This window comes from Hordeum vulgare, chromosome 2H (genome assembly GCF_904849725.1).
Source record: "Hordeum vulgare subsp. vulgare chromosome 2H, MorexV3_pseudomolecules_assembly, whole genome shotgun sequence".
Lineage (NCBI taxonomy): Eukaryota > Viridiplantae > Streptophyta > Magnoliopsida > Poales > Poaceae > Hordeum > Hordeum vulgare.
This window is the reverse complement of record NC_058519.1, coordinates 449,392,902-449,464,990: the sequence shown is the minus strand read 5'-3', so window position 1 is coordinate 449,464,990 and position 72,089 is coordinate 449,392,902.

Below are 72,089 nucleotides of genomic sequence, written 5' to 3'. Positions count from 1 at the left end.
GTAATCAACACTACTAGTAACCCACCCGTACCAATCTCAGGTTTTGAGACAAAGATTGAATACAAGAGATGAACTATGGTTGTAGATGAGATGGTTCTCGTGGAGATGTTGATGAAGATTGATCCTCCCGCGAAAGAGGAAGTGTTGGTGATGACGATGGCATCGATTTCCCCCTACTGGAGGGAAGTTTCCCTCGCAAAATCCCTTTGTCGGAGAGAAAAAGGGCCTTTGCCAAGGTTTTTGCCTTGCGAAAGTAGCAATTAGTTCTGAAAGTTCCCTTATGATTTTTCTAGGGTAAAACACACCATATAGGGGAAGAGGGGGTCGGGAGACCTACTGGGGCCCCACAAGGCAACAGGGCGCGCCCAAGGGGGGTGGGCTGGACCTGTTCTCTTGTGGTCAGCAGGTGGCCCCCGTCTAGTAAATTTTTGCCCAATAATTCTTATACATTCCATAAAAATTCTACCTGGAGTTTAAGGTCATTTGGATTCTAGTGATTTTTCAGCCTTTTCTTGGTTTTTAGGTCTAGAATTCCGGTTTTAGTAATTTCCCTCTTTGTGATGTACCTTGCATATTCAAACATAAAGGGCATAATAATTGTATCGTAATGAGGAATAATGGACAAGAATAACATAAATATCAATAATAATTCATGACGCAAAATGACATATCAACTCCCCAAGCTTAGACCTTGCTTGTCCTCAAGCGAAATCTGAACTCGACAATAATGAGCACATAATTTGAGATAGAGGTGTCGATAAAAATAGAATATGAACATGAGCGCGTCATAAATATTAACATAGCAACAAGTTTTTCATTATATAGATTCCCATAAACAAGTAGGAATCTATCCACAATGTTGAAGTATAAGGCGTAAACTTTAATAACAAACAACAAACTATGTTCTTGATGACCAAGAACATAGTTTCATCATATTTCAGAGGAGAGTCAATGTAAGAGCTTTCATATTAGCAAGTTGTCATACCCAACTATCATTTAGTCTTCTATGATTACTGTCACACATTGCATATTTTTGGAGCTAATATTTTCATCGAACACATAGGAATATAGGGGCTTTATAGTTTTGACACACGACTTATTTACCTCAAGGATAATGTCAACAATAATGTTTCATGATCTCCTACATTCAACTGGATATATATATATATATATATATATATATATATATATATATATACATATATATATATATAGATCCATCCCCAATACATGATGCTTGCCAACTAAAGAATCAATAAGTTAGAATAAGGATAAACTTCATTGACTCTTTCACAAAAATAATTCACGATGATAAAATATAAGCCCTTCACTCGGGGAAGAAGATGTTGTCATGCACATTTAAGTTGGATGAGCAAAACTCTTAATGCAAAGGAAAGTCACTTAATATTACACCTTATGATAGCAAACTTTATTATGAAACTTTCACTTTTATTTATTTGCTATCACAAGATCATACAAAGCTTATTTTCCCGATGAAAACTTTATTATAAAATATCATACTTGTTTAGGAGATATTTTTATTGCTTGTTGCACCGATGAAACTTACTTGAAGGATCGTACTCAATCCATAGGTAGGTATGGTGGACTCGCATGGCAAGAAACTAGGTTTAAGGGTTATGGATGCACAAGTAGTATCTCTACTTAGTGCAAAAAAAATTCTTGCGTAAGATCTATAGCAAGCACCCCATGTTATAGTTTCCATGACAAAATAACTTCTATGTGAATGTAAACTATCATGATCATTATGTTGTCTTGCATGTCCAAACTCAACACTTGCTCATTATATAATATTTGGTGGGGGCTCACAATCATACAAGATGTCCAAGATAGTGTATTTATATGTGAATCTCCTCCCATCTATCATAGTCTTGCCTAGATTGTATCAATAACTTTTATCACTTATAACATTTGGTGGGGCTTCACAATCAACACTTGCTCTATGTTTATTTATTCCCAACAACTTTTATCACTTATACTCTTTCTATGTAAACTCATTACTCCTCATGGGATTAGAATATGATCATTTTATTCCTCTTATTTCAATGCTAGGATGATAGATGCATGAGAGTAAAGTACACAAACTCAACTAATATTTATTATATAACTCTCACAGTTGGTTACAAAGATAGATATGACTCAAAGCAAAAATTCCAAGCAAAGCAAATCTGAAATTTTATTTCTCTAAATCACGACATAACTAAGGATCAAACTAAGATAGATAGTAATGATAAAAGTGATGGTGATACGATACCAGGGCATCTCCCCCAAGCTTGGAACAAGCTAAGGGTGGTTCCCATACCCATGTACTTAGGCCTCCTTCCTTGGTGATGGTGGTGTTGAGGTAGTGGGGTTGTTCTCCGTCTTAAATGGCATAGGTTCCCCGTTAAAGAAGGAAGAGCTCGTCTCTGGAATACTAAAATTTGCAGCCATACTCATCCTCTTGAAACGAGATTCATACTCACATGTTTGGTTTTGCAGATCATAAATTTGAGCTTGATGATCTTGGAGCCGGTCATGGAGCTTGAAGATCATGTCCAAAATTTCATCATTTTCGTTCTTATTCTTATGGATGAATCTGTAACCATCGAGTGATTGTTGTTGAGCCCACGCTCTACTATCCCTTTGCACTTGAAGATCTCCTACTCCACTGCTACGAGCCTGGCCTTCTCACTTCCCTCCTTCTCTGGCCTTTGTATGTCATGGATTTCAAGCACCCCCTAATCATATCAATGGTCTGAGGGTGTTTCATCACCTTCGGGAGGTAAGGGTTGATGACATTCTCGAAGAACTTGTCTGTGGAGGAGCTTGGTGTAGTCATGGCGATCTAGATTTGTCAGAAAAATAGCTCGAAAGAAGAACAAAGGAGAAACTTGTAATGAAATGGAAAAAATAGACAGGAGTATATATAATGAATTTTTCTAGGTTATAATACGAGTCCAGGAAGAAAACAGAGTCCGAGAGGCACACGATGGTCCCACAAGCTATCACGGCGCCCCGCGAGTGGGGCACCCTGTTAGCTTGTGCGACCCTCGTGGGTCCCCGTGACTCTTTTTATTTTTGGAATTTTTGGAGTCGGTTTACTTACTATATCACATACCTGCCGTTTTCTGCTTTTCAGACTATTCCAGAAGGTCTCTTTTATGTGTTCTTACGAAGTCATTACTTGAATAATATTAGTTTCAACATTGATGGGCGTACGTGAGATATAGTGTTTAATTATTTGCCCATTTACCACTCTCGTATTTTTGCCTTCGAAGTTGTTAATGTTTATAGCACCCGAGTGATAGACCTCCTCGATGACAAAAGGACCTTCCCATTTGGAGAGAAGCTTACATGCAAAAAATCTGAAACGAGAATTGTACAAAAGGACGAGGTGTCCTACATTGAATTGTTGTTTTTGGATTCTTTTATCATGCCATCTTTAATTTTTTCCTTAAACAACTTAGCATTTTCATAAGCTTGTGTCCTCCATTAATCTAATGAACTAATATCAAATAGCCTCTTTAATCGACAAGTTTAAAGTCATAGTTAAGTTAGTTAATTGCCCAATAAGCTTTATGTTCTAACTCAAGATGTAAATGACATGGTTTCCCATAAAACTTTTTATAAACCATCAAGTTTATTAGACCAATTATTTCTAAACATATTAACCCTCTTTTCCAAAACTAATTTTATTTCTCCATCGATCAACTCAACTTGACCACTAGACTGAGTATGATAAAGTGATGCAATTGTATGGTTAACATGATATTTAGCTAAAATATCATGTTCATGCTCTATAAGATCTGTCCATGTTCATGCTCAGGTACACAACGTCTAATAATACCATCTACTCCTTATTTACAAACATGTGGGTCATCCCGAAAGTAATGTCTTAAATAATAGAAAAACTTTTTCTTCTGTTGTATGTGAAACTAGGTGGTACATATTTAGCAAAACTTTAATTAGCATAGTTTGCATACCAAGGTGCACTGTGTGAAGCATTTATAACAACAAGTTGTTCATGAGGAAAATTATCATCAATAGGCAGTGGGTCATCAAGAACATTTTCCATCCTAGACAAGTTAACCGCTATAAGGTTTTCAGGTCCCTTCCTATCTATGATATGCAAGTAAAATTCTTGATGTAAAAGCACCCACCTAATAAGCTAGGCTTAGTATCCTTAATTTCCATAAGATATTTAACAGCACCATGATTAGTGTGAATAGTAACTTTGGAATCAAGAATGTAAGGTCTAAACTTATCACATGCAAACACAATTGTTAGAAATTCCTTTTCAGTAGTGGCATAATTCTTCGAGCGTTGTCTAGGGTTTTAGTAGAATCATGAATGACATTCAATTTCTTGTCTAATCTTTTCCCTAGAACATCACTGATAGCATAATCCCTAGCCTCACACCTAATCTCAAATGGTAAATTCTTGTCAGGTGGTTGTATAATAGGTGCAGAAATCAAGGCGTTCTTAAGTATTTTAAAGGCTTCTACACAATCATCATCAAAAACAAAAGGAATATCTTTTTGAAGAAGATTAGTAATGGCCTAGAAATCTTTAATGTCGCGCCTATGAAAACCAGCATGGCCTAGAAAACTTCTTATACCTTTGATATATTTAGCACATGGCATTTTATCTATTGCATAAACTTTAGCTTTTTCTACCTCAATGCCTCGTTCGGAGATTTTATGCCCAAGTATTATACCTTCATTCACCATAAAGTGTCACTTCTCCCAATTCAAGGCAAGGTTAGTTTCCTCCCACCTCTCTAAAAATCGATCAAGGTTGCTGAAAGCAATCATCAAAAGAAGTCACATACACGGAAAAATTATCCATGAAAACCTCAACAATCTTTTCATAAAAGTCACAGAATATAGCAGTCACGCATATTTCAAAGGTAGCACGTGTGTTACATAAGTCAAAAAGGCATACGTCTATAGGCATAAGTTCCAAAAGGGCATGTGAAAGTAGTTTTCTCTTGATCCTCTTTTGAGACACGTATTTGATAGAATCCAGAATATCCATCAAGAAAACAAAACTGTGTATGCTTAGATAAACTTTCTAACATTTGATCAATATAAGCCAAGGGGTGATGATCTTTTCTAGTAGCTTTGTTTAGTTTCCTAAAATCCATTACCATCCTATAACCAGTTACAATTCTTTGTGGAATAAGTTCATTTTTATCATTAGGAGCAATAGTTATACCTCCTTTCTTTGGGACACAATGAACATGACTTACCCATGTACTATTAGTAATAGGATAAATTATACCTGCCTCGAGAAGCTTTAGTACTTTTGCTCTTGCCACTTCCTTTAACTTAGGATTTAAGCAGCGTCGATGATCAACGACAGGTTTAGCATCTGGTTCCATATTAATCTTGTGCTGACATAGAGTGGGGCCTATGCCCTTAAGATCATGAAGATTATATCCAATAGCCGCCCTATGCTTCTTTCGAGTTTTAAGTAATCTATTTTCTGCATGCTCTCAAAGTTTAGCACTGATAATAACATGATATATCTAATTTTCATGAAATAAGCATATTTCAAACTATGAGGTAATTACTTTAGATCAAACACGGGATCTCCCTTGGGTATAGGAGGATCCATAAGATATCAATTGGTAAGTTGTGTTTAAGAATATTTGTTCGTGTAAGAAATATATCATCTATCACATTTTTCTCATTCATATGCATATCATTTTGATGGTCTAGCAAATATTGTTGTAATTGATCAGTAGGAGGCACGACAATAGAAGTAAGACCAATAATTTCTTCCTTACTAGGTAATTATTTCTCATGTGGTTGTCTACCAAACTTAGTGAAATTAAATTCATGAGACACATCGCCAAATTTTACTGTAACCCTTTTAGTAGCACAATTAATTTCAGTGTTAATGGTATTGCAGAAAGGTAACCAAGTACTAAGAAATCAGTAGGGTACTTAATTTTTCCACACAAGATTTCAACATCTCTAACAATCCCAAGTGGTGAAATAGCATCTCTGTTTGCTAGTTTAATGGTGACATATATATCTTCGATCTGAGAGGGTGCTTCGCATTCATAATTTCTTGAGATAGATTAAAAGGTATAGCACTAACACTAGCACCCATGTCACACACGCCATGATAACAATGCCATCCAATTTAATAGAAACAAGAGGCATGCCAACAACATGTTTATTTTTGTCTAACTTATGTTGAGGGTTTCTAACCTGTTTTGCAATTCTAGCAGCTTCATCATAGAAATAAATAGCTTGTCCATCAATGTTATCAACTAGGAGATCTTTAACCATAGCATTATTAGGCTCAACATTTATTTGTTTATAAGGTTTAGGTGTTCTAGAGTAACTTTTATTAACCACAATTGTAGCCTCAACATGTTCTTTAATTCTAACAGGAAAAGGTGGTTTCTCAATGTAAGCCGTAGGAAAAACTGTATCAACATGGTTAATAATTATTTCTTCCTTATTATCTTTAACAAGTTCCTCCAATGGTTTCTCAATGGGTGAATGATATTTAAACCACTTCTCCTTAGGGAAATCAACATGAGTAGCAAATGGTTCACAAAAAGAAGCTACTATCTCAGATTCAAGACCATATTTGTTACTAAACTTATGGAAAGTATTAGTTTCCATCACAGATTTAACACAACCAATCTTAAGCTTTATACCTAACTCTTTACCTTTGTCGAATTCCCAATCTTGAGTGATGTGTTTAATTCCTTTTAGGAGATCCCATTTTAATTAAATAGTTCTCTTCATGTAGGAACCGGTAGAAGGAAACCGAGCATAAAATTTTTGTATTATCATTTCTCTTGAGAGCTGATGGTTGGCACAAGTCTGCATCATATATTTAAGCCTCCCCAAGCTTGAGGGATACTTTCTCCTTCATAAGGCCAGAAACTATAAATAAAGTTCTGATCACGATGAACTAGATGCATAGGATAAAACTTCTGATGAAATTCCAGCTTATAATAATTCCAGACTCGTCATCCAATATCATCCAATAACCCATACCACATCAATTATTTTCCCTATAAATATAAAGGGAAAACCTTCTTCTTAACTTTGTCTCCATATAAACCTCCAAGGTTAAAAAAATCACAAATCTCATCAACATCTATCAAGTGGTAATCATGATGAGTTGTACCATCATAGGGATTAGTTAGCAGTTTCTCTAACATACCCAAAGGAATATCATAATAAATATTTGTAGTAGGTTCGGGATTTTCAGATACAACCATTTCCACTTCCGTTCGAGGCGAAGAAGCCCGAAATAGCCACTCAAAGGGTGACCATCCATAGTAACAAGCAACAACAAATTTCGGCATCTACCAAAGATGTTTTGTTAGCAAAGGTGCTTCACTCCTCGACAATGGCGCCGGAAAAGTCTTGATGAACCACAAGTATAGGGGATCAATCGTAGTCGATAAGTAGGAGTGCCGAACCCAACAAGGAGCACACGGGAATGATAAGCAGTTTCAGCAAGGTATTCTCTGCATGTGCTATGAGTAAAGGTGATGAGTAGTTTTGCAGCAAGATAGTTCATCACAAGTGAAAGGTAGCAATAGTAGCAAGTATGCAGCAAGATAGCCCAATCCTTTCATAGCAAGGACAGGCCTGAAAGTACTCTTATATGAGGCACGCGCTCCCGGGGACACATGGGAATTTCTGTCTAGTCATGTTCATCATGTTGAGTTTATTCACATTTGTTACTTTGATAGTTTGATATGTGGGTGGAACGGTGCTAAGGTATTGTTCTTACTTGAAAAATAAACCCACTTATGATGACACCTAAACTAGGCCCTCATGAAACATGTGGATCCAAATAAGGCCATCATGAAGCAACACATAAGCTGGGGTTTAAGCTTCTATTAATTTCGCAACCCATCGTCTACATGTTACTCCACAATGCCTTCCCTTAGGCCCATAACATCATGAAGTGTCATGTAGTCGACGTTTGATAACCCACAAGTGTAGGGGATCACAACAGTCTTCGCGGGTAAGATAACCCAATTTATTGATTCAACACAAGGGGAGCCAAAGAATATTTATAAGATTTAACAGTTGAGTTTTCAATTCAACCACACCTGAAAGATACTTGCTTGGCAACGAAATATTAGTAGCAACGATGATGTGGAAGTGATGGTGGAAACGGAAATAATGGTGGCAAAGCAATGAAAGTAAAACAGCAAAAGCAAACCAACTTGTAACCACCAGGATTAAAACACTGTAGGCTAGGGAGATGCATGGCTGGGCGCTGCATGGATGAGAGTTATCATGTATTTAACTTGGGGCAAGGCACATAGAAAAGTAATGATCATCTAGGCAAATATCAAACATTAGGCATGTATCCCAAGGTAGTCGTGTGTGCTTGCAATAAGAACTTGCACAACATCTTTTGTCCTACCATCCCGCTACCAACGGGGCCAAAATGAACTTATGGAGATTAAGGTGCTCCTGTCAAAGAGCACCGGAATAAAGCATTAACAATCAATGGATACATGGAATCCTCAAATTATAGTCCATCCCCTTTGGTGTTCCAAGCTGTCACCATTGGGATCGCCGGTTCCGGACTATAATAGGTGCATACAACTCATAGATAGGATCAAGAACACAAATGTATTCATGAAAACATGTCGGGACCCCGATCCTAAGCCATAGGAATCGAGCCTGTAACACATCGCATCTCTTTGCGGTCTCACGCACGGTTATCCCCACGGCTGCAGCCTTACCTTAGCCGGGACTGTTTGCGCCTTTTGACTCGCGTATGCAACTGTGTCGCTAGCAATCCAATGTCAAAGAACCCGGATCGACATGTCCAGTCATAAGCTAAAGCGGCAGTTCCGTACAGGGACAGGCATACTTGACCCAGCAAAGCAGGTGTCGGTCATCAATGAATGTAGATGAGTCGTAGTAAGCTACAAGGACTCCATTACATACATGTGACATTTCCCAAAGGGACAGACACATCAGCTAAGAAGGACACATGGCGGTCAACCAATGTGTACGGAGCAGTAGTGAACTACCATGGCTCGATGGAATCACAAAGGGGCATTTCCCCGTAAGGAGTGCTACTAAGGCGTACGACTAGGTATTCGAACCCCATACATATCAAGTACAACACACGTACACATGGCATACCGATATGTATAGATACATCGATGGCATCACAACATAACCATAAACATACAAACTTTATTTAGAAGGCTCGGAAGAGCCTCACACATAATATTACATAGATAGGGGCCTCACGACCCATCATCATAATTCATACACACAAGTCTTACAAGCCAGCAGAAGATTTAAACTGTCTAAGTACAGACAGATGGAAAGACAAAGGCACATGGCCTGACTATCTACAGACCCAACCTAGGGCCAGATCGTAGCTGGGATACCAGCTACTCGTCATCGTCGATGTCTAGGTGGAACCCTCCATTAGGGTCATTAACAACCTCTACAACAATTTATTAAGCAAACATGAGTACAAAAGTACTCAGCAAGACTTTAGGAAATCTATCTACTCATGCAATGTATCAACAAGAAGTTTTGGGGTTTCATGCAGAAAGCCAGCATTTGACTCGTGGCTAGATGATACGTCTCCAATGTATCTACTTTTCCAAACTCTTTTGCCCTTGTTTTGGACTATAATTTGCATGATTTGAATGGAACTAACCTGGACTCGCGCTGTTTTCAGCTGAATTGCCTTGGTGTTATTTTTGTGCAGAAATCAAAGTTGTCCAAACGTCCTAAAAATTTACGGGGAGCAGTTTTGGAAAATATCAAAAATATCTGTGCCAAGTTCCACCTCAGGGGGTGGGCCGGTGGTCCACAAGCCCATGCTCCTCCACCACCCCTGGTGGCGGTGGACGGGTTTGTGGGGCCCACAGGCACCTGCCGCCCCCAACTCCAGCTCTATTAGTTGCCTTTCATCCCAGAAAATATAAAAAGAGAAGTTTTCGTCGCGTTTTCGATACGGAGGCGCCGCCCCCTCCTGTTCTCCATCTGGAGGGCAGATCTGGAGTCCGTCTTGGGCTCCGGAGAGGGGAAATCGTCGCCATCGTCATCGTCAACCTTCTTCCCTCTCCAATTCCATGAAGCTCTTCGTCGTTCGTGACTAATCTATTCGTAGGCTCGAGTAGGATGAGATCTATCATGTAATCGAGTTAGTTTTGATGGGATTGATCTCTAGTATCCACTATGTTCTGAGATTTGATGTTGCTACTACTTTGCCATGCTTAATGCTTGTAACTAGGCCCCGAGTTTCATGATTTCAGAAATTATTATGTTGCCACCAATATATGTGTGTTTTAGATCCGATCTTGCAAGTTGTAGTTACCTACTATGTGTTATGATCCGGCAACCCCGGAGTGACAATAACCGGAACCACTCCCGGTGATGATCATAGTTTCAGGAGTTCATGTGTTGACCAAGTGCTAATGCGTTGGTCCGGTTCTTTATTGAAAGGAGAACCTTAATATCCCGTAGTTTCCTTTTGGACCCCGCTAACACGGGAGGGATGGACAATAGATGTCATGCAAGTTCTTTTCCCTAAGCACGTATGACGACACACGGAATGCATGCCTACATCACATTGACGAACGGGAGCTAGCCACTTATCTCTCCGTGTTATAGTTGTTGCATGATGAATATCATCCAAACAAATCATGACCCATTGCCTACGTGTTTGTCCTACTGTTGCTACTGCTATTACTTGTCTTGCTCTGCTGCTGCTACAACTGTTGCTACTGTTGTTATTTGTTTTGCTTTGCTGCTATTGTTGCTACTACTGTCGCTTGCTACTGTTGCTACTTGCTACTGCTGTCACTACTGTTGTTCCTTGCCACTGCTATTGCTCGTTACACTGCTACTACCTGCTACACTTTTGGTTCGCCAGACCATTGACGAGAACTGACAACTTCCATCGACGCGGCAACGGGAGCGCCATTGATACAATTGTTAGGAATAGTCTGTCGTCAACAGATTGTTTCTGACACCGTTGTTATCATATTACTTTGTTGTTACTACTGTACTTGAAGATACTAATCTTTCGGGTGTGGTTGAATCCGACAAATTCAGCTGCTAATACTTGAGAGTATACTCTCACCTCCTGACTGGCTTACCTACAAATTTGGGTCGAATACTCTACCCTCGAAAACTGCTGCGAACCCACGTGTTGGTGGGCGATCAACAACATTCTTCTAGTCTCATTACTGGGGAGTGCTTTCAGCATTCTTCTGATGCTGTTGCAGGGGAAGGTTTCTGTAAGTATTCGTCTAGCTAACGCCAGAGATTGCAGTATCAGCCCTTTTCTGGAGCCATTGACAGGGAAGCACAGCTGACGTCAGCATTTTTCTGGTGTCTTTGCCAGGGAGGTATTGCTATATTCTCTGAGTCACTTGGGATTTATATCTGCTGATCACTATGAAGAATCTAAAGGATCCGAAGACCAAAGTCTTGCCCTCAACTACGAGGGGAGGTAAGGAATTGGAATCTTGATGTGTCGCCTGTGCTTGATGATGCTTGTGATACTATGCGTAATGATGCTATGCTTGATACTACTGCTAGAGATGCTATGCTTGATACTGCTTTGCCTGATGATGCTAGAGAGGCTATTTTTCCTGATGATGATATGCTTCATACTGCTAGAGATGCTCCTTTGCCTGATGTTCCACTAGGAGTGTTCCTTGATGCTCATATTTCTAGAGTTACTGCCAATGCTTGTGAAATTGCCGATGCTATTGAGATAGAACCTGCTTTTGCTCTTGTTAGATCTAGCTCTCCTATATATGAATTGCCTGATATACCTGAGGGTTACGTTATGGAGGGAGAGATAGCTGAGGATTTTCTTGCATGTAAGGATGCCTATGACGCTGAGAAATTAATTCTCAAGTGGAAGGAAAAATCTTGGGAAGTTAGGATGAAAAATGATCCGAAGTTTGCCACTTCGCCTATCTTTGTAACCGATAAGGATTATGAATTCTCTGTCGACCCTGAGATAATCTCTCTAGTCGAATCTGATCCTTTTCATGGTTATGAGTCTGAGACGGCCATAGCCCATCTTGCCAAACTATCCGAAATAGCCAACCTTTTCATTAATGAGGAGAAGATCCGCCACTACTATATCCTTAAGCTGTTTCCTTTCTCTCTAAAGCATGAAGCTAAAGTCTGGTTCACCTCTCTTGCTCCTGGATGTGTTCGTAGTCCCCAGGAGATGGTCTATTACTTCTATGAGAAATATTTCCCTGCCCATAAGAAGCAAGCTGCCTTGCAGGAAATATACAATTTTTCTCAACTCCAAGAAGAGAGTCTTCCACAAGCTTGGGGAGGCTCGTCCAGCTACAGAATGCTTTGCCTGATCACCCTCTCAAGAAGAACGAGATACTTGATATACTCTATAACGGACTTACCGATGCCTCTGGAGACTACCTAGATAGTTGTGCCGGTTGTGTTTTTAGGGAACGAACTGTAGAACAAGGTGAGACTCTACTGAATAACCTCTGGATCAACGATAATGCTTGGACTATTCTTCAACCACCTCCTAAGCCAACTCCTAAGAAAAGAGGTTTTCTATTCCTCAGTCCCGAAGATATGCAAGAAGCCAAGAAATATATGCAAGAGAAAGGCATTAGATCTGAAGATGTTAAAAATCTACCACCTATCGAAGAGTTTCAATGATTATGTTAGCAGACATTTGGAACAAAGTGCTCTTATGCTTAGCCATTTAAGTGCTTGTGTAGACAGAAATGTCAATGCTCTAAAGCTTCTGAGTAAACATGCCTCTATGATTACTACTCAGGTAGAACAAGTACTTAAAGCTCAGAATGACCGTCTCAATGAATTAAATGACAACTCTGTCAGTCATTACTAGAGGAGGCAAAATGACTCAGGAACCCTTGTATCCCAAAGGTCATCCTAAGAGAATTGACCAAGATTCTCAAGGAATCAATGCTGATACACCTAGTCATCCTAAGGAGAAGAAGAAGGATCATAGAAACCTGCACGCTAGTTCACCAAATACTATCACACCTGAAGAACCTAATGATATTTCTGCGTCTGATGCGGATACACAATCAGGTGATGAACATGAACCTGGTGACAATGTGGATAGTGATGTTCATAATAATGCTCAACCTAGCCATGATGAGGATGTGGAGATTGAACCTACGGTTAATGCTGATAATCCAGAACCTAAAAGATATGACAAGAATGACTTCACTGCTAGGAAGCATGGTAAAGAAAGAGAGCCATGGGTTCAGAGACCTATGCCCTTTCATCCTAAGCCATCCAAGAAAAAGGATGATGAGGATTTTGAGCGCTTCATTGAGATGATAAGACCCGTCTTTCTGCAGATGCGGTTAACTGATATGCTCAAGATGTCTCCGTATGCCAAGTACATGAAAGATATCGTGACTAATAAACGGAAGATACCAGATCTTGAGATCTCCACAATGCTTGCCAATTACACTTTGTAACATTCCAAATTTTTGAATGTTAATAAAATTATTAGATTGATTGTTTGTTCGCTTGAGTGATTGAAAGCTTGAGTGAAATTTGAAAACTTTTCAAAACTTTTGAATGACAGGGAATAAAATGACTTTCCCCTTTTTCCTGTGAATTAAAATTCATCTTTTTCTAAAAACCAGCGAGAGGAGATAGCATGACTTCTTCAACTACAAAGAATTTGAACCAAGGTGGCACTTGAATTTCCTTTCGATTTTTCATTTGCATTTTGTTTTCTTCTTCACTCACGGAATGTCGGGAACAATACTTTGTCAAACAAGAGAAAAAGAGAGGAGAAACATGACCCTCCAAACCCGGGGATATTCTTTGAAATATTTGAGCCATGACACCCAAGATTTATTTGAGTAATTATTTGCAAAAAGAAATAAAGCATTTAGGGGATTTTCTGAAAAAACATTTTTTTGAAGTATTTTGGCCGTGGAAAAATATCCATCTTTTTGAATTTATTTTTCTGAAAATTTTAATATATTATACCCCTATATTCCAAGGATATTCTATTTCCTTTTAATCGTATTAATTCCTGTTTTAATAAAAAGGGAAAGAGATCTATTATTTTAGGAATGTACTTGGGCCACGTTAGGAAACCAATCTGGCCCAATCCCACCTTCTTCTTCCTCCTCACGAGCTTCCTTCTGTGGCCATGGCAGAAGCTTCCCAGGAAGCTTCCCTCCCCCAATTCGCGGGCTACACTTCCTTCCCGAGCCTCCCACCACCCCTATAAGAACGCCCCTCCTCTCCTCGTTCCATTTTCCCCATCAGCTCGCCCTCTCCCTGCCCGTAGCCACGACGCCCCCACCATTGTTGTTCCTGCAAGGAGCCGAACAGAAGAACGCCCAGGAGCACCTGACGCCCCCTTCCTCGCCTCCGGGACCCTCTCCGCCGTTCCCCCTACCCGCCAACGACCTCCCCACCTCGCCGGAGCAGCAACCTCGCCGGAGTTCTTCCTCTGTGTCACCCATGGTGAGATTCACGAAATCCCGTATTGCAGTTTTTTCAGAAAATTGCAATCTTAGAAAATTCATATCTATTAGTCTATAACTCCGAATTAGGTGATTCTTTTTTGCGTTGGATAACAAATTTTATGTAGTTTCTGTAGATATATAACTTGTCTATGTTTGGATTTATAAAAATTGAGTTAGATCAGATTTGAATTAAAGCTTGTTTTGCTTATTCCAGGAGTTTAAAAACAGCTTTTAATTTGATTCTTTTTTCTGCTGCTTCCTATTGATCATATCTTTCAGTAGTTTAAGTTTCAATTTTTTTAAAATATTTTTAATTGGTTTTTTACCAAAACAGATTTTGTTTTAGTTCTTTTAGGATTATAACTATTTCTTTTTCTATATTTGTTTTTAAATTAGTTTCTTTTATATTTGAGAAAGTTTATATTTGGTTTTCTGTTAGATAACAGTAGGTTTGCAACAAGTTTTGATTTTTATTTTTATATGTTGTCATGAAATCAATTCTAGTTCTCTAATAACTTGCAATTGGTTTCTCCACGGTTTCAAATCCCGTTTGGAAATACTTTCAAATAGTTTTGTGACAAAATACTTTATTTTATCTTAGTTAAATTTATATCTTAGTTCCCTGTTATTTAAGTATTTTATTTTCTGTAAGACAAAAACTATTTAGTGTTGATGTAGTAGAAGACTCCCTAGTTTTATTTGAAGTTTCTTTCAGATTCTTTTTCGCTCTCTCTTTTGTTTTGATTGCTCAAATGATTGCTAGTATGAGTGCTTATGTGAATGATATGTTTGTTATATAGATTTCACCGGAGAGTGACGAGTAGTCTATCAAGTTATTTCTCGAAAAATTCTTCTTCGTCAACATCGCCAGGCAAGTCATTTTGATCATACTATTTCCTATGTTTTCGATGCATGGTAGTTTCACCTTCCTATGCCCAAATTGCATGCTGCTTAGGTACTTGGAAATTTTAGTATAGATTGTAGTATCATGTGGTAGGCACACAACAACCCCGATACTTGGCCCCGGGAAGACAAATTTCATATTGCTATGCTTGAGTAGACGGGATTTCGGTTGAGTGCATAACACGAGTGTTGCAAGGTTGATTAAATAATCAAGACCGGTTAAGACAAGATTTTCAAGACCTCGAACGCAATGCAACTCTGGGTGAAGGACGGTTGATCGGCTCCCTGGAGAACCCAGTGGATAACCCGGGGTGCTGGAGAGGCCATGACATCCTGCGGAAAGCTTCACCCAGGCTCAAAGAGACGGACGGATACTTTCAAGACCCAAGGCTTACCTGCACAGCCACAAGTCATTATGTGCTCTGGCTTGGTTGGACAACGCGGCGACTCTGGACAGTCGGTGCTAGCAGATGTAGAAGAACGGTAGGAATGGATGGGCATCGACAGGGATTCAGAGGGACCCATTGAAAGGCCATGTTTTGATCATCCGGTCTTCAAACACCCTAAAGTGTGAGGACATACACGGAGGCGATCAAATCTTGTGGGGAACGTGTGCAAAACTCTGCAGAGTACTCAAACCTAATCGATTAGCCGTGTCCACGGTCATGGGCAACTTGAGCCAAAGGAACTGAAGTTATCTGGATTTCTCAACACCATTATATATATTTGATGAGGGTAATTATTGACAACTCCGGTACGAGAACTGGTTGGCGGAACCATCTCGTTAACAACCAACTTTTGTAGTAATATTTTGCTTTTAGCCCCTCTTGTTGTAGGATAAAAATTGGCTTTATGCAAAACTTATAGCCCCACCTGCCAGATATGCATATAGTATAGATGATTACTTTACACCCCTCTCTTATGTGACTTGCCGGCATATTCAATATGCTGACCTACACGGCTGCAACGTCTTATGTTGCAGATATTTTTCTTTGACGAGTAAGAGTACGATTCAGGGTTACGGTCTACACTCAACTTGCCGTTGGTGTTTATTGGGTCTCCACTCCCTTGACCGCTTCCGCTGAGATAATTAAGGTATATATCAGTTTTACGCTATTTACATGTGATTGCACTTTGATATATACATTGATGTACTGTGTGTGCCAGCATACTGATCCAGGGATGGCACAGAAACATAGAGGCTTGACTCGTTTTGAGTCGGGTCGCTACACCCTTTCAAAGGTGGAACTCCTAAGAAACTTGGTGATCCGGGAGTGCCCACTATACCTTGCTCCATTAAAGGAAACTACGTAAGAACTGCCTTATGTGACCTTGGAGCTGGTGTTAGTGTTATGCCACTCTCTCTTTATCGTAGACTTGAGTTGGATAAGTTGACACCCACTGAAATTTCTCTGCAAATGGCCGACAAATCAACTGCTTTCCCTATCGGCATTTGCGAGGATGTGCCTGTTGTGGTTGCTAATACCACTATCTTAACAAACTTTGTTATCTTGGATATTCCCGAGGACGATGCCATGGCTATCATCCTCGGAAGAACCTTTTTAAACACTCCAGGGGCTGTTATAGATTGCAACAAAGGCAATGTCACTTTCCACGTCAACGGTAATGAGCACACCATGCACTTTCCAAAGAAACGATATCCAGTACATTGCATCAATACTATCGAAAATACTTCATCGATTCTCATTGGGAGCTTTGAATGCCCTATTCCTCGTGTCAAGATGAAGTATGATTTGCTTGTTGGAGAGATCCATATCCCCATTGAGGTGACTTAGTGGCTATTCGAAAATTCTCTGTTCTCTCTTGCGATTCGAGCAGGTTTTGTCATAAGGATTTGATCAACCCCATTGACGAATTTCTTCCGATGACCATGAAACGGATGAATCACAGAGTCACATACCTCGGTTTTGAATTTTCCTTTTTTGTTGCTTAGAAGAAAAATGATGGAATTAGTTTAGCTTTTCCTGTTTTCTGTTTTAGCGTCCCGAAGAAAATACCTCGAAAATAAAAGTTCTCCGATGGTCCTAAAAATTTAGTATGATTTTTTCTGGAATTTTTGAAAATTTCTGGGCCTAAGAGCTGGTCAGGGGGCCTGACCAGTGGGCCAGAAGCCCCCCCACCGCCACCTACCCCCCTAGTGGTGGGGTGCAAGCTTGTGGGGCCAACAGTCACCCCCTCCACTCATTCCAGCTCCCAGCCTCTTCTTCCACCTCCAGGAAAAAATGTTTCGCAGCTCAAACCCGTGTTCTTCCTCATTTGGCTGTGATTTTCGATCTCCTTGCTCAAAGCACCATACTCCGAACTGTTTTGGGAAAATTACTCCATGGTAAGTGACTCCTCCATTGGTCCAATTAGTTTTTGCTTTAGTGCTTTATCCTTCGCGAATTCTTGCTATCTTGGTGACCCTATTCTTGAGCTAGAAAAGTTGACTTTAGCTGGTCCCAAGTAGTTTTAGCATGTGATACGGTCTCTAGTCACTAGTAGGAGTAGTTGCTACAAGTTGGGTTAATCCTTATTCACTTTTCTTTCGAAGTCTCTAAAAATTTCAGAATTTTTCAGAGCTAGAAAAGGGAAAAGATGAGGAGATTCTTGAGAGGCTCTTCAAGCCGTAACCACAAGGAGGATGAGAAGAACCACCCCAAGTACATAGTCCCTCGAGTCACAGACGTTCGAGCGTGCGAGTGGCCAAGTGATGAATTTTTGCGCGCCTCCGGACTTTATGAAGACTTTTATTACTTGGTGGAGAACGTAGGTCTTACTGCGTTCGTTGAAGATAAGTGCCCACAATATCTCCTCCTCACCAATATTTTCTTCAAAGCTTCAACTTTTATCCGAGGAAGAATCCTCCCATGGTTGAGTTCATGATTTACGATGTCCCCCAGTGCATGATGCTGCAGGACTTTTGCAATGTATGCAAATTACCTTATGTTGGGGATATCCGTGACCCTTGTCCACGGGACATGGAGGATTTCATTGGTTCTATTGCTGTTGGAGAGGGGAGAGGAGTGTCTCGCGCTAGAATTGCTAGCATTCATTTTCCTGTGCTTCGGTACTTCTCACTATTTGTGGGAAAATGTTTGATTGGCCGTGGGGAGTCTGGATCACTTAGTTCTCCAGACCTTGCGGTTCTGTGCGAAGGCCTTTTTAACAATAAGACTTATAGCTTGGGCGCTATAGTAGCTCAACAGTTGAACCTGAACCGTTCTAAAGGTGTTGTCTACGGAGGTATCTATGCTACCCGTCTTGCCAGACACTTTGAGATACCCATTAGACTGGGAGAGGAAGGAGAGATGCTTCTCTCTGAGAGATATCTAGATTATGACAACATGGTTTGCCATCATTTTCTGGATAGAGATGCTAGTAGACGGATGATTTATAACCTGGTGTTTAGTCAGGGTACTCGAGAGACTATTACTTTGCCTGCTCCTTCTTTGTTCGATCTTCATGCAGGCAGGTACACTATTATGCCCTCGGGCATCTACGCATATTGGGGCTTGGCCCAACCACAGGCGTCCGTGCTCGAGCCGCCACTCGAGTACCAGACGCGAGTTTATCACTGGGAGCCAGAGGAGCTCACACAGCAGTGGCATCCACAGTCTGCTCCGGAGTATCCTGGAGCTGGTTATTTCCCACCATGGGAGTAGACCAAGCTAGGCTAAAAGCCTAAGCTTGGGGGAGTACGTGTTCTCACAGACTTTACATTCATGCTTATGCTTTCATTTTATTAGCCGGTGTTTACAGTTTGCCACTGTATTATCCATGCTAGTTTCTTTTCGTTTTCTTGTTTTGTGTCCTTTTGAGAAAACCCAAAAAGATTTTTCTTTCTTCTTTTGCTTGTTGGGAGCTTTCCCGTGTAAATAGTTTTCTTTTTTTTCTTTGTGTCAAGGTAGAAGATATTGGTTACAATGCTTAGTGGTTCTTGGATGCTTACCTGTTTAGCTTTCAAAGAGCCATATTATTTTGTCTTCTCCTTTGTGTTTGCCTGCAGATTCAGCTTAGTCCAATGCCCTTAATATCGTTTTCATCGTTCAATCATGCAAATGGAAGGCAACAATGATGATATATGATGAAGTGACTGAGACTGAAAAGCTGGTATGAACTCTATCTATTTTGTTTTTGTAAATATGACTAGCTTGTCGACCCGGATTTAGCTTTGTTGTGAGAGAACCATGTTTGCAATGAAAACTTACAGATCATAGTTTCTGATGCCATGCTTATTTAGCTGAGAGCTTATAATGGTTTGTCTTGATTGCCAACATAGATTTTGAGATGACTGTGATGTAGTATGATAGGATGGTATTCTCCTTTGAATGTTTCAAGTGGCTCGACTTGGCGCATGTTCATGCATGTAGTTGAAACAAAATCAACATAGCCTCAATGATGTTCGTGTTCATGGTGATTTATATCATGTTCATGCTTGCATTTAATGTTAGTCAAACTCATTGCATCTTGATGACTGTTGTCGCTCTCTAGTTGGTCGCTTCCCAGTCTTTTGCTAGCCTTCACTTGTACTAAGCGGGAATACTGCTTGTGCATCCACTTCCATAAACCCAAATGTTTTTCCATGAGAGTCCACCATACCTAACTATTTGCGGTATCTACCTGCCGTTCCAAGTAAATTTGCATGTGCCATTCTCTAAACCTTCAAGAAATAAATATGTTTTACATGCCCGAACCGCTCATGTGGCGACAGAGGGCTATTCGTATCTTCCATGCTAGGAGTGTTATCCTCGACATGTGTTTATTCACAGTCATTCACGAGAAAGGGGCCGGTATTTGGGATGCCCAGTTCCATGCTTAAATCAAAAACATAACTGTAAAACAAGACTCCCCCCAGATTGATGTTAGTATGGACGGTACCCGAGGATTCGGCTAGCCGTGGAGTGTGATTGATTGGTGGTGGGGGAGTTAAAAATTTCCTTTTCTGTTTGGGAACCACCTATAGCATGAGTAGCATGGAAGATATTGAGAACTCTTGGTCATTGCGTTGACAATGAAAGCATGCCACCCAAAATTATTATCTCTCTTTTCAAAAGCTTGAGCTCTAGCACCTCTACAAATCAATGCTTCCCTCTGCGAAGGGCATGTCTATTTATTTTCCTGTCGAGTCATCCTCCTCTTTTATAAGCACCAATTAGAGAGCACCTCTGTCAGTTTTATGCTTTGCTTTTGATTGATATTGAGTATGACTAAGACTGGATCTTCGCTGCTATGAATTACAATGTTTAGTCAGCCCTGGATCTTTGAAAGTGCTCTGCATTTATGTTTTGCGGTCTCAAAAAGAGCTAGCGAGATACCACCTATTCATATTGCTTCATGCTTGTTTTGATTGAAGTGTTGGTATTTGAAACTCATTATTATTTGCTCGTTAGCTGATTATGCCATTGATATAAGTTTACCGTGAGACCTTTGTGTCATTTGCTTATGTGGTTAACTTGTGATCTTGCTGAAATTCTGGTTATGAGTTAGACATAGTTGCAACAAGAAGATCAAACAAAGTTTGTCAAAGTTTTTCTTTTTCTCTCAGTTTGTCAACTGAGTTGCTTGAGGACAAGCAAGGTTTTAAGCTTGGGGGAGTTGATACGTCTCCAACGTATCTACTTTTCCAAACTCTTTTGCCCTTGTTTTGGACTATAATTTGCATGATTTGAATGGAACTAACCTGGACTGACGTTGTTTTCAATAGAATTGCGTTGGTGTTATTTTTGTGCAGAAATCAAAGTTCTCCAAACGTCCTGAAAATTTATGGGGAGCAGTTTTGGAAAATATCAAAAATATCTGCGCCAAGTTCCACCTCAGGGGGTGGGCCAGTGGGCCACAAGCCCCTGCTCCGCCACCACCCCCCTGGTGGCGGTGGGCAGGCTTGTGGGGCCCACAGGCACCTGCCGCCCCCAACTCTTGCTCTATAAGTTGCCTTTCGTCCCAGAAAAAATAAAAAGAGAAGTTTTCGTCGCGTTTTCGATACGGAGGCGCCGCCACCTCCTGTTCTTCATCTTGAGGGCAGATCTGGAGTCCGTCTTGGGCTCCGGAGAGGGGAAATCGTCGCCATCATCATCGTCAACCTTCTTCCCTCTCCAATTCCATGAAGCTCTTCGTTGTTCGTGAGTAATCTATTCGTAGGCTCGATGGGCAGTGATGAGTAGGATGACATCTATCATGTAATCGAATTAGTTTTGATGGGGATTCATCCCTAGTATCCACTATGTTATGAGATTTGATGTTGCTACTACTTTGCCATGCTTAATGCTTGTCACTAGGGCCCGAGTGCCATGATTTCAGATCAGAAATTATTATGTTGCCACCAATATATGTGTGTTTTAGATCCGATCTTGCAAGTTGTAGTTACCTACTATGTGTTATGATCCGGCAACCCCGGAGTGACAATAATCGGAACCACTCCTGGTGATGATCATAGTTTGAGGAGTTCATGTGTTCACCAAGTGCTAATGCGTTGGTCCGGTTCTTTATTAAAAGGAGAACCTTAAGATCCCGTAGTTTCCTTTTGGACCCCGCTGCCACGGGAGGGATGGACAATAGATGTCATGCAAGTTCTTTTCCCTAAGCACGTATGACGACACACGGAATGCATGCCTACATCACATTGACGAACGGGAGCTAGCCACTTATCTCTCCGTGTTATAGCTGTTGCATGATGAATATCATCCAAACAAATCACCGACCCAATGCCTACGAGTTTGTCCTACTGTTGCTACTGCTGTTACTTGTCTTGATCTGCTGCTGCTACTACTGTTGCTACTGTTGTTACTTGTTTTGCTCTGCTGCTACTGTTGCTACTACTGTCGCTTGCTACTTGCTACTGCTGTCACTACTGCTGTTCCTTGCCACTGCTATTGCTCGTTACACTACTACTACCTGCTACACTGTTGGTTCGCCAGACCGTTGACAGGAACTAACAACTTCCGTCGACGCGGCAACGGAAGCGCGATTGATACAATTGTTAGGAATAGTCTGCCGTCAACAGGTCGTTTCTTACACCGTTGTTATCATATTACTTTGTTGTTACTACTGTTCTTGCAGATACTAATCTTTTAGGTGTGGTTGAATCCGACAAATTCAGCTGCTAATACTTGAGAGTATACTCTCACCTCCTGACTGGCTTACCTACAAATTTGGGTCGAATACTCTACCCTCGAAAACTGCTGCGACCCCACGCACTGGTGGGCCGTCAACAACATTCTTCTAGTCTCATTACTGGGGAGTGCTTTCAGCATTCGTCTAGCTAACGCCACAGATTGCAGGATCAGCCCTTTTCTGGAGCCATTGCCAGGGAAGCACAAGTGACGTCACTAGACAACTTGCATTTTTAAATAGTTTTGACAACTATGTTTCTCGCACACGAGTCCACTAACACCACAACAATACTCCATCGTGGAATCATTCCGTCTCCCTACGGAAATGCCCTCCACGACACTCACGCTTATCTTGACAATTTTATGAGTAGCCATTATAGTTATCTATGAACAACATATGTTTCCAAGTAGTCCATATCGGCGGACGCGACTATTCGAATAGATCATAACCCTGCAGGGGTGTACTTCACACACGCTCTCGCCACTTATCGCCATGTGCACGTCATGCACCTCGGCAACCTTCAAGCGGAAGCCCAGCGAGGGAGTCGGCCACGATCGTTTACCACGCCAATACTTAGTCCAGGTCTATCGCCTATCTGATGGTAACCCGCACGGATGTCCGCCCGAGGTTTCCGCCACGACCCCAAACGATGTGCGCAGGGTTCCCAAGCCCACCATTCGGGTGCCACTTGGTACACCGTGCCACTGCCTACCGCATCATAGCCCACCTCTAAGGTCAGCGCTACGCACGGCCTCTAGCATGACTATAAACACCAGAAACTACTTGCAACTCCTGGACCGAGTACTAAGCGATTAATAAGTCGAGAGGGTCAATTAAGTATCCCAACGTGTGGTAGTATCTAGTCTTGGATTACATACACGGAACTCAGTTCCTAAGGACGGTTCCAATGAAACAACCCGCCATGTACTCCTACATAACCTTTCACCGGTACCTTTACCAAATCAGGTTCAACACACGACCTTTACCAACTGAACACATTCTCACGATCTTGTTCATCACCCAGATGACAAACCGTACACAACTCTAAGCATAGCATGCATAGAAGGATACGACACATCATGGCTCAAGCATCTACCAGGTATGCTAGGTTGCAAGGTTCAGCTATTTACTGTGACAAGGACAGGTCATGCAAAGGAAGTGGGTTCAACTAACGTGGTAAAAGCATTGAAAGCATTTGACCTAATGCAATAAGTAAGAGCAGGAGCGAGAACATGGGATTTATCGGGATGATCAAAATGGTTGCTTTCCTTGTTGCTCAGTAGAGGGGTGATATCCGTTAGTCGGATAATCAGACGTATCCGGAGGGGCGGAGCCTACCGGAATAACAACAATCAATCAATATCAAACATATGCAACAAAATGATGCATGATATGCAATGTAGCATGGTTTGAAATGACTAGCAGAACCCTTTGGGGTGATCTTGATTTGAAATCATAATTCAAATATCATTTGAATTATAATTTATCAAATTCTTTTAATTGATTTGACCTGATGCTGTTTCATAACTTTGCTTTTCATGCATGAAAATAGCACCATTGGATTCCTTGAATTTTTCTGATCCATTTACATATATTATTTGTCAAATTTGGAGTTATATTCAATTTTCTATGAATTTCCAAAGTTTTGAACTTATTCTGGAATTATTTTTAAACAAAAAAGTCTTTATTGCATCAGCATGTCCAACTAGCCGTTGAAAGTCAAACCTAAACAGTGGGAACCACTGCTCAGTGTCTGTGGCCAGTTTTTATTTAGATTTAACTTAATTAGTTAATTAACAGAGAAGGACCCATGTGTCAATGTGTGATTAAGTTTAATTAAATAAGTTATTTTTATTTTTACTAAACTTAATTAGCCAGGGGCTGGCCCCACCTGTCATAGGCTCAGGGGGGTCAGTTCCACCGGCGGCGAGGTCGATCTCGCCGGCGGTGAGCCTCCGGCGACCACCAGAACGGCGGAGGGGCTCGGAAATCCATCTCCGATGACCAAATGCACGGCGGAGGGCACCAAGCGTACCAGCGCACAGCTGCAGTTCCATTCCTGCAAAGACCCGAGGCTAAGATGGCCGGAGATTACGCCGGCGACGAGCTTGGCAGCTGCCGAAGCTCGGGCTATGTCCGGATCGACGGAGCCGAAGGCAAAACGAGCGGGGCTTAGCTCCTAGAGCACCTACACGTCGCACTGAAGCCATTGGTGGCCTCAGATGGACCGACCGATCACCGGAGGGCTACTGGCGATGAGGTCCCGCGGCGGATCTCGTCGGGCTCCGGGGGAATCGGAACCTAGAGGAAGGGATCGAGGGGGAAAACTTAGGGGAAAGGACCCTCAGCTCACGGGGAGTGCAGAGGCGTCGAAAGTGGGCGCGGGGATGGCGTGAGAAGGTGAACGACGGCGGCGAAGCTTCCGTGACCCGAGGAGGAAGACGATGGCATCACGGCGTTTCAGAGCTCCTGGGCGTCGAGCGACTAGCTGGAGGGCTTCAGGGGATCACGGTGAAGCTGTTGCGCGACTCAGGAGACAGTGAGAGGGGCAGGAGCTACGGCGAGCTCAAGCTTGAGTTTGCGGTCATGGCGGCCGAGAGGGGGAGAAGAGAGCAGGGCGAAAGAGGAGGGGATGAACTCGGGGAGGCCTCGGGGAGCTTATCCCCGTTCGCGCCAGCGCGACGCGGCGGCCAGGCAGGCACGCAGCTGTGTGGGCACGTCGGGGAACGCGACGGCCACCTCCTGCTCCGACTGCAAGGAGGAATACGATAGGCGCTAGGTGGGCTGGGCCTCAGGTAAGCGCTAGATAGAGCTTTTCCTCTTTTCTTTCTTATCTGTTTTCTGTTTATTCTTTCTGACATTTGTTTTGTTTTATTTTTGGCTCCAAACTATTCCTAAAAATGGTTTCAAAAATACCAAAGTGTTAGTTGGAATATTTCCAACCACTCATAAAGTTTTCAACATTTTTGGAAACTTTGAAATATCTAAAATCAAATATATAATTGATTTCAGTAGCTTTTATTTAAATTTAAAATGCCAAAGATAGTTTGAAAATAAGTTTCATCTCTGATATTTTGTTTTCAACATTTATCAGAAATATTGAACTTTTATGAAGGCCATTTTGGGTTCATTGATTTGGGACTTGTTAGAATTCTTTTGAATAGGGAGTGGCTAGGGTTTTGCTTTGGTTTTCTTTACTTTGCTTTGGATTTCTTTTCCTTTCCTGAATGCAATGAAAGAAGATATGAGCACAAGTTGCTAAACCCTAGTAGGGATCAGGGATGTGACAACTCACCCCCAATCAAAAGAATCTCGTCCCGATATTTGGAAGTCGTCGGGAATAGCGCGGGGTACTCAAGTCGGAGACGATCCTCTCTTTCCCATGTTGCCTCCTTTTCAGAATTATTTGACCATTGAACTTTAAGAAACTTGAGGTTTCGACGTTGAGTGGTACGCTCAGCTTCATCAAGAATACGCGCAGGGTATTCTCGGTATGAAAGGTTATCTTAGAGATCAAGTGTTTCGTGGTCCACTTCGCGGATAGGATCCGAAAAGAAACGCTTGAGTTGCGAGACGTGGAATACATCATGAACCTTGGAAAGATGCGGAGGAAGTTCCAATTGGTAGGCAACTTGTCCTTGTTTGGCAAGAATGCGAAAAGGACCAATGTAACAAGGAGCCAACTTGCCCTTGATACCGAATCGATGGGTACCCTTCAAAGGTGTAACCCGAAGGTAAGCCTTCTCGTCAACTTCAAAGGTCACAGCCTTATGATGACGATCATATTGGCTCTTTTGACGAGACTGGGTTGTTTTCAACTTTTCACGAATAATGTGAACTTGCTCTTCTGCATCCTGGATTATATCCTGACGAAAGAGTTGCCTCTCTCCGGTTTCTGACCAATTAAGAGGTGTTCGACATCTTCGTCCATACAGAACTTCAAAAGGAGCTTTGCTCAAGCTTGATTGATAACTATTGTTATAGGAAAATTCGGCGAATGGAAGGAACTTCTCCCAATTCATACCGAACGATATAACACAAGCTCGGAGCATATCTTCTAAGACTTGATTCACTCTTTCTACTTGACCACTTGATTGAGGATGGAAAGCAGTGCTAAAAGATAGGTAAGTCCCCATGGCATTCTGAAAACTCTCCCAGAAACGAGAAGTAAAGATACTTCCACGGTCTGAGTTAATCTCCAGTGGAACACCATGAAGAGACACTATTCGGGAGATATATAACTCTGCTAGCTGGCTGGCTGTTATACTCTCACGAACTGGAAGAAAATGAGCTACTTTGGAAATACGGTCAATGACCACAAAGATAGCATTATTTCCTTTCTTGGTCTTGGGAAATCCGGTGATGAAACCCATACTGACTTTAACCCATTTCCATTCAGGAATAGCTAAAGGTTGAAGGGTGCCAGCAGGCCTTTGATGTTCTACCTTAACTCGACGACAAACATCGCAGTTAGCAACGAACTCGGCAATTTGTCTCTTCATCCTATGTTGGGGCATAGTTTATGCCTAAGTAATTTTGGTGATTGATAACAGTACCGCAAAGGACTAACCGTGTGTGTTAAGATTTCAGATAACACACGTCAACGGCACAAGACGACTCGCCCCCTCTTTCATGGAACAGAAGCACGGTGTTCTCTACGATTCTCTTTATTTGAATCATAGGAAAGTCATACTATTAAGAGGGGAACCGTAGTGGAAAGGTTTGGGTGGAATCAATCTTGCACGCGCACACTTCACCTCTTTTCCCCCTTGGCGGCAACTTTGGATTGGCTCCCGCCTTGGTGTTTCTTTCTTCTTTGCAAATGGTCCCCCAGCGGTAGTACCGCCCCTGGTCAGCGGTAGTACCGCTCCAGGAGCTTAGTACCGCCTTCCTAGCGGTTGTACGTGGACGGACCTTTTTGCGAATTCTTTCTTGGCGGTGGTAGTGCTTATGCACTACCATGGGCCCAGCGGTAGTACCGCTGCAGCCAGCGGTAGTACCGCTTGAGTGCCAGCGGTAGTACCGCTAGGCACGGGTTGTGAGTGGGAAAACGGTTGGATTCCCCCCCCACTATATAAAGGGTTCTTCTAGCTGTGGAACCCTATATCTTACCCTCCCAAGCTCCATTGTTGCTCCCAAAGCTCAAAAGTGCCTGATCTCTCTCCCTAGCCAATCAAACTTGTTGATTCTTTAGGAATTGGTTGAGAAGGCCTAGATCCACACTTCCACCAAGAGAAAAGTTGATTCCCCCACCTATCCCTTGCGGATCTTGTTACTCTTGGGTGTTTGAGCATCCTAGACGGCTGAGGTCACCTCGAAGCCACATTCCATTGTGGTGAAGCTTCGTGGTCTTGTTGGGAGCCTCCAAGCTTTTTGTGGAGTTTTCCCCAAACTTGTTTGTAAAGGTTCGGTCGCTGCCTTCAAGGGCACCTATAGTGGAATCACGGTACCTTGCATCGTGCAAGGGCGTGAGGAGAATACGGTGGCCTTAGTGGCTTATTGGGGAGCATTGTGCCTCCACACCGCTCCAACGGAGACGTACTTCTTGTCAAAGGGAAGGAACTTCGGTAACACATCCTCGTCTTCATTGGTTCCACTTGTGGTTATCTCTAAACTTTACTTTGTGTATGCTTATGTTGTTGTATTTCTCTTACTTGCCTTAGTAGCTCTCGTTGTTAGCTTCATTACGGTTCACCCCATTGTTGTTATATTTGTGAACCCGTATGTTGTTTGCCCTAACTTGCTAAGATTAATTACAAAGTGGCCGTTGCCTATTCACCGCCCCCCCTCTAGTCAACCATATCGATCCTTTCATCCTAGTCCACCAAAACCTCTGGCGTAGGTCCTGATAGATCTTAGTACTACCAGGATGAATGGTGAGACGAGAATCATGAGCCTCCTTAAGGATCAATTACCGCAGACGTTTGCTCTTTGGAACCACTAGACGGTTCTGAAAGAACACAACACCTTGGTCATTGATAGAGAAATCTCTAGCGTTTCCGCTAGCAACATTCTCCTTGATCCGGGATATACCCTTATCATATGCCTGCACGGCTATGATTTGATCCATAAGAGTAGGCTTCGCCACCAGGGTATAAAGGAATCCTTGAGGAACAATGTGAAGATTTAACTTCCGAAATTCCTCATAGAGATGTTGTTGACCTCGTTGTAGTATCAGGTTGTTACAATAAGACTTACGACTTACTGCATCAGCCATAACATTGGCCTTCCCCGGGGTGTAAGTTATCCCTAAGTCATAATCCGTGATCAACTCAACCCACCGTCTTTGCCTGAGATTCAAATCCGGCTGGGTGAAGATATATTTTAGACTTTGGTGATCAGTGAATATTTCTCAACGATTACCAAGAAGGTAATGTCGCCAGGTTTTAAGTGCATGGACTACTGCTGCAAGCTCAAGATCATGTGTGGGATAATTATCCTCATGTGTACGCAACTATCGAGATACGTATGCAATCACATGACGATCCTGCATGAGAATGCAACCTAATCCTTGTCGCGAGGCGTCCAAGTAGATAACAAAGTCCTTAGAGAAATCTGGCGGTAACAACACAGGTGTGGAAGTCAGGCCTCTTTTCAGTTCTTGAAAACTATGCTCATACAGTGGTGTCCACTCGAACTTTTTTTCTTTCTTGAGGAGTTCAGTTAGAGGCTTTCCAACCTTGGAGAAATTCTCGACAAAGCGGCGACAGTAGCTCGCTAGACCAAGAAAACTCCTAACTTGCTTAACCGATTCAGGTTGAGTCCAATCAAGGACAGCTTGAACTCTCTCAGGATTGACAGCAATACACTTAACAGAGATTACGTGACCTAGATAGGTCACTTCTGGTAACCAAAATTCGCATTTTGAAAACTTGGCATACAGGCGGTGCTCTCGAAGTTTCATCAATACCAGCCTTAGATGCTCGGCATGTTCTTGTTCGTTCTTCGAGTAGATGAGAATATCATCAAGGTATACTACAACGAATTTATCCAAATACTACATGAAGATTGAATTCATCAAGCGAGAGAAGGTGGCTGGCCATTGGTTAAACCGAAGGACATGACGGTGTACTCGTATTGGCCATAATGAGTGACAAAAGCCGTTTTTGGAATGTCCCCGTTCTTGATCTTGATTTGATGGTAACGCAACCTCAAATCCATTTTGGAGAAGACTGAGGATCCAGCGAGCTAATCATATAGATCGTTGATCCTAGGGAGCGGATATTTGTTCTTTATGGTGACCAGGTTAACTGGTCGATAATCTACAACCATCCGATCCATTTCGTCTTTCTTCTTAACAAAGAGGACGAGACAAGCCCAAGGAGAAGAGCTAGGACGAATGAAACCTTTACTCAAGGCCTCATCTAGTTGCTTCTTAAGTTCGGCTAGCTCCAGGGGTGCCATCTTATAAGGTCTTCTGGCTATTGAGACAGTTCACGGAACAAGGTCTATCACAAACTCTACATCTTTATTAGGTGGAATGCCTAGCAGTTCCTGTGGAAAAACATCAGGAAGTCACGGACTACCGGAATGTCTTCAAGTTCCGGAAGAGGATTGACATTGAGGGAATAGAGTTGGCATTTGGCAACTCGAGTAGAGACATTGACTATCTCACCCGAGGGATGGGTAAGCTGAACATTTCTAGAATGAGTATCAATCTTGGCATAATGAGCTGACATCCAGTCCATGCCCAAGATGATATTGACATCCGAAGATTTCAGGGCTATCAAAGATGCTAGAAAAACTAGCTTGTCTACTAGAATTTCATTGTCATAGGTTATCCTGGAGGTTTGCCACTTACTACTAGGGGTTTGGACAACCAATGGGATTGGCATATCACAGAAAGACATGTTATGCAACTATGCATAACTTTCTGAAATGAAGGAATGAGATGACCCAGTGTAAAAAAAACAAACGTTGGGTGATGATTAACAAGGAGCGTACCCAGTAAGACGTCGGGATCCTGTGCAGCTTCTTCTATTGAAACATAGTTCACACGGCCATGTGCAGGAGTTGGCTTCACATAGTAAGCTTTGCCCGACTTGCCTTGCCCAACGGACTTTCCGGGTTGCTTGGCACCCATATTCTAAGGACACTCTTGGGAATAGTGCCCTCGTTCTCCACACTTGTAACAGATCACCTGATTGGCACATGGTGCAGCATTGCTAGCTGGGCCACCATAGATTTTTGCTGTAGGGTTGGTCTGATTCGTTTGAGGCGCCCCATAGGATGGCCTCGGAGTGTATCTTGGCGGTAGAGAACTATTTGGAACCCACAGCCTGCGTTTCAGAAACGCGGAACCAGATGACGAGCCAGAGTCACGGGAGTGCTTCTTTGTGGCTTCATAGTCGGTATGACCAATCTCGGCACTGTTCGCCTTGTTGACAAGAGCTTGAAAGCTGGTATATTCGTGGAGGCGCAAATCACGACGAAGCTCAGGGCTCAGACCATTACGGAATCTTGCTTGCTTCTTGGCATCAGTTGACACCTCTTCAGTTGCATAGCGGGCGAGGTTACCGAACTCGCGGCTATAGGCATCCACGGTCAATTTACCCTGGGTGAATGCACATAATTCCTCTCTCTTTCTGTCCATCAGGCCCTCTGGAATATGGTACAGACGAAAGGCTGCACTAAAGTCTGCCCATGTGGCTGCTGGTCCGGCAGGACGCATAGCTTCAAAGTTCTCCCACCACAGATTGGCGGGTCCTTCGAGAAAGTATGCCGCAATGGTTACCTTGTCGGCCTCAGAAACATTTGCAGAGCGAATCTTGCATGATATACTGCACAACCAGTCATCAGCGTCGAGGGGATCGACGGAGTGATGGAACTTTGGAGGATTCAGCTTCAAAAGTCATTGAGGGACACTTCATCATTCCTAGGCTGACGAGCCGTATTTTGCTCAATACACTCTAATAGACGGTTGGTCTCCCTTTTGTTTCTCTCTGCCTCAAGCATAACTTCCGCCAGAGAGGGCGGGTGAGGCAGTTCCTCCTGCGATGCTTGACTACCCTCTCCTTGCTCATGAGCAGGGGCACGGTTCAACCTGGTGAACACCATCTTGACAAACAAACTCACAGCTTAGACCAATATCAACATCGACACTAACTATGGATTAAGAATGCACTGAACACATGGAATGCGGAAATGAACATCCGAACAACATGGTAACAAGCAATTGCTATATATACACCATGGTTCATACACACCATTACATAGCTCAGTACAACCTTAACCGAAGATCAAACTACTGAAAACATGAAACTACTCATCGGAGGCTTTCCAGGCTTCCTATACATTATTTATCTATGCCTCCGGAATTCATCTCACGACACAAGCATACTTCACAACTCACACAGGATTGTGGAAGTACAACTACTACCATACTATCCTTCCACTCACCGTTCACGCATCCGCATAGAACATCTCATAAAGATTGCCTCCATGGCCTGGAAGCTCAACCTGCGGATCAGGAAACACTCGAGCCTGAGACCCCTGGGAACCGTAAGGACACGGATGTGGCCTTGGTCCCCTGGCTGGTGGTAGTAGAGGTACCCGAAGAGGGGTGAATCCTCCTATAGCAGGCCAGTCAACATGAGCCGGAAGATGGGTCCTAACAGGGTTCAGCATCTCCATATCTCCATACCCTCTCTGGACTAGAGGTGCCAGTTGTGTCAAAGCCGTCCACAGACGGGCACGTGTAGCATAGAGCTCCATACGAAGGGCACGAGCATCCCTGTCTCTATTCTCTAGCATCTCAGCAGTGGACTGCAGCAGCGGATCCTCCATAGAGGAATCAAAGTAGACCCCACTGAGGTATCCTTCTTCTCCTTGCTGAGAGGCAGGAACATAGCAGAACTCTGAATTCTGCAGCAGTGCATGTCTAGCCCTCATGATGGCCAGCATTGAATAGGCAGCATCTTGTACTGCCATGTCAATAGTGACCCCCAATCCATAAGACCAATGGATCGGCTCCTCAGCTCCACGGTAATCTGGGAATACCCTAACAGTGCAGATGTACTGACTCTGATTAAAATCCCGGTACTACTCCTCCACTTTGTACTCTGGGTACCAGCGGTAACCGGCTACTGACATCATCCTGACTAGCATGGCCGTATGACGTGGCACATCAATGCACCTAGTCTGACGGACCACCTGACGAGAAGGACGGCCATGCATCTGAAAATAGAGAGTAATGCAAAAGCATTAGAGCTCTGAAGACAAAATTGGGCAGCATAACGGCTGTAAATGCTCAAAAACAATTTTGAGACAACCCACAAAGATATGATAGCATAACCACTCAACTATCAAGTTCAATTCCATGGTCATCAAAACTTACTTACTTTTCCTTGGAATAAAAGAAACCCGAAGTAACTCTCGACTCGTTGTCCTATAACCTACCGATCAGAAACACGAGCCTAAGAGAAAGATAAGTAACATAGTTCTTAATCCCCGCAGAAAAGACGAGGATGACCAGTACAGAATAAATTGAGAAGAGAAGCAAGAGTCTTACGTCCCATTCCACAAACAATTCCCTTATGTATAACTAAAGCAATTCTAGACTCAACTTCGACCAGTTTGGCTTAGTAATCCTACAATCTGTCAGGCTCTGATACCAACGCTGTCGGGACCCCGATCCTAAGCAATAGGAATCCATCCTGTAACACATCGCATCTCTTTGTGGTCTCACGCACGGTTATCCCCACGGCTGCAGCCTAACCTTAGCCGGGACCGTTTGCGCCTTTTGACTCGCCTATGCAACTGTATCGCTAGCAATCCAATGTCAAAGAACCCGGATCGACATGTCCAGTCATAAGCTAAAGCGGCAGTTCCGTACAGGGACAGGCATACATGACCCAGCAAAGCAGGTGTCGGTCATCAACGAATGTAGACGAGTCGTAGCAAGCTACAAGGATTCCATTACATACGCGTGACCTTTCCCAAAGGGACAGACACAACAGCTAAGAAGGACACATGCCGGTCAACCAATGTGTCCGGAGCAGTAGCGAACTACCATGGCTCGATGGAATCACAAAGGGGCATTTCCCTGTAAAGAGTGCTACTAAGGCATACGACTAGGTATTCGAACCCCATACATATCAAGTACAACACACGTACGCATGGTATGCCTATATGTATAGATACATCGATGGCATCACAACATAACCATAAACATACAAACTTTATTTAGAAGGCTCGGAAGAGCCTCACACATAATATTACATAGATAGGGGCCTCACGACCCATCATCATAATTCATACACACAAGTCTTACAAGCCAGCGGAAGATTTAAACTGTCTGAGTACAGATAGATGGAAAGACAAAGGCACATGGCCTGACTATCTACAGACCCAACCTACGGCCAGATCGTGGCTGGGATACCAGCTACTCGTCGTCGTCGATGTCTAGGTAGAACCCTCCATTAGGGTCATTAACAACCTCTGCAACAATTTATTAAGCAAACGTGAGTACAAAAGTACTCAACAAGACTTTAGGAAATCTATCTACTCATGCAATGTATCAACAAGAAGTTGTGGGATTTCATGCGGAAAGCCACCATTTGACTCGTGGCTAGACAACTTGCATTTTTAAATAGTTTTGACAACTATGTTTCTCGCACACGAGTCCACTAACACCAGAACAATACTCCATCGTGGAATCATTCCGTCTCCCTATTGAAATGCCGTCCACGACAGTCACGCTAATCTTGACAATTTTATGAGTAGCCATTATAGTTATCTATGAACAACATATGTTTCCAAGTAGTCCATATCCGCGGACGCGGCTATTCGAATAGATCATAACCCTGCAGGGGTGTACTTCTTCACACACGCTCTCGCCACTTATCGCCACGTGAACGTCATGCACCTCGGCAACCTTCAAGAGAAAGCCCAGCGAGCGAGTCGACCACGACCGTTAACCACGCTAATACTTAGTCCAGGTCTATCGCCTATCTGAGGGTAACTCGCACGGAAGTCTGGCCGAGGTTTACGCCACGGCCCCAAACGATGTGCGCAGGGTTCCCAAGCCCACCATCCAGGTGCCACTGCCTACCAAATCATAGCCCACCTCTAAGGTCAGCGCTACGCACGACCTCCAACATGACTATAAACACCAGAAACTACTTGCAACTCCTGGACCGAGTACTAAGCGATTAATAAGTCGAGAGGGTCAATTAAGTATCCCAACGTGTGGTAGTATATAGTCTTGGATTACATACACGGAACTCAGTTCCTAAGGACGGTTCCAATGAAACAACCCGCCATGTACTCCTACATAGCCTTTCACCGGTACCTTTACCAAATCAGGTTCAACACACGACCTTTACCAACAGAACACATTCTCACGATCCATACCCAGATGACAAACCATACACAACTCTAATCATAGCATGCATAGCAGGATACGGCACATCATGGCTCAAGCATCTACGAGGTATGCTAGGTTGCAAGGTTCGGCTATTTACTGTGACAAGGACAGGTCATGCAAAGGAAGTGGGTTCAACTAACGTGGTAAAAGCATTGAAAGCATTTGACCTAATGCAATAAGTAAGAGTAGGAGCGAGAACATGGGATTTATCGGGATTATCAAAATGGTTGCTTGCCTTGTTGCTCAACAGAGGGGTGATTTCCGTTAGTTGGATAATCAGACGTATCCGGACGGGCGGAGCCTACCGGAATAACAACAATCAATCAATATCAAACATATGCAACAAAATGACATCAGGAGGTTTTGAACTTTTCTGATCCATTTACATATATTAGTTGCCAAATTTGGAGTTATATTCAATTTTCTATGAATTTCCAAAGTTTTGAACTTATTCTGGATTTATTTTTAAACAAAAAAGTCTTTATTGCATCAGCATGACATCACGAGGTCCAACTGGTCGTTGAAAGTCAAACTTGACCAGTGGGACCCACTTCTCAGTGTCTCTGGCCAGTTTTAATTTAGATTTAACTTAATTAGTTAATTAACAGAGAAGGACCCACCTGTTAGTGTCTTATTAAGTTAATTAAATAAGTTAATTTTATTTTTACTAAACTTAATTAGCCAAGGGCTGGCCCCACCTGTCATACGCTCAGGGGGGGGGGTCAGTTCCACCGGGGGCGAGGTGGAAAAGCGTCAAAAGTGATCGAGGGGGAAAACTTAGGGGAAAGGACCCTGAGGTCACGAGGAGTGCAGAAGCGTCAAAAGTGGGCGCGGGGATGACCTGAGGAGGGAGAACGACGGCGACGAAGCTCCGGTGACCCGAGGAGGAAGACGATGGCGTCACGGCGTTTCAGAGCTCCTCGGCGTCGAGCGACTAGCCGGAGGGCTTCAGGGGATCACGGCAAAGCTGTTGCGTGGCTCGGGAGAGAGGGAGAGGGGCAGGAGCGACGGCGAGCTCAAGCTTGACCTTGCGGTCATGGCTGCCGAGAGGGGGAGAAGAGAGCAGGGCGGCAAGGAGGAAGACAACAAGCGCTAGGTGGGCTGGGCCTCACGTAAGCGCTAGATAGAGCTTTACCTTTTTTCTGTTTTCTAGTTATTCTTTTTGACATTTGTTTTGTTTTATTTTTGGCTCCAAACTACTCCTAAAAATGGTTTGAAAAATACCAAAGTGTTAGTTGGAATATTTCCAATCACTCATAAAGTTTTCAACATTTTTGGAAACTTTGAAGTATTTGAAATCAAATATATAATTGATTTCAGTAGCTTTTAATTTAAATTTAAAATGCCAAAGATAGTTTGAAAATAAGTTTCATCTCTGATATTTTGTTTTCAACATTTATCAGAAATATTGAACTTTTATGAAGGCCATTTTGGCTTCATTGATTTGGCACTTGTTGGAATTCTTTTGAATAAGGAGTGGCTAGGGTTTTGCTTTGGTTTTCTTTACTTTGCTTTGGATTTCTTTTCCTTTCTTGAATGCAATGAAAGAAGATATGAGCACAAGTTGCTAAACCCTAGTAGGGATCAGGGATGTGACAAAACATAAGGGGTTCGGATCTGAAATCATGGCACTCGGGTCCAAAGTGACAAGCATAAAGAGCAACAAGTAGTAGCAAAGATGATAAACACCACAGTAGATGATAGGGAACATGCCCCCAACAATCTGAGAAACTATTACATGATCTAACTCATCCAATCCCTACCATCCCCTTCGCCTACAGCAGGTAGTTACTCACACATGAAACGGGAAGTCATGGGAGGGTGATGGAGTGGCAACGATGATGACGATGGTGACGATTTCCCCTCACCTGAGGCCAAGGCAGCCTCCAGATTAGCTATCCCGGAGAAGAACAGAGGGTGGCGGCGGCTCCGCGACGAGAATTGGCAAAACAACTTTTGTTCTAGGGTTTCTTCGTCTCGATAAAAATAGGAGCCAAGGTAGGGCACCAGAGGGGGTGGGCCCCACGAGGCGGCCTCCTAGCGTGGCTAGGGGGCACGCCGCGCCACCAGGGCACATGGAGGCCTGGTGACCCCCCTCTGGCCCATCTTCTGGTCAACGGTTCATCCTGGTGCACGAATTTTCTCTAATTTTTATTGGAATTTTCCGAGACACCTAAAAATCCATTTTCTTGCATATAAGAAAACTATACAATCAGCTTTGCTGAAAACAGTGTCAGTCTGGGTTAGTTTCATTCAAATCATGCAAGAATGAGGCCAAAACAATAGCAAAAGTGTTTGGAAAAGTCGATACGTTTGAGACGTATCAACTCCCCCAAGCTTAGCATATTGCTTGTCCTCAAGCAATTTAGTTCGATGAATTGGACGCGACAAAGAAAACTTTGACAAATTCTTTTGCTTCATTAGATGTATATAAGCATGTACTACGAACAAGTCCAACAAGTATTGGAGCGATGCTACAAAGACGATGCATGAAGCAATCCTTCGATCATGTGAAGAGTTTCAAACAACTAAGAATGAATAATATGCAACTGAAAATCATGACGATATTACAATGCACATGACTTGGACATACTAGAGTTGTTTCTCGCTAGCCCCCATGAGTGAAGCAAGACATAAATGCACACGCTCCTTCGGTGTCTTAAAGGAGATTAGAAATAAATATTTCAGAATGAGTAATATCAGAATCATGCAGAAGACAATGTGGTACTTTGGTACAATGCATATGACACCCAGAATGACAATTATGCTCTCAATAGTTGGTGCTTTGAAGAAAGAAGGTGAAGACTCTCGAACCGTGACTTTTGATGGCAAGGTTGAAAACACGTGGCTGGAAGCAAAAACTAAACAAGTACCAGAGCTCGCGGTTTTGAAAACAAAGATAAAATGCTTTTGGGAGTGTAAATTTCCAGTCAACGGTAGACAGTAAAGGTTCTCAATATCTTCCATACCTACCATATTAATGGAGGCTCCCATGCTTTTTATGCTTACACTCCCCCTCCACTAATCCTTACACAAGCCATGGCTAGCCACATCACGGGTGCCCTCCATACAATCTCAAGCCTAGCGGGAGTGTAAGTTTGTTTTTTCTATAAACCATTTAGAACTGGGCATTCTCCAAACCAGCCTCTGCCTCATAAATTTGACTAGAATAAACTTTGTCAAGGAGTAAAATATTTTTAGCATGGAAGATATTGGTTGCCCCTAACGCTCCATGAGCTTGTATGGGTAGAAAAAGAGAAGTGCATTTGAATAGTTTTGAGATGGTACAAGAAAATCTTCATTAGGATGGTCGGTAAATACCATATATAGGAAGGTATGGTGGACTCATATGGCGCAACTGGTTCCAAGGATTTTGGATGCACAAGCAGTCAGTCCTCTTAGTAGAGGCGAAGGCTACTAAAAGACGGGGAAGCAACCAACTAGAGAGCAATAACGGTCATAATCATGCAGAGCGACAAAGCAACATTGAATAGGGCATGAAAGTGATATACCTATTGTGAAATAAAAAGATCAGCAAGGCTTGATAGACTTCTAGTCATAAACATGTGTAAGCATGTGCCAAGTCAATCCAAAAAAACTCTCCGAAGGGAAATACCACTTCAATATGCCAAACCATGAACAATGCAATGCATGCAAATCATGTCAATAACACATTGTGCACTCCAGCTATTTGAGACTAGTCACAAAGAAAGCATGAACTACTGGGAAAGTATTGTAAACATAGCACTACCTCGCTACAAGCTTGTCTCTAGATCATAAGTACATGCATATGTACAAAACTAGAAACAAATAGAGTTCATACCGGCTTTCCTTGTTGCATCCCTTCTGTCGATCTTCGTCGTTATTGCATCATCACTTGCACGATCGAACGTAGAAAGATATAATCAAGTGCAATTGCAACCATGGACGTGAGCTAAACTCTACAAACAAAGCAAACTAAAGATAGAAAGCAAATCTTTTTGGGTTTTCCAAAGGTTAAACGAAAGCAAAATAAAAGATAAATCTTTTTGTCGTTTTTGCAAAGAAAGAACAAAGAAGAACAGGCAAAAACTCCGAAAAGATTAAAAAGGAAACCGCGGATGATACAATGAAAGGGGAGAAGGGTACATACTCCCCCAAGCTTAGGCTTTTGGCCTAGGTTGTACTTGGCTACTACGGGCCCAGGAGCTCCCTCCGGCTCCGGGTTGGTACTCGTAGCTCCAAGAATCGTACGGGGCCTCGGGCGCGTAGACTGATGTCCTGCTATCCTCCCAAGAAGAAGGCTCCCTGCCCCAAGAAGAAGGACCCTCGCCCCACTGGGCAACAGGTGCGGAATCTCCTCTAGCTCCTCTTCCTCGGGAACAACCCCCTCCATGGGGTTGTGGAACTGCTGTTGGATCACGAACTAGTCCAGCTCAAGCGCGGTGAAGGACCATCCGTTCTTGCTAGTATAATCAAACAAAAGTGGTGCAGGTAGACGGAACTGTGAGTAGTAAACCCGCGAAACCTCATAATATAAACAATGTTACCAAACTCAGAAGTCCTAGTAACAAACTCATGCCTCTTCATAGTATTAAGATCAAAGCTTATGAATGGAAAAGGCACATCATCCGCATGTACAGTTGTAACACCCTGGGTTTTGCTCCTGTTTTTTTCCTTTGCGAGATTTGACTCCCCTCTTTTTTTTGGTGTTATCGGATTTCTCTAGCTCTTGGGTATGTGAAGATGGTCATCTAGCCTTGCCTTCCCTATCCAACCAGACATTGTCTCCAGTCCAACCTTGCCACCCAAGATCTTTTCTTAGGCTTTTGCTGCCAAAACCCTACCTTCCGAGTTGCCGGAAGGGAAACCCTAATTCATCCAGTTACAAAGGAACCCCAATTTCCTTTGATCTGTCGACTCCCAAACCTTTCCTAGTGATCATCCTTCATCTATAAACCCTCGATAAGCAACAATTTTGCCAAGTCATTTGCAATATTTTTCATTTATAATTAATTCCTTTTTCTGCCAGTTAAAGGAATTAAATCCAGGAAAATATCTATCCATCCCCAAAGTTCATGAAAACTTCTTCAGATATTCTTTGTAATCATATTGAGCTCCCATAAAATATTGTCCATTATTAAACGGAGAAAATTGCCTTTTTCTTATTTAAAGCCAATATTGCATTTTGGGAAGTTTATAAAGGAACTATCATTTTGGTAGCCCGGAAAAATCCCAAATAATTTGTGGAGCTTCTAATATCCATATCGTCACCATTTCCATCAAAATATCAAGTTCCACAATTCACATTTTGAGCACCACACCCCTTTGCAAATTCTGTCAAGATTTTGTGTTTGCAAAGGAAGTGCCTGATTCCTTGATCTCCTTGGGCTGCAATTTTGCAGGGTAATTCATTTTGAAATATTACCCTTGGACACCAAAACTAAGCCCATTCCCTTTAGCCAATCTTCCTTAGGAAATTATCCAAGTTTCTGTCCAGATTGGAGCACTGTGAAGGAAGTACCATATCTACTTATGTAATTGGTATGAATTTTTTGCAGTGCATTCATATGCCTAAATAATTGGTCTCCACCAAATTCGGGCCATTTTCATGTAGCCATTTGACCCCAACGTCTCCATCTTCATTCCTGGTCAGATTGCCAGTTTGCAAAGGAGGTGCCATCTAGACTGGTTTATTGGAGCTGAAACTTCGCCAAATTGGTCACCTTAGTAGATGATTGACACTTGCCCAAGATCAGGCCTTGAGGTGCACTGTGATGGCCACTGCACATCATAAACACATGGTTGCAAGATGTTGTTTGACCCAGGTGCAGTCACACCTGAGCTTACTTTTCTTGCTTGAGGGGTCATGTCATCTCAGTGCAGAGTGGAGAACAGCCTAGAAGAGTTTTGGCTTCGTGTAGGGCGTTGAAAGTCCCTGGCCACGTGGTGACCATGGGCAGAGCATGCCAAAACCATGCCGTGTGCGCTAGAGTCTTCGGGAGCCCTCCCTTCGCGCCATGGCTTGTCCGGGAGCGTCGGAGACCTGCCCACCACATGCGCGATCCCTCTGGAACTCTCTCCCCCTCGTCCCCTAGCTCCCTGGTCGGGTGTGCCGACAGGAGGTGCTCCGCCCGAGCGCTGCCACGACGACGAGCTCTCGAAGCTCCGGCCGTCGTCCAGCTCCTTTTTGAGCCCTCCCCCGAGCCTATTTAAGTTGCTTGCGAGTCCCTCCTGAGCCCAATAAAGCCCTAGTCCGTTCGTCGAGCCCCTGGAGCTTGCTGCCACTCCAATGGCCGAAGGCCGCCGTCGGACTCCGCAACGATTCAGCGCCTTGGCCCTTCCCCATCCCTCTACTCTTCTGCCTATCCTTCCCTTGGACCCCGGGCCCGCTAGCTTAAGTGGAAACACAGTTATAGGAATGCGCTTCCCTGTTGCAGAGGCGTATTTATTTTAAACTGCAGCACGGTATACGTTTTCCTTTTCAGAAAACGTAATCTTCCAAGTGTGCCTTCAGTTTTAGCCGCCAGGGGCTTGTTTGTGAATAAACATTTTGCAGATTGGTCCCTGGACTTCAAACGGCTATAACGTTTTAACCGAGGCTCCTATTGAAACCAGCGCCCACTTCTTCATCTCTTCGAGATCGTTCCGATGGTATCATTTTCATAATGTTTTCACACTATGAAAATGACCATTTTGCCCTTGCCCTTCTATCAGCCGTCTTCGAGAGAGAACAGTTTCCGATGATTCCTTCCGTGAACTCTCCGCACTTCTTCCCGGAGTATTCTTTGACCCCGGGCAAGCCAACCATTTGATATATGCCCTACAACACTGCTCTATGTTACTCTTGTGTGTTTAATTAATGATTATATCGTGATAGAAATAACTAAACTTCTGTTAGATTACACTTATTGCTTGCATTACTCTCATTTACTCGCCATATAATAACTCATAGTAAACAATTGAAATGCCTAGTTACTGCCCTCAACAGTTATTGTGGTAGACCACATGCTCACTTAATGCAACGTAGTCGGTTAATCTAGAGTCACCTGTCCGGGATTATCCGTGCAGCCACATTTGCTGGTATGGGACGGCCTTGACTTGGTCTGATCGCGTGCTCTTCTATCGGTACCACCAAGCAAGGAAGGTTATGCGCGCGCGCTACCCTGGCCATGTGGGCAACAATAACCTTGTGAGCCAGTTGAGTTATTTTGTGCGCACGTCCCTGTTTGGGACAGTTTAGTTTGGCCACGATGGTGGCAGGTGTCATGAGGACACAAGGCCACCCAGGGCAGGACTCCAGGGGAGGATGAATCCCGGTGGTACGATCGAAGAGTCACAGGTCAGGCAGGTTTCTTTCGAGCAATGGTGGTCCACCCGAATGGGATCACGAGGTCAATGCTCTATGATGTGGGTAAAGTGTGCAACCTGTGCAGAGTGAAAAATCTATTCGAATAGCCGCGTCCATGGTATTGGACAGCCCGTCCAAACCTCACTAGGTGGTCAACCATATCAATGATAATAATGATGGAAGAACTCGTATTGTGCAGACTTCATGTGATGTCAGGAATATGAGTTGTTAGCCATGGGATGGCTATGAGATGAGTGGTCGGATGACCACATGAGTTGGATTGGATTTGAATCAGATTCAAATTGGATCATGAGGCTATTCGGAGTATCACTCATATGCTTTACCTTATCGTATTTACTTTAGTAGTTATCTTGCTGGATAATCGTGTTATATCATGATATTTAATCCTGCTAGATAGGCAAGCTATGGCATGATAACTAATATTGCTCTAATAACAAGTGCATGCTTGAATGCCATAGATTTCTTTGCTTACTGTATATGTTAGTTTGGTTTGCTTGCGAGTACATTCAAAAGTACTCAACGGCCTTCAACATGGCCAGGTTCACATAAGGATCCGTCGTTCGTCGTCATGGAGCTGGAGTGTTCGTGGGCTAGAGGAGTAACATAGTCAGATCCATGTGGATTGGAGCCGCACCAAGACCATACTTCCTTAGATAAATCTTTTCTGCTGCCTTCACTCTTGTAATATCCCATCTAAGACCCTTACATCTATTAATAGAAATGCCGATGTGCATGATACTTGTTGTAAACGCACATACCAGAGTGATTTCCTCGGCTGGTATGTGTGGCAACCGTCTGGCTACAGTGGTAATCAGGCGGGGCGCTACAAGCAATGGTATCACAGCAGCCAGGCTAACTATAGGTTACCCTAGCCAGACTTCACTTTCTTGTGTTCAGTAGAAAGCCTAGATGGATTTCAGCCATCTTTGCCACTTGGCACGGCTACTATTGATCATAAGGCAACCCCATAGGTTTTCGGCTCCATCGACCCCAACTCTCGTGGCTTTTGCCTCCGGTGTGAAATGCTTGCACCGGGCAACAATCCGTGAGCCCTGAAACCCGTTGGTAAACCAGATATCCTTACCCTGCTTGCTAACCATGGCATTTCTCTTCTTACTCTAGTTTCCTTTGGGAAACGCCTACAAATTCCATCTTTCCCCGATAACCTTAGGACTGTTGACTAACCCACTTTGTCTATGGTCCTGCGTCAAGTGTGATGCTCTCTAAGGAAGTAGTAGGAGCTTGACACCAGTGCTACCGGGAGCATTGTGTGGTTTCGCCTCTAAATCCTTAGAGGTACATCGAGTGTGCTATACTAGTTATATTAGTGGATCCTTGGCCACATGTGTAAGGTCCGCAAAAATTTGAGCTTTATTTTCTTTTTGGTTTTTTGCAGTTCTTGTTTCTTTTGTCGGTTCCGTTTTTCCGCTCCGACTGGATCCATCTGCAAGCGCCATCAAGAAGACCATCATACAACTTGGATAATACCGAATAATCCAAATTAAACAAAAGTCAAGTCCAACCAACTACGTGATATTCAGTACATTACCACCGGATCTGTCAAGAATGAAGAATGGGTCATAAGCAGAATCGTGAGCAACAGACAAGGCCAGAATATACCTGAGAGTTGGCCTCAGAATTGATCATACCTAAGGAACACACAGATGAACTACTAAGTATGAACACTAGTAAGGACAAATTATTCCGTTTGTGATACAATGATTATTTTAGTTAATGGGGTGAACCCTGAGTTTTCTTTCAATGGATCCAAGAATCATTTATGCCCCACCAAGGACATATTTCAAGAATGTGAATGAGCCAAAAGCAGCAGCAAAACTACGGTACGTTGGTACAAATTTCAAAGCATACTTTGAAGTTCACTATTACAAATACAAAATTTTCTGGACACTGTGAACAAGGTTTGCGAGGAATATGGATAAGTTTGCGGTTGCCAGAATTAATGAGAACGTCACATGCTTGGAAGCTCAGCTGAACCGAATGGAATTATCCATCAACTGGTTGTTATCGGCAACACTTGGTTGGAATGAAAATGGTATTCTGAATGAATTATCAACATGAAAGCCTGCATCAGTTATGCAACCTCTACATCAACAATACTCAGACCAGCAGAAGGACAAGTGATGTGCATGACCAATGGAATATCTTCACTCAAGATATGGCCTATATCAATTTTTTACTCTGCTATGGGTAGAACTCCGGATACTTCAGAAGGAAGCCAGAATCGTCCATTGATCCGACAACGCACACGAGGCTTCTGGTATAAGGAACCCAGCTTTCCCCTGCATGATACCGAGAAGAGCTTATGATACCAGACTACCTATCGTCCTCGATACGGCACTTGGTGAGAAAAGATTCCGGGGTACGACACTCCCAGCTTCCACATCGGGCTATCGCGGAAGACTTCCGGCATAAGGCATCCAACCTTCCTCAACAAGCCACATAAAGGAAAGCTTTTGAGGTATGATACCCCGCCTTCTTCTGCACGTTACCCTGGCAGAAGCTTCGAGCATAAGGAATTCAGTCTTGTTCAACACGCCATCGTGCCTACAACAAGCTTGTTAGGAGCACGAGCCAGTCTGGACACACATCCGCCTCAGAACCCAGTGGTTATGAAAGGATTTATCCTACACTTGCATATGTTGTGAGCATGCAGTCTAGTCGAACAGTTTACGCGAACCACTCGTACACGGGAACGACTGTGTTCAGAGCAACTTTGGCCCCATAGTTAAAAGAAGAATATGAGCACATCAAACACTGCGAGGTATGCAAGAGTAAGTTATATATGAGAACAAGCCCGACAAACTGGGAAAACCTTCAAGGAGCCGTGTTGGTAGGTTATTACAAGTCCACCAAAGGAGTCCCCAAGAACAAAGGAGTGATGGAAAGCACAACCTTTGTGATGGTCAACAAGATACAACTTCACAGACAGAGAGGTATTAATAATTCTTGTCAGACTCTTGTGTATGCGGCCACAACAATGCACTACTTGCGGTTACAAGTGAGTTTGCCGCACTCATCATGAATACGGGCCATCAACCCAGATAAGAGGTTATGCTCCAAAAGATACACCACATGATAGCCATACTATGCTCATCTCACTGGTCACAACAGGGACTAAAGAGGCTATATATGATAGAGCCCTCTCCCAAGCGACGGAGTCCGAAACCAGACATTCAGATAGAATGATCATGCCCGACGCTCCAGTTAGGGATATGATAGCAATAGCTCGGTCATGTTGTTCCTGGAATTGTGGAACACCTAGGACAAAGTCAGAATGCCTAAGGCAGAGAGAAACATCAATATGGAACCCACAACTAGATTGAACAATCTGACATGGCAAAAGAAAGCCACTCCCATTCACTCGAGGCCATACGAGCACGTGAGCCTGGTACGAGGAAAGGATGTATTACTCATGACAGTTAGGGTACGAAGCATTACAATAAAGCCCGAAGCAGATACTTTCAAGCCCTGGAAACTAAGATGTGTGTTGGTAGTACCCGCTACCGCACCCTACAACACCACTATCAGATTAAAGGGTACACTTGACAGGAAAGAGAAGGATTCAAGATTGCTATGTGCAGAGACAACACCTGGTCCCTCCGAAGAGGCAGTTAAAGGGTCAGAGAGCCAACGAAAACAGGAAAACTGATGGATCCAAGTCGCACACAGGTAAGTCCCCTTCCCCGGGAGGTAAGCCTGGAAATCTTGAGGACAAGATTTTCTGAAGGGGGGTATGTTTGTAACACCCTGGTTTTCGCTCCTGTTTTTTTTCCTTTGCGGGATTTGACTCCCGTCTTTTTTTCGGTGTTATCGGATTTCTCTAGCTCTTGGGTATGTGAAGATGGTCATCTAGCCTTGCCTTCCCTATCCAATCACACATTCTCTCCAGTCCAACCTTGCCACCCAAGATATTTTCTTAGGGTTTTGCGGCCAAAACGCTACCTTCCGAGTTGCCGGAAGGGAAACCCTAATTCTTCCAGTTACAAAGGAACCCCAATTTCCTTTGATCTATTGACTCCCAAACCTTTCCCAGTGATCATCCTTCATCTATAAAGCCTGGATATGTAAAAATATTGCCAAGTCATTTGCAATATTTTTCATTTATAATTAATTCCTTTTTCTGCCAGTTAAAGGAATTAAATCAAGGAAAATATCTAGCCATCTCCAAAGTTCATGAAAACTTGTGGAGATATTCTTTGTAATCATATTGAGATCCTATAAAATATTGGCCATTATTTAATGGGGAAAATTGCCTTTTTCTTATTTAAAGCCAATAATGCATTTTGGGCAGTTTCTGAAGGAATTACCAGTTTGGTAGCCAGGAAAAATCCCAAATAATTTGTGGAGCTTCTAATATTCATATCGTCGCCATTTCCATCAAAATATCAAGTTCCACAATTAAAATTTTGAGCACCACACCCTTCGCAAATTTTGTCCAGATTTCCACTTTGCAAAGGAAGTGCTTGATTCCTTGATCTGCTTGGGTTGAAATTTTGTAGGGTGATTCATTATGAGATATTACCCTTGGACACCAAAACTAAGCCCATTCCCTTTAGCCAATCTTTGTCAGGAAGTTATCCAAGTTTTTGTCTAGATTGGAGCACTGTGAAGGAAGTACCATTTCTACTTATTCAATTGGTATGAAATTTTTACATTGCATTCATATACCTAAATAATTGGTCTCCACCAAATTTGGGCCATTTTCATGTAGCCATTTGACCCCAGCGTCTTCATTTTCATTCCTGATCAGATTGCCAATTTGCAACGGAGGTGCCATGTAGAATGGTTTATTGGCGCTGAAACTTTGCCAAATTGGTCATCTTAGTAGATGATTGACCCTTGCCCAAGATCAGGCCGAGAGGTGCACTGTGATGGCCACTTCATAGCACAAACACATGGCTGTCAGTTGTTGTTTGACCCAGGTGCAGTCACACCAGAGATTCCTTTTCTTGCTTGAGGGGTCAAGTCATCTCAGTGCAGAGTGGAGAACAACCTAGACAAGTTTTGGCTTCGTGTAGGGCGTGGAAAGGACGTGGCCACGTGGTGACCACGGGCAGAGCGTGCCAAAACCGCACGATGTGCACTAGAGTCTTCGGGAGCCCTCCCTGGCACGCCATGGCTTGTCCCGGGGCACCGTAGAGCTGCCTACCGCGTGCACAAGCCCCCTGGAACTCTCTCCCCCTCGCCCCCTAGCTCCTTGGCCAGCTGTGTGCCGATAGGAGGTGCTCCGCCCGAGCGCCGCCATGACGACGAGCTCTGGAAGGTCCGGCCATCGTCCAGCTCCTTTCCGAGCCCTCCCTCGAGCCTATTTAAGTCGCCCGTGAGTCCCTCCCAAGCCCAATCAAGCCCCGGCCCCTTCGTCGAGCCCCTGGAGCTTGCTACCACTCGATTGGCCGAAGCCCGCTGTCGGACTCCACAACGATTGCAGCGCCTTGGCCCTTCCCCTCCCTCTACACTTCTCCCTAGCCTTCCCTTGGACTCCGGGCCCGCTCGCTTAAGTGGAAACGCAGTTATAGGAATGCGCTTCCCTGCTGCAGAGGCGTATTTATTTTAAACGGTAGCATGGTATACGTTTTCCTTTTCAGAAAACGTAATCTTCCAAGTGCGCCTTCGGTTTTAGCCGCCAAGGGCTTATCTGTGAATAAACTTTTTGCAGATTGGTCCCTGGACTTCACACGGCTATAACGTTTTAACCGAGGCTCCTATTGAAACCAGCGCCCACTTCTTCATCTCTTCGAGATCGTTCCGATGGTATCATTTTCATAATGTTTTCACACTATGAAAATGACCATTTTGCCCTTGCCCTTCTATCAGCCCTCTTCGAGAGAGAACAGTTTCCGATGATTCCTTCCGCGAACTCTCCGCACTTCTTCCCGGAGTATTCTTTGACCCCGAGCAAGCCAACCATTTGATATATGCCCTACAGCACTGCTCTATGTTACTCTTGTGTGTTTAATTAATGATTATATCGTGATAGAAATAACTAAACTTCTGTTAGATTACACTTATTGCTTGCATTACTCTCATTTACTCGCCATATAATAACTCATAGTAAACAATTGAAATGCCTAGTTACTGCCCTCAACAGTTATTGTGGTAGAACACATGCTCACTTAATGCAACGTAGTCGGTTAATCTAGAGTCACCTGTCCGGGATTATCCGTGCAGCCACATTTGCTGGTATGGGACGGCCTTGACTTGGTCTGATCGCGTGCTCTTCTATCGGTACCACCAAGCAAGGAAGGTTATGCGCGCGCGCTACCCTGGCCATGTGGGCAACAATAACCTTGTGAGCCAGTTGAGTTATTTTGTGCGCACGTCCCTGTTTGGGACAGTTTAGTTTGGCCACGATGGTGGCAGGTGTCATGAGGACACAAGGCCACCCAGGGCAGGACTCCAGGGAAGGATGAATCCCGGTGGTACGATCGAAGAGTCACAGGTCAGGCAGGTTTCTTTCGAGCAATGGTGGTCCACCCGAATGGGATCACGAGGTCAATGCTCTATGATGTGGGTAAAGTGTGCAACCTGTGCAGAGTGAAAAATCTATTCGAATAGCCGCGTCCATGGTATTGGACAGCCCGTCCAAACCTCACTAGGTGGTCAACCATATCAATGATAATAATGATGGAAGAACTCGTATTGTGCAGACTTCATGTGATGTCAGGAATATGAGTTGTTAGCCATGGGATGGCTATGAGATGAGTGGTCGGATGACCACATGAGTTGGATTGGATTTGAATCAGATTCAAATTGGATCATGAGGCTATTCGGAGTATCACTCATATGCTTTACCTTATCGTATTTACTTTAGTAGTTATCTTGCTGGATAATCGTGTTATATCATGATATTTAATCCTGCTAGATAGGCAAGCTATGGCATGATAACTAATATTGCTCTAATAACAAGTGCATGCTTGAATGCCATAGATTTCTTTGCTTACTGTATATGTTAGTTTGGTTTGCTTGCGAGTACATTCAAAAGTACTCAACGGCCTTCAACATGGCCAGGTTCACATAAGGATCCGTCGTTCGTCGTCATGGAGCTGGAGTGTTCGTGGGCTAGAGGAGTAACATAGTCAGATCCATGTGGATTGGAGCCGCACCAAGACCATACTTCCTTAGATAAATCTTTTCTGCTGCCTTCACTCTTGTAATATCCCATCTAAGACCCTTACATCTATTAATAGAAATGCCGATGTGCATGATACTTGTTGTAAACGCACATACCAGAGTGATTTCCTCGGCTGGTATGTGTGGCAACCGTCTGGCTACAGTGGTAATCAGGCGGGGCGCTAGAAGCAATGGTATCACAGCAGCCAGGCTGACTATAGGTTACCCTAGCCAGACTTCACTTTCTTGTGTTCAGTAGAAAGCCTAGATGGATTTCAGCCATCTTTGCCACTTGGCGCGGCTACTATTGATCATAAGGCAACCCCATAGGTTTTCGGCTCCATCGACCCCAACTCTCGTGGCTTTTGCCTCCGGTGTGAAATGCTTGCACCGGGCAACGATCCGTGAGCCCTGAAACCCGTAGGTAAACCAGATATCCTTACCCTGCTTGCTAACCATGGCATTTCTCTTCTTACTCTAGTTTCCTTTGGGAAACGCCTACAAATTCCATCTGTCCCCGATAACCTTAGGACTGTTGACTAACCCTCTTTGTCTATGGTCCTGCGTCAAGTGTGATGCTCTCTAAGGAAGTAGTAGGAGCTTGACACCAGTGCTACCAGGAGCATTGTGTGGTTTCGCCTCTAAATCCTTAGAGGTACATCGAGTGCGCTATACTAGTTATATTAGTGGATCCTTGGCCACATGTGTAAGGTCCGCAAAAATTTGAGCTTTATTTTCTTTTTGGTTTTCTGCAGTTCTTGTTTCTTTTGTCGTTTCCGTTTTTCCGCTCCGACTGGATCCATCTGCAAGCGCCATCAAGAAGACCATCATACAACTTGGATAATACCGAATAATCCAAATTAAACAAAAGTCAAGTCCAACCAACTACGTGATATTCAGTACATTACCACCGGATCTGTCAAGAATGAAGAATGGGTCATAAGCAGAATCGTGAGCAACAGACAAGGCCAGAATATACCTGAGAGTTGGCCTCAGAATTGATCATACCTAAGGAACACACAGATGAACTACTAAGTATGAACACTAGTAAGGACAAATTATTCCGTTTGTGATACAAGGATTATTTTAGTTAATGGGGTGAACCCTGAGTTTTCTTTCAATGGATCCAAGAATCATTTATGCCCCACCAAGGACATATTTCAAGAATGTGAATGAGCCAAAAGCAGCAGCAAAACTACGGTACGTTGGTACAAATTTCAAAGCATACTTTGAAGTTCACTATTACAAATACAAAATTTTCTGAACACTGTGAACAAGGTTTGCGAGGAATATGGATAAGTTTGCGGTTGCCAGAATTAATGAGAACGTCACATGCTTGGAAGCTCAACTGAACCGAATGGAATTATCCATCAACTGCTTGTTATCGGAAACACTTGGTTGGAATGAAAATGGTATTCTGAATGAATTATCAACATGAAAGCCTGCATCAGTTATGCAACCTCTACATCAACAATACTCAGACCAGCAGAAGGACAAGTGATGTGCATGACCAATGGAATATCTTCACTCAAGATATGGCCTATATCAATTTTTTACTCTGCTATGGGTAAAACTCCGGATACTTCAGAAGGAAGCCAGAATCGTCCATTGATCCGACAACGCACACGAGGCTTCTGGTATAAGGAACCCAGCTTTCCCCTGCATGATACCGAGAAGAGCTTATGATACCAGACTACCTATCGTCCTCGATACGGCACTTGGTGAGAAAAGATTCCGGGGTACGACACTCCCATCTTCCACATCGGGCTATCGCGGAAGACTTCCGGCATAAGGCATCCAACCTTCCTCAACAAGCCACATAAAGGAAAGCTTTTGAGGTATGATACCCCGCCTTCTTCTGCACGTTACCCTGGCAGAAGCTTCGAGCATAAGGAATTCAGTCTTGTTCAACACGCCATCGTGCCTACAACAAGCTTGTTAGGAGCACGAGCCAGTGTGGACACACATCCGCCTCAGAACCAGTGGTTATTAAAGGATTTATCCTACACTTGCATATGTTGTGAGCATGCAGTCTAGTCGAACAGTTTACGCGAACCACTCGTACACGGGAACGACTGTGTTCAGAGAAACTTTGGCCCCATAGTTAAAATAAGAATATGAGCACATCAAACACTGCGAGGTATGCAAGAGTAAGTTATATATGAGAACAAGCCCGACAAACTGGGAAAACCTTCAAGGAGCCGTGTTGGTAGGTTATTACAAGTCCACCAAAGGAGTCCCGAAGAACAAAGGAGTGGTGGAAAGCACAACCTTTGTGATGGTCAACAAGATACAACTTCACAGACAGAGAGGTATTGATAATTCTTGTCAGACTCTTGCGTATGTGGCCACAACAATGCACTACTTGCGGTTACAAGTGAGTTTGCCGCACTCATCATGAATACGGGCCATCAACCCAGATAAGAGGTTATGCTCCAAAAGATACACCACATGATAGCCATACTATGCTCATCTCACTGGTCACAACAGGGACTAAAGAGGCTATATATGACAGAGCCCTCTCCCAAGCGACGGAGTCTGAAACCAGACATTCAGATAGAATGATCATGCCCGACGCTCCAGTTAGGGATATGATAGCAATAGCTCGGTCATGTTGTTCCTGGAATTGTGGAACACCTAGGACAAAGTCAGAATGCCTAAGGCAGAGAGAAACATCAATATGGAACCCACAACTAGATTGAACAATCTGACATGGCAAAAGAAAGCCACTCCCATTCACTCGAGGCCATACGAGCACGTGAGCCTGGTACGAGGAAAGGATGTATTACTCATGACAGTTAGGGTACGAAGCATTACAATAAAGCCTGAAGCAGATACTTTCAAGCCCTGGAAACTAAGATGTGTGTTGGTAGTACCCGCTACCGCACCCTGCAACACCACTATCAGATTAAAGGGTACACTTGACAGGAAAGAGAAGGATTCAAGATTGCTATGTGCAAAGACAACACCTGGTCCCTCCGAAGAGGCAGTTAAAGGGTCAAAGAGACAACGAAAACAGGAAAACTGATGGATCCAAGTCGCACACAGGTAAGTCCCCTGCCCCGGGAGGTAAGCCTGGAAATCTTGAGGACAAGATTTTCTGAAGGGGGGTATGTTTGTAACACCCTGGTTTCCGCTCCTGTTTTTTTTCCTTTGCGGGATTTGACTCCCGTCTTTTTTTCGGTGTTATCGGATTTCTCTAGCTCTTGGGTATGTGAAGACGGTCATCTAACCTTGCCTTCCCTATCCAATCACACATTCTCTCCAGTCCAACCTTGCCACCCAAGATATTTTCTTAGGGTTTTGCGGCCAAAACGCTACCTTCCGAGTTGCCGGAAGGGAAACCCTAATTCTTCCAGTTACAAAGGAACCCCAATTTCCTTTGATCTATTGACTCCCAAACCTTTCCCAGTGATCATCCTTCATCTATAAAGCCTGGATATGTAAAAATATTGCCAAGTCATTTGCAATATTTTTCATTTATAATTAATTCCTTTTTCTGCCAGTTAAAGGAATTAAATCAAGGAAAATATCTAGCCATCTCCAAAGTTCATGAAAACTTGTGGAGATATTCTTTGTAATCATATTGAGATCCTATAAAATATTGGCCATTCTTTAATGGGGAAAATTGCCTTTTTCTTATTTAAAGCCAATAATGCATTTTGGGCAGTTTCTAAAGGAATTATCAGTTTGGTAGCCAGGAAAAATCCCAAATAATTTGTGGAGCTTCTAATATTCATATCGTCACCATTTCCATCAAAATATCAAGTTCCACAATTAAAATTTTGAGCACCACACCCTTCGCAAATTTTGTCCAGATTTCCTCTTTGCAAAGGAAGTGCTTGATTCCTTGATCTGCTTGGGTTGAAATTTTGTAGGGTGATTCATTATGAGATATTACCCTTGGACACCAAAACTAAGCCCATTCCCTTTAGCCAATCTTTGTCAAGAAGTTATCCAAGTTTTTGTCTAGATTGGAGCACTGTGAAGGAAGTACCATTTCTACTTATTCAATTGGTATGAAATTTTTACATTGCATTCATATGCCTAAATAATTGGTCTCCACCAAATTTGGGCCATTTTCATGTAGCCATTTGACCCCAGCGTCTTCATTTTCATTCCTGGTCAGATTGCCAATTTGCAAAGGAGGTGCCATGTAGAATGGTTTATTGGCGCTGAAACTTTGCCAAATTGGTCATCTTAGTAGATGATTGACCCTTGCCCAAGATCAGGCCGAGAGGTGCACTGTGATGGCCACTTCACAGCACAAACACATGGTTGTCGGTTGTTGTTTGACCCAGGTGGAGTCACACCAGAGATTCATTTTCGTGCTTGAGGGGTCAAGTCATCTCAGTGCAGAGTGGAGAACAGCCTAGACAAGTTTTGGCTTCGTGTAGGGCGTGGAAAGGCCGTGGCCACGTGGTGACCACGGGCAGAGCGTGCCAAAACCGCGCCATGTGCACTAGAGTCTTTGGGAGCCCTCCCTAGCACGCCATGGCTTGTCCCGGAGCACCGTAGAGTTGCCTACCGCGTGCACAAGCCCTCTGGAACTCTCTCCCCCTCTCCCCTAGCTCCTTGGCCAGGTGTGCCGACAGGAGGTGCTCCGCCCGAGCGCTGCCACGACGACGAGCTCTGGAAGGTCCGGCCATCGTCCAGCTCCTTTCCGAGCCCTCCCTCGAGCCTATTTAAGTCGCCTGTGAGTCCCTCCCAAGCCCAATCAAGCCCCGGCCCCTTCGTCGAGCCCCTGGAGCTTGCTACCACTCGATTGGCCGAAGCCCGCTGTCGGACTCCACAACGATTGCAGCGCCTTGGCCCTTCCCCTCCCTCTACACTTCTCCCTAGCCTTCCCTTGGACTCCGGGCCCGCTCGCTTAAGTGGAAACGCAGTTATAGGAATGCGCTTCCCTGCTGCAGAGGCGTATTTATTTTAAACGGTAGCATGGTATACGTTTTCCTTTTCAGAAAACGTAATCTTCCAAGTGCGCCTTCGGTTTTAGCCGCCAAGGGCTTATCTAGGAATAAACTTTTTGCAGATTGGTCCCTAGACTTCACACGGCTATAACTTTTTAACCGAGGCTCCCATTCAGGTGAAACCAGCACCCACATCTTCATCTCTTTGAGCCTGTTCCGATGGTATCATTTTCATAATGTTTTCACACTATGAAAATGACCATTTTTCTCTTGCCCTTCTACCAGCCCTCTTCGAGAGATAACAGTTCACAGCGATTCCTTCCGCGAACTCTCCGCACTTCTTCCCGGAGTATTCTTCGACCCTAGGCAAGCCAACCATCTGATATATGCCCTAGAACACTGCTCTATGTTACTCTTGTGTGTTTAATTAATGATTATGCCGTGATAGAAATAACTGAACTTCTGTTAGATTACACTTATTGCTTGCATTACTCTCATTTACTCGCCATATAATAACTCATAGTAAACAATTTAAATGCCTAGTTACGGCCCTCAACAGTTATTGTGGTAGAATCTGTTACTACTGTTGCTACTTCTGTTACTTGTCTTGCTCTGCTGCTCCTACTACTGTTGCTACTGCTGTCACTTGTTTTGCTCTGCTGCTGCTACTACTACTGTTGCTACTACTGTCGCTTGCTACTGTTGCTACTTGCTACTGCTGTCACTACTGCTGTTCCTTGCGACTGCTATTTCTCGTTACACTGCTACTACCTGCTACATTGTTGATTCACTAGCCGTTGACGGGAATTGACAACTTCCGTCGACGCGGCAACGAAGGCGCCATTGATACAATTGTTAGGAATAGTCTACTGTCAATAGATCGTTTCTGACACCGTTGTTACCATATTACTTTGTTGTTACTATTGTGCTTGCAGATACTAATCTTTCAGGTGTGGTTGAATCTGACACATTCAGCTGCTAATACTCGAGAGTATACTCTCAACTCCTAAGGCTTATCTACAAATTGGGTCGAATAATCTACCCTCGACAACTGCTGCGAACCCACGCGCTGGTGGGCCATCAACAACATTCTTCCAGTTTCATTGCCGGGGAGTGCTATCAGCATTCTTCTGGTGCCGTCGCAGGAGAAGCTTAGTTGTTATAAGCATTCGTCTAGCTAATGCCAGAGATTGCAGGATCAGCCTTTTCTGGAGCCACTGCCAGGGAAGCACAGCTCCCGTCAATCAACTACTTAGGTACTTTTGTAAATTGATTCATAATTCACTATTGCATAACAGGTAATGTATTCTAACTTGTCCATGGCTTATACCCCCCGATACAACCCATAGCATCGTCAAAGCAAGCAAACTATGCAAGCAAAAACAAAATCTGTCAAAAAGAAAATAGTATGTAGTAATCTGTTATGAACCTCTACTTCTGTAACTTCAAAAATTCGAAAACATTGGGAAGACCTGAGGAATTCATACAAACATATTGTGTAAGAAATTCAGCTTTAAAATATGTTCGAATAAAATATGAGAAATTCTGCACTAGACGACAAAGTTTCTGTTTTTGCACCGTATCAATTATACTTATCATACAAGTCATCCCAATGGCTTTACTTGGCAAAAACACTAATTTAAATATCAAAAATAATAATTATAGAGGAAATAATCATTCCATCACACCAAAACATAAAGTAAGAAACCAAAATTAAGATAACTATTGGGTTGCCTCACAACAAGCGATATTGTTTTATGCCCCTAGCTAGGCATAATGCATATGATCAAGTGTTGGACCCCTTCATGTCCTTCAAAATTAGCTCCTCCAAAAATTTCCTTAATAAATCACCCTTTTCAATCCTAGTTTAATAGCTTAGGTTTTAAAAAGGATTTATAATATTATTACTCACGTAACTATCATCTAAGGGTTCTTCATATAAGACATGGATTTCATCACGCATAGGTTCCCTAATAGTGTTTTCTTGCCAATCTTCACTAAGCCCTTCATTAATTCATTTAGAAATCCATTCAAATTAATTACAATTGTGGAGAAATAATTATGGTGTTTATTCTTCGGGGAGCACATTCCTCCTCATATTCATATCAAATCCGTGATAGTCATTAGATTCCAACCTACGCATACCATCTTTGTTGCGGAGGATTGCTTATAGTGGAGGATGTTCAGATTTTATTCCATAGAAAACAAAAAGAAATATTTCTCTTCACGCAAGATATAATCAAATTCAATCATAATGATGGTGATAGCAAATTTCTTAATATCGGGATCGTGCAAGCTAGGGAGTCCCGAAAATATCTTTTGAATCATAGGATGGAGATGCACAAATTTTCTTTCCATTTTCAATATAAACATGGTAATGGCATCCACATAACAATTTGATTCATCAATTATAGATCCTTTAATGAGAGGGAAACTAGCAAATACTCAAATAATTCTTGGATGACATGATTTCCAATAATGTTCACACTGCCCACATGATAAATTTCGAATTTAGAATCATGTGAGTATTACTCGTATGGATTTTATTTGTAGGGGAATCATAAGTGGAACCAATAAATTTTAGTCTTTCTTCATCCAAGTCACTAATTCTATCTTCACTAGCTCTCTCAATGATAATGTTCTCAAATTCATACATGATAGCAAGTTTCAAGCAAACGTGATAAGCAAAGCAAGCATACCAGTAACTAGCAAAGGTAAATATTTTTGTATTTTTGATTTTTTTAAGAAAGCAAAATATGACAACAAATAAAAAGAATAACAAGTGAATGATATTTTGTGTGAAGTTACTTGATAGTTGGCGATGATAATCCCCCGCAACGGTGCTAGAAATCCTTCCTGAAACTTGTGATCTGTGTTGAGTTTTCTGTGAAGAGGAACAGGTAATTGCAGCACAATATGGGTAAGTATTTACCTCAGTTATGAAACCAAGGTATGTCGAACGAATCAGAATACCAATCCTCAATCATCTTCATCGGCTGCACAAAGACGAGCAAACAACTTGCACCCAACGCATGTAAGAAGGTTGTCAATCCCCTTGACCTCGTAAATTGCAAAAAAAGACAAATAATAACAACAAGGAAATTATAAGTTTTCTGAATAAGTGAATAGACCCGGGGGCCATTGTGTTCTCTAGTGGAATTTATCATGAAAGCAACATTTTGTGGGTAAACAAATTACTGTTGGGCAATTGAGAGAACACCACATAGTTATGTGATTTTCATGGCAATGATCATGTGTATATATGCATCATGCCCATAAGAAAATAGGCTGAGTCCTTCATACACCTAATACTATTACTCCACTTGAAGAGCGATTCTATGCTTGCCTCTCTATATATTAAGTCCATGACAAACAGAGTAATGCTTGGTGAACGATGGCATGATGTAGACAAAGTAAACTCAAACAATATGAATAAACCCCATTGTTTTATCCTTAGTGGCAGCAACACAAATAAGCAACTTGTCCCCTTCTGCCAATGGGATATAGAAACTCGTCAAGTTGAACCCACTACAACGCACCCCTCTCACTGAAGGAATACCAAACTACTTGGCCAAAGCAATTCAATAGATCGGAGAGAATGCGAAGCTAAGATTATCATGCAAATAATAATCATAATAATTTCAAAGAAGACTCAAATACTTTGTCGTGAATAATATAAACGTAAACCCACAATTCATCGGATCCCATCAAACGCACCATACAAAAGAATTACATCGGATGGATCAAAGCGAAGATGCGATGATCATTGTATTCAAGATCAAAAGAGAGAGAAAGCCATCTAGATACTAACTAGGACATGTAGGTCTATGGTGAACTACTCACACATCATAACGAGGGAAGCAAGGTTGATGAACATGCCCTCCATGATCAATCCCCCCTCTGGCAGAGTGCCGGAACAGAGCTCTAGATGCGATCACCATGGAACAGAGACTTGTGGCGGGGAACAAGTCTTTATCTATGATATTTTGGGTTTTTGGAGTATATGTGAACTTATAGGCCATAGATTGGAGGAAGTGGGGCAACCAGGAAGGGACAAGCCATCATGGTGTGCCCACCCCCTAGCCACTTCCTATTGGCTAGTGCCTCCCTTATGTGGCTTCTAGCATCCTCCCGAAGCTTCAGGTCTTCTTTTGGTCCAGAAAAAATCATAAAAACGTTTCGGGGCAATTGTACTTCGTTTGGTACAGTAAACCTGAAAAGTAAAAAACCTGTAGAAAACAACAATTGGCACTAGGCACTGGGTTAATTGGTTAGTGCTAAAAAATGATATATATTGGTGTATTATGACCCAAAAGGTATGCTAGGATGATAGTATATCAGCATGAAACAATAAAAATTATAAATATATTGGAGACGTATCACGGGGGTGGGCGCGTCATGCTGGCTTGTGGCCCATAGGCAACCCCCCCCCCCCCTCTTGTACTTCTTCGCCCCATATATCCTCGTACATTCCAAAAATAATTCACAAAAACTTTTGTACCATTTCCATAAGTCTTATTTGCGCACAAAAATAATAGCACGGTAGTTCTATTGAAAACAACGTCAGCTCGGGTTAGTTCCAGTCAAATCATGCTAATTAGAGGGCAAAATTGGAGCAAAAGTGTTCGGAAAAGTAGATACGTTGAGACGTATCACTTCTCGTGAATCCCTCCACTTGGAGGGCTTGTTCAATGCTGGACACACAACGGTCTGCCCGCCATGTGGATTACGTACATTGCAAGCAGAGGATGTAAGGATGGCGCCATCGGGTGCTATATAGGAATCTTTCCCCTTTGTGATAAAAGGGAAGCGAGTCATTGTCCCTCCAGAAGGCGAGTTCCAACACTTACCCGTTTGGTGCAAGGAAACCAACATGACACCAGTCGCCAGGATGGACATCACACGCAAGCCCACGAGCGCGTCATGGACGGGTCCTTTGGCAGGATGAAGACAAGCTTCATCAGGGAAGATTGTGTGTCTCTCCCCCTTTGAATTTCCGCCCTGTGATCGCCCTTTTCCCACCAGTGTTTTGGCAAGACAGGCCCATGGAAAGGATAAGAGGGGCATGCGGTCACCATAAGAAAGAACGAATGATTGACCCCCATTCTGACGCATCTTCATCAATTCATGGATAGGTATTGAATTCTATGAATTTGAAATTAATTTGCATTCGTATCTGGTTCAAGAATTGATGTTGTCAAAATTCGTCTTCATTTGCAGTGTCTTTGCAATGTGGAAAAGAAAACTAGGGAACCTGTTCAAGAGGGAACTACCTCTGCAGCACGAGATAGTTTCTCCAGTAACACACCGAAATCCGTTATTTTCGGAAAATGAATCCAGTAATCTGCAGATACCTTTTCTTACGCTAGTCAAATGTTCAAGCTTCTAAATAAATCTCTTTCTATTTCTGTCCAAAGAAAAAATACATGACTAATTCTGTCAAAAAATTTCAATGTCACGAGCAACAAGCAGGGACCAAACTTTGTGGATACTATGTTTGCACACACATGATCGCCATATGCAAATGTGTTGATAGTTGTGGAGATGCTTGCGAATTAGTACCAATAAGTCTATATTAATTAATAGCTTCTACTCCACTCATATGGCACATTCTCATCTTAAAAATACTACATCTCAACTAAGGACCCCTGAACTGCTCCCTGCTGGTGAATTGTTGATGGTTTGGAAATTTATTAGCAACTTCTTCCTCAATCACTACATCAATCCCACTGGTGATATTGAAGATTTTAGCATGCCTTCTCCTCAAACATTGAGTAATAGTTAGCGCTAAACATATACACATTGATCCATTGTTTTCCGTGTGATGAAGTTCAGATTTTGTATTTCGTACACTACGGATAATTATGTAATGCATATATATATCGACAAATCATTGGGATTTAGCTATGATTTTTCAATAAAAATTGTTGCGAAATATGATGAATTTTCTTCCTGTGGACACCATTTCTTCAATTGCATATTGTGGCAAATTTGCTTATAGCATGCCGATTCAAATGGGATATTTTTTTCTTTAACCTGGAAATTGCTACACACATGGTTGAACTAAATGAGTGTGTGTGATCCACATCGGAAAGCATACACCAATCATAGAGGAACCGTCGGTGATACATAACAGATCGCAGATGATTTGCAGCACTACTACATGTGCGTAGGGGCTCCAAAACCGTTTGTGGTACCACATTATCGCACACGAGAGCTCAGAGTAAGCCATGCCCAGTGTAAAATACAATCCCACTCATAAATGTTTCAGGAAACATGTGGGATCCCAAACAGAAAGCACATGTCAGTCATACCGCAACCGTCGGTGATACACAACAAATCACAAACGATCTGCAGCACTTTTATGTGTGTGAAAGGGCTCTTCAACCGTTTGTGGTAACACATTATTGCCATGGCAATTGTTTGCCAAACGTGTGCGATAGTGTCATGCATGGCAGACGAGTTCCGCACAAAACTCGTGTGCGATGTGGGACATATCACGCACAGTTTATATGTTGGCCCATGTGCCTTAGATACTATTTCCCAAACGGTTCACTAAGAAACACCATTTGGTTTCACTGTGTCATTAGAATCGTTTGATCACCAATCCCACATGTGTACCAGAATGAGGTGTGTGCGATGTGTTGGTGCATTGCATACGATTACATTTGGCAACACATCTTCATCATGGCTCCATATCCCCAACGGATTTTGGGTCGTGTGGGAAGGACCCCCCCCCCCTATCGCCCACACTCACTAGGCGATGGTTTAAAATGCTTTCACGGAAAGGGGTTAAAACCGTTTGTATAGCATGTCGCTGCATCAGTGCAATGATATAAGTAAAGCCTTAATATAACCTTTGATGGTGCTTTGTGGGTACCGGGACTCAAGCTTTGAGGTGAAAACCATAGATCTAGCATTTGATGGTTGCACCTGGCAGTGATGACGTTTATTTGTGACAAGTCTCCAATTTATTTGTAATTTATGAATTATTTGCTATATTTACATCAATTATATATGGTTTTGGTGCAGTTTTATATTATTTTTGCGGACTAACCTCTTAATTTAGTTCCCCATACCACTTGTTGGTTTTTTTGCTTGTTTTTTGTTTTGCTAAAAACCATAATCTACGAAGGTCCAAATAGATGTCAATTTTTAACGATTTTTTCTGGACCGGAAGGGACCCTAGAAGCTTTGGGAGATGACGAGAAGAGCTATGAGGGCCCCACAAGGATGAGTGGCATGACCTGGGGGTAGGCCACTCCACCTGCCCATGTTGCCTCCTTAGTCCCCAATTGCACTAATTTGTGGCCTATAAGTTCACATATATTTCAAAGCCCTCGGAGCGATATCCAAAACAATTTTATCACCATCGCAAGCCTCTGTTACAAAGTCATGTCATCTGGAGCCCTTTTTCAGCGCCCTGTCGGAGGGGGAAACTGACTCCGTGACAGCAGACCTTCCCCTGCAACGGCACGAGAAGAATGCTGCTAGCACTCTCCGGCAATCGAAACTAGAAGAATGTTGTTGACCGCCCACCAGCGCGTGGGATCGCAGCAGCTTTCGAGGGTAGAGTATTCGACCCAAATTTGTTGATCCGCCTGACAGGAGGTGAGAGAATACTCTCGAGTATTAGCAGCTGAATTTATCAGATTCAACCACACCTGAAATATTATTATCTGCAAGCAAGGTATCAGCAGCACAGTAGTATGATAACAACGGTGTCAGAAACGATCTGTTGATGGCAGACTATTCCTAACTGTCGTATCAATGGCGCCCGAAGTTGCCCGTGGACGGAAAATATTCTTTCCCGTCAACGGTGCGAGAAAAAGTATTGTAGCAGGTAGAAGCAGTGTAACGAGTAATAGCAGTGGCAAGGAACAACAGTAGTGACAGCAATAGCAAGTAGCAACAGTAGCAAGCGATAGTAGCAGCAGAGCAAGACAAGTAATAGCAGTAGCAGCAGAGCAAGACAAGTAACAACAGTAGCAGCAGAGCAAGACAAGTAACAGTAGTAGTAGGACAAACTCGTAGGAAATGGATCCGTGATTTGTTTGGATGATATTCATCATGCAACAGTTATAACACGGAGATATATGTGGCTAGCTCCCGTTCGTCAAAGTGATGTAGGCATGCATTCCGTGTGTCGTCATACGTGCTTAGGGAAAAGAACTTGCATGACATCTATTGTCCATCCCTCCCTGGCAGCGGGGTCCAAAAGGAAACTACGGGATATTAAGGTTCTCCTTTTAATAAAGAACCAGACCAACGCATTAGCACTTGGTGAACACATGAACTCCTCAAACTATGGTCATCACCGGGAGTGGTTCCGGTTATTGTCACTCCGGGGTTGCCGGATCATAACACATAGTAGGTAACTACAACTTGCAAGATCGGATCTAAAACACACATATATTGGTGACAACATAATAATTTCAGATCTGAAATCATGGCACTCGGGCTCTAGTGACAAGCATTAAGCATGGCAAAGTAGTAGCAACATCAATCTCATAACATAGTGGATACTAGGGATCAATCCCCGTCAGAACTAACTCGATTACATGATAGATCTCATCCTACTCATCACCGCCCAGTGAGCCTACGAATAGATTACTCACGAACGACGAAGAGCTTCATGGAATTGGAGAGGGAAGAATGTTGATGATGACGATGGCGACGATTTCCCCTCTTCGGAGCCCAAAACGGACTCCAGATCTGCCCTCTAGATGAATAACAGGTTGTGGCGGCGCCTCCGTATCCCAAACGCGACGAAATCTTCTCTTTTTATTTTTTCTGGGACGAAAATGAACTTATAGAGCTGAGATTGGGGCGACAGAGCCACGTGGGCCCCACAAGCTTGCCATCCGCCACTAGGGGGGTGGCGGCTACAGGGCTTGTGGCCCACTGGCCCACCCCCTCAGGTGGATCTTTGCGCAGGTATTTTTCATATTTTCCAAAAATAATCTCCGTAAATTTTCAGGACGTTTGGAGAACTTTCATTTCTGCACAAAAACAACACCAAGGCAATTCTGCTGAAAACAGCGTCAGTCCAGGTTAGTTCCATTCAAATCATGCAAATTAGAGTCCAAAACAAGGGCAAAAGAGTTTGGAAAAGTAGATACGATGGAGACGTATCAGAAACCACCACTTGAAACCCCTTCATCAACCTTATTGCATGCATGGTGATGCGTGGGTAGTTCGTCCCCGGGGCTGATGATATGTAGTAGTTTCTATTTATTTGATCTCTCTCTCCCATGTTATTAATGGATTCCGATCTTCATTGTATCATGAGCTTTGGTAATAAAGTTGGATCATATAATGTTCTTCCCCTCTATCATTTTTGTGGTGAACCGAGTCTTGATCTTTGAAGTTTCTTTATGTTAGATTGAATACTTTAGATTTGAGATTGCATGATGTATGTCTAGTATTAACTTGCGAATAACCATGATGACATTGGGGTAATCAATGCATCAAGGTTGAATGATACGTATCATATGGTCTAATTGTAGACAATCTCTAGGGATATCCATGACACTATGGGGTTGGTTCAAAAGATTGATTGGAAAGACAACTTTGAGGTAATTTTGCTACATACACGATTTCATACTACTTTCTCCGATAGAATAGAAAATTTGGAGTGAATATTTTCTGCACTTCGAGGGATTATCTTGTGGCTCAACCATGTTAATGATGTTTAGAGATTGCGCTAGTAAAAGTATGAAACCTAGGCCTTGTTTCCATGCATTGAGACACCACTTTACACACTTTTGTTACTTGCGACCTCGGTGTTTTTTCATATTAAAAAATTAATATCTACCATCCATATTACACATCTGTCATCACCTCTTCACTGAACTAGTGCACCTATCAACTAACAATTGTATTTGGTATGTTGGAGACACACGAGATTACATGTAAATGGTTGCACGGCTGTTTGAAACAGCCCCACCTTCATCGTACACATCCCATGGATTGAAAAACCTTAGGTCATCCACTTGAGGGAAATTTGTTGACGTCCTACAAAACTCTGCGCTTCGAGGCCCGATACGTCTCCAACGTATCTATAATTTGTTATTGTTCCATGCTATTATATTATCAATCTTGGATGCTCTATATGAATTTATATGCTATTTTATATCAATTTTGGGAATTAACCTATTAAGCCAGTGTCCAGTGTCAGTTGTTGGTTTCTATGTGTTTTTGGCTTTTTAGGAAATCAGTACCAAACTTTGTCAAAACACTACAAAACTTTTTGATGATATTTCTGGAACAAAATAAGACCTCGAAGCTTCAAAGGGAGACAATATGGAAAACAACAAGATGACAACGTAATAGGGCGCGCCTAGGCGGGTAGGCACACCCTCCTTCCTTTTGGGCCCCCCATGGCTCCGTCTGACCTAATTCTACCCCTATAATTTCTCATATATCGGGAAACTAGTAGAGATCCACCCGGAACACTTTTTCCGCCACCGCAATTCTCTGTTCCGTCGGGAGGCCACCTAGAGACCTTTTCTAATGCCATGTCGGAGGGGGGAATTGAGCACGGAGGCCATCTACATCAACCTTGCTGCTTCCATGATGTTGTGTGAGTAGTCCAGCACACACCTACGTGTCCATAGCTAGTACCTAGATGACTTCTTCTCTCTCTTTGATCTTCAATACAAAGTTCACCACGATTCCCATGTTGATCTATTCGGTGTAATCTTGTTTGCAGTGTGTTTGTTGGGATCCAATGAATTGTGGGTTTATGATCACATTATTCATGAATATTGATTGAGTCTTCTCGAAATTGTTTTATGCATGATTATTATATCTTCATATTTCTCTCCGATCTATCGGTTTGGTTTGACCAACTAGATTGATTTATCTTCACTCGGAATGGTGCGTTGTGATGGGTTCAATCTTGCCTTGCTAAATCCCAGTGACAGAAAGGGACATGCCACCTATTTTTGTTGTTGACATTAAGGATAAAATGATGCGGTTTATTCGTATTTATTGAGTTTACTTTCTCCACATCATGTCATATTTCTCCAAGAATTACTCCATTTCATACTTAATACTCTAGTTGCATGTACAATAGTGGTCGATGAGTGGAGTACTAGTAGTAGATGCAGGCAGGTGTCGGTCTACTTTCTTATGTATGTGATGCCTATATACAGGATCATTGCCTTGAATAATATGTCATAACTATGAGCTATTCTATCAATTCCCCAATAGTAATTTGTCTACCGATCATATTCTATGTTCAAGAGCGAAGCCTCTAGCGAAAACTATGGCCATCGGTTTTAATAAAGTTGTTACTAAAACTACAAAAATATTTCTGCCATTTATTTTCTGTTACTTACTTTTATATGTATATTATCTATCTATCACTATTTAATCCTTGCAAGTAACGAGTTCACATGGCTTGACAACCCTCTTTCCCGCGTTGGGTGTAAGCGTTTGATTTTTGTGTGTGTAGGTGCTCACGATGAGACTTTGCGTGATTCTCCTATTGGTTCAATAATCTTGGTTCTCACCGAGGAAAATACTTATATATAGTTGGGGGTGATCTACGCCGGCGCGCAGGCCCAGTTTTTCCGCGTCGTCCGCACCGTTGGATTCTCATGGAACATTTTCCTCCCTATGCAGCAAAATTTCGATGCCATGCAGCAATTTTTTCAACTGTTGCAACAAAAAACAAAATTTCTAGCAAAAAAAATATCTACGTGATCATAGCAAAAAAACGAAGTTGATGGTACGTGGTAGCAAAAGTCAAACGCCGGTTGTAACAAAAATTTACGTGACGTGTATGCAACTTTTTAGTGAACGGGTGCAGCAAAACATGATGCCGGTTGTAGCAAACATTAACACGGTTGTAGCAAAAAGTAAAAAAACATCGATTGTAACAAAAAATCCGACGACCTAGAGTTGCAACTAAACGTATATGCAGCTTTTTTACTGAGACAAAATATAGTAAAAAACGCTTGCAGCAAAAATGACGAAGGTTGCAACATATTTAGACGAAAAATGTTGCATCCATTGACCGGGGAAGCGCACGGATGGCAAAAATGTTGCAAGGGCCCGCGCGCGCCAGGGGGCGGCCGACGCGTCGTTTCGGCCGGCGCGCGGGTGGGAAACGATTCCCTATCTAGTTTACTGATTCTCCTCTACTCTTTGGGGAAAATTGCAACACAGTTTACAAGTAGCAAAGGCTATCAAAGTTTACAAGAATAAAGTTGCATAGTAGAAATCAAGCTATTTCCATTGCCATTGCAGGGGAGGTGTGTGCTTCAAGGTATCTTCTTTAGATCTTGCAATTGAATCTTCTAGTTCTGTTCTATTCACTAGTTTGGTTTATAAAAGAAACTACAAAAAATGGAAGTCAAGGTGTGTCATATTCTTTATCTTCATAAAGTTTTCCTTGAAAACTATGAATTTGATAATTGTTATGAAGTGTTAAAAGAAGAATTTAACAAAATGTTTGATGTGAGTTTGTTGGATGTTAAGAATGATTTCAAATTTGTGAGTATGTACTCAGTCAATATAATTTATGCGAATTATATGAAAAGCCATAAGCTTGGGTATGCTATTTCTGATGAAGATGATCTTAGCCCCCTAGTTTTGATGAGAAAATTTATTATCATGAGAGCATGCACCCTATTTATGAAGATTACAATGATGATGAAAGTGGATTTGGTAGAGTGTCAACTCTAGGAGGCAATGGTCCCACTATTTGGGACGGTGATGGTGTTGAATCTTATTACAACGGTAAAAGTGGATTTGGAGAGGTCATGACTTTAGATAATTTGACACTATTTTGGACAATGTTTCAACTCATTATTATGAGAACAAAGATTCCATATATGATGATTATTGTGATGAAACATATGATAATAATCATGAAACTTTTCATCATGATTTAAAATTGAGTCAATTCAATAATGAAACACATGATAGATATTATGTTGAATTTATTCATGATGCTACTGAAAATTGTTATGAGAGAGGTAGATATGCTTATTTATATTTCAACAACATCCAATTCCCTCTCTTTCTATTGAAACTCTTAATTAATATCTTATCTATTTACTTTTCATGTAGAGTAAATTCCATCTTTCTCTATTTTGGCACCACGTATTGAGCATGGGGACCACTCTTAGCTTTCCATGCATTCTTATAATAGATATATGTTGAGCATTCTATACACACAATGGTTATGTTCAAATTGGGCTACCTAGTCAACATCCTTAATCCATTGATTGATTTATGTTTGTAACATAGTCTAGAAAATTTGTGGGATACTTCATTACCACTTTATGATATGTTAAACTTAATGGAATAATGCTACTTGTTATTCGAATTATCATTTCCTATGTGACCAAGGTTTGTCCTATTTTAGCATTCACACTTCATAAATTATTTCTTTTATCATTTACCTACTCGTGTACGAGCAGGAGTTAAGCTTGGGGATGCTGATATTTCTCCAACGTATCTATAATTTATAAAGTATTCATACTATATTTACATCAATTATATATGATTTTCGTGCACTTTATATTATTTTTATAGACTAACCTATTAATCTAGTGTCGAGTGTTTGTTCCTTTTTTTGTTTGTTTTTTGTTTCACAGAAATTCATTATCTTGGAAGGTTCAAATATGATGCCCATTAATGAAGAATTTTCCTAGACCATAAGAAACCTTACAACTTTGCGAGACGACTAGACGAGCTACGAGAGCTCCACATTGATGGGTAGCAGACCGGGAGTTTGGCCACGCTAACTGCCCATGTGAGCCACACCCCCCCACCCCCGAGGTTCCGTTTTACCTAATTTTTGGCCTATAAATTCACATATATTCCAAAACCATCAGTACGAGATACAAAACAATTTTATTGCCACCACAAGCCACTATTCAAAAGCGATCTCATCTGAAGCCCTTTTTCAGCGCCTTGCCGGAGGTGGAAGACACTATGGGGGGCCTCTTCATGAACCTTGTTGCCTCCATGGTGATGCGTGAGTAGTTCATCCTCGGGGCTAGGGGTATGTACTATTAGCTATGTGTTTGATCTTTCTCTCCCATATTATTGATGGATTTTGATCTTGATTTTATCACGAGATTCGTTAATAAAGTTGTATCACATGTTCTTCTTCCCCTTCTATCATTTTTGTGGTGAATTGAATCTTCCTCTTTGAAGTTTTTTATGTTTAATTAAATACTTTGGATTTGAGATTCCATGATGCATGTCTAGTATTAACTTGCAAACACCCATGGTGACATTGGGGTAATCGATGAATCAAGGTTGAACGATACATATCATAGGGTGTTGTCGTAGTACGATCTCTAGGGCTATCTGTGACACTTTGGGGGTGGTTCAAAATATTAACTCGGAAGACAACTTTGAGGTGTTTTTTCTACCTACACGGTATCATCCTATTTTCTCCGATAGAGTAGAAACTTTAGAATGATTCTTTGCCAAACCCTGAGTGATTGTCATGTGGTTCAGTTATGTTAATGACGTTGAGATATTTCACTAGTAAAATTATGAACCCTAGGCCTTGTTTCTAAGCATTGAGACACCGTTATACAAACTTTTTTCTCTTGCTACCTTACTGTATTTCATTCATTTAGATTATAGAAAACTATTTCTATCATCTATATTACACATCTATCTTCACATCTTCACCAAACTAGTGCACCTATACAACTGACATTTATATTGGCTGTGTTGGGGACACAAGAGATTACTTGTATTTGGTTGCATTGTTGTTTGAGAACAAACAACCTTCATCCTATACCTCCCATGGATTGGTAAACCTTAGGACATCTACTTGAGAGAATTTTTCCACTGTCCTACAAAACTCCGCGCTTGGGGCCCAACCAAGTCTACAAGAATAAAGTTGCATAGTAGACATCAATTTGTCGTTTCCTTATTGAGTACATTGGTTTAGAGATTTCACAAATGTGATATCCTAGGTAAGAACGCAACATTCATCCTTCATTGGTTGGATCCAGCGACGGTGGCACTTGCGTGTCGTTTTCTTGTTGTGTGTCGTGGCACGCTTTAATTTTCCTTCTTAGTTCTCTATTTTTTTGTTGTCTGTATCCATATATGGTGTCACTCGCAAGATCAAATGTAATTGGTATAATCTCGATATTAATATATTATGTTTTTGAATTTTCTCCTAGAAAAACACGTAGAAAGGCGGTGCCATTTTGTCTTAGCTTGGAACCTCTTTATCTTTCATTTTTTTAACACATTACAATCATGGATGCCCATATAATACCGAGCCAAAACAACTGTAAACGTCTCCTCCGACTAATAAAAAGTACAACAAAGTCTAAAATAGATCCAAAAAAATGCGAGCACTAGTACCAAGTCTAAGAATTAAACGGGATTATTTCGTTCTACCATAAAGAACATAACCGTGTGAGCCACACTCCACTCGCTCCCTCATTAGATTTCAACATGCCAAATTCGATAAAACTAAGGGCATTGACCCGCAAACTGGACACCACATCCGCTCGTGGATAGAGGGACAGTACGCATACACAAATACGGGATGTGGCCATCCAACATTATGCACATACATTTCAAGCGGGGTTTGATCAAAGTAGACGAGATTCATCAGACACCACCATTTTAATCAAAGTTCGGATAGAAAATAGGACAAATTATCCATACATAGCATGCAAATAAGTCCAGTGTAACAATAATTTAAATTCAACAAGAAATATTTCAAATTCATCTAGATTAACTCGATGTTTAACATGTTTTTTCATAGAAGGATCATGTCGTCCCACACATACTACTTCTTGAGCTTCATCCAACAATGTACATGTGTAAATGGTTTGCCCTCTATCTTGTGGTATATCGCGACAACATGTACAAACTACACAATGCATAGAGCAACATTGACTGAATGAATGGATCAATCAACAAGTTGAGCAAGAAGAAGCAAAACGTACAACCATCACGGTTGCCGCATGTCCACCTTGCCTCCAACATATCAATCGTGCCACAAAACTTCACTGTAGTGCCATGGATGGTGTATAATTGACACGCTAATGATTTCACATCGCGTTCATGGATGATGTGCATGTCGTAAGGTGTAATGTGCTTTCACACGTGAAACGAATCACGCACGTGCTGCTAAAAGCGCCCCTTGTGCTCCTTCTTATGAAATTCCTAGATACGGCCAACCATGGATCGCCTAACAACTCATCCTCCATGCTCGAGTACCGTGACATCGTTGGTACTCGAGAAAGCAACATGCGGTTCAAAAATAAGCTCAACGATATTTGATAGAGCACCTGCCAGGCGTGTTGTCCGCCATGGATGTCGTCGACACGGGTGGCGGAGGGTACGTAACTATGGACGGATTCTAGGTGGACGACATCATTGTACAAGGTGAATAGCCTTGTGGATGGTGTTAAGACGTTTGGCAATGCCTGAGTGCCGATCGAAGAGATACAACGACAACCACGGAGGAGGAGAGCGCAAATGCAAAGTAAAGGGGGCCAGGGATGAAATGGAAGAGAATGAGTCCAAGAGGAGGATTTGAGTAGTCCGTGGGTGTGAGAGTCCTACATGGCTGCTGTCCGGACTCCCACAACCCATCACTTTGCTTTGAGTGTGCGGGAAAAATACAACTGGGCCGATCGTTATAGTGCATGTTAAATGGAAAAACACGTCTGAACCACATGACAACGGCGGGGCTTCATCGGGGCGAACCTGGGCTGTCGCCCCCTCTCTTAAATGAATTGTTTTACTACCCCTATGTATACATACAGCCCACAGGCCCACTGAATAACTAGTACTACTCTACGATGCATGGAGCCCTAGATACGAACAAATCCAGCCACCAGACCAGGCAGCGACCAACTCCACACTCGAGAAGCCTTTCCCCTTTGACTTGCGACCGCAGATGGATGAGCGTGGGAGGCTGGCAGGTGTGGCTTGCAGGCGTGAGGCGACTAAAACACACGAGAATCCTTAGTGAAGAACTATTATCCAGCAGATTTCACCCGACAGGAAATCTATGGATTGGAGCAGCAACTAAAATGCTTAGTTGTGGATGCCTACAATGATAAAGAGTGGTAAAATGTGTTAACCTTAACAAATCTTTGTCGATACCTCTTTGAGACAGGGACACATTCTATCTACAATTTGGTTGATCGATTGTTTCGATTGCCTCTAACTCTTCCAGTTTCTACATCAAGTGCCAAGCAGGCATTCTCTACTTTGAAGATCATCAAGATAAGGCTACGTAATACCAGGGAAGATGATTATCTAGCCAATAGCTTGCTAGTAAACATAAAGAGTGAAATAGTGGAGAAGTACAACTATCATGATGTTCTTGTGCACTTTATGGGTGTAAAGAAATGAAGAGTTGGTCTATAGTGAAGTGGATGCTCCATGGTTAAATAGTATTTTTGGTATAGTTTCTTTCTTTCTATAGAGAACTGAATGCTCCATCGTTAAATAACACTTTATAGTAAACTGAATTCTTTACTGATTAGAAATGTATTTTGTAAGCTAATCTGGAGAGGATTAATACAATTATCTAAGTTACTTGATATTTGCAACATCTAACTTGTTGTATTCGTATGATTTCATATTTGTTTTTTACAACGTCGCCCCTTCAAAGATTTCTTTCAAGCTCTACGAGTGCCACACGATACAAATGGTTCCACACGGTTTAAGGGTCCTCTTTTCATATGCCGAAACCATACTTTGTATATCCACTTCTCGAGTAACCAATCATCACAAATGTGATTGTGCTGCGCTCGAGGGCATGGCCAATGCATCCGCCCCAGGGCGATGTCTCGTAAGCCA